Source organism: Ursus arctos, unplaced genomic scaffold, assembly GCF_023065955.2.
Source record: "Ursus arctos isolate Adak ecotype North America unplaced genomic scaffold, UrsArc2.0 scaffold_14, whole genome shotgun sequence".
NCBI classification, from domain to species: Eukaryota; Metazoa; Chordata; class Mammalia; order Carnivora; family Ursidae; genus Ursus; species Ursus arctos.
Window position 1 is genome coordinate 18,274,488 of NW_026622808.1, and position 72,089 is coordinate 18,346,576.

A 72,089-nucleotide genomic window follows, 5' to 3' on the forward strand; every position below is an offset into this window, starting at 1 on the left:
GGAATGGAATAGAGAGTCCATAAATAAGCCGACACATATATAGTCAACTAATCTTTGAGAAGGGTTCCAAGAATATTCAATGGGGAAGGGGTAGTCTCTTCAACAAATGGTATTAAGAAAACTGGACATTGGGGTGCCTGGCTCAGTTGGTTAAGCGTCTGATTTCAGCTGGGGTCATGATCCCTAGGGTCCAGGGATCAAGCCCTGCATCGGGCTCCCCACTCAGCAGGGAGCCTGCTTCTCCCTCTCCCCATCCCCAATCATGCCCTCTCTCTCTCCCTTTCTCTCTCTCTCTCCTCAAATAAATAAATTAAATTTAAAAAAGAAAAGAAAAGAAAACTGGATATCTACATGCATAGGAATGAAATTGGATGCATATCTTACACCATACCAAAAAAACAATTATGAATGAAGTCATATGGTATTTGTCTTTCTCAGTCTGACTTATTTCACTTAGCTTAATACCCTCTAGGTCCATCCATGTTGTCTCAAATGGCACAATATCATCCTTTTTATGGCTGCCTAATATTCCATTGTGTATGTATACCACATCTTCCTTATATTTTTTCATCTATTGATGGATGAAGAGGAGTGGGAGATACAGGCTTCCAGTTATGGAATGAATAAGTCATGGGAATAAAAGGCACAGCATAAGGAATATAGTCAATGATACTGTAATAGCAATGTATTAGGATAGGTGGTAACTACACTTCTGGTGAACATAGCATAATGTATAAACTTGTTGAATCAGTATGTTGTATGCCTGAAACTAACATAGCATTGTGTCAACTATTCTCAAATTTAAAAAAGTAAAAGTAAAATAAAGAGATAGATATTTTAAAAATCAACTTGAATGGATTAAAGAATTAAACAGAAGACATAAAATCATAAAACTCCTAGGATAAAACATAAGGAAAAAGCTCCTTGGCATGGTCTTGGCAATGTGTTTTTGGATATGACACCAAAAGCACAAGTAACATAAGAAAAAAATACACAAGTTGGACACATCATACTAAAAAGTTTGCACAGCAAAAGGAAAGAAACAACAAACAAAATAAAAAGACAACCTACAAAATGGGAGAAATATTTGCAAACCACACATTTGAGGAGGACTTAATATCCAAACTAATAGCAAAAGAAAAAAAATAGTAACCCCATTAAAAAAATGATGGAAGAACCTAAAAACACATTTCTCCAAATAAGACATACAAATGGCCAACAGGTATATGAGAAGATGCTCAAAATCACTAATCATCAGGGAAATGCAAATCAAAACCACAATGTGAAATCACCTTACACATGTTAGGATAGCTGCTGAAGAAGAAAAAGAAGAAGAAGAAGAAGAAGAAGAAGAAGAAGAAGAAGAAGAAGAAGAAAGAAGAAGAAGAAAAAGTAAAAGAAGAAAAAGAAGCAGCAGCAGCAGAAGCAGCAGCAGGAGGAGGAGGAGGAAAAGGGTGAGAAGGGGGAGAAGGGGGGAGGAAGAGAGGGAGAAGGGGGAAAAGGGGGATGGGGAGAAGGGGAAAAGGGGGATGGGGGTGCCTGGGGAGTGCGATCGTTAAGTGTCTGCCTTCGGCTCAGGGTGTGATCCCAGCGTTCTGGGATCGAGCCCCACATCAGGCTCTTCCGCTGGGAGCCTGCTTCTTCCTCTCCCACTCCCCCTGCTTGTGTTTCCTCTCTCGCTGGCTGTCTCTGTCAAATAAATAAATAAAATCTTTTAAAAAGGGGGGGGATGAGGGGGGAGAAGGGAGAGGAGGAGGAGGAAAAGGGGGAGAAGGAAGGAGGTGGAGAAGGGGGAGAAGGAAGGAAGGAAGGAAGGAAGGAAGGAAGGAAGGAAGGGAGAGACAGAGGGAGAGAGAGAAAAAGAAGAGAAAGAAGAGAAAGAAAGAAAGAGAGAGAGAGATGGAGGGAGGGGAGAGGGAGGAAGGGAAGGAAGGAAGCAAGGGAGGGAGAGAGAGAAGGAAGGAAGGAAGGAAGGGAGGGGGAAAGGAGGGAGGGAGGAAGGAAAGAAGAAAAGGAAGAAAAGAAAAAGAAAGAAAGGAGGGAAGGAAGGACGGAAGGACTAAGGGAAGGAAGGAAGGAGGAAAGGAAGGAAGGAAGGAAAGAAGGAAGGAAGGAAGGGGGGATGGGAGGGAGGAAGGAAGGAAGAAAAGAAAGAAAGAAAGAAAGAAAGAAAGAAAGAAAGAAAGAAAGAAAGAAAAAGAAAGAAAGAAAGAAAAAGAAAGAAAGAAAGAAAGAAAGAAAGAAAGAAAGAAAGAAAGAAAGAAAGAAAGAAAAAGAAAGAAAGGAGGAAGGGAGGGAAGGAAGGAAGGAAGGAAGGAAGGAAGGAAGGAAGGAAGGAAGGAAGGAAAGAAGAAAATAAGGGAGGAAGGAAAGATCAAAAAGTGTTGTCAAGGATGTGGAGAAAACGAAGCCTGGTGCACTGTTGGTGGAAATCATAAACTGGTACAGCCCTATGGAAAACACCATGGAGGTGCCTCAAAGAGTTCAAAATAGAACTACCATTTGATCCGGCAATCCCACTTCTGGTATGTAGTCAGGTGTATTGAAATCAGGATCTCAAAGAGATCCCTGCACTCCCATGTTTGTTGCAGCATTACTCACAATAGCCAAGAAATGAAACCAATCTAAATGTTCATTAATGCAAGAATGGATAAAGAAAATGAGGTATATATTCACAGTAGAATATTATTTAACCTTAAAAAAAGAAGGAAATCTTGACATTTGTGACAACAAGGATGGACCCAGAGGACATTATGCTAAGTGCAATAAGGCAAACAGGGAAAGACAAACACTGTATGGCATCACTTATATGTGGAATCTAAGACAGTCAAACTCATGGAAGCAGAGTCAAATGGTGGTTGCTACTGGCTTGGGAGAGAGGTAAATAGGGGAGTGATGGTCAAAGGGGACAAAGTTTCAATTGTGCAAAATAAATAAAAGTTCTGGAATCTACTATACACCATAGTGCCTACAGCTAACAATACTGTACTGTACATTCAAAATTTGCTAAGAGGGTAGATCTTATATTAAGTATTACCATCATGAAAAATAATAATAAAAATAATATGACGGATATGTCTTGATGGTGGCGATGGTTTCACAAATACACATTTATCCCAAACTCATTGAGTTGCATATGTTAGTATGTACAGCTTCTTTACATCGCAATCATATCTAAAATAAAGTGCTTTTATAAATTAATTAAATCATGGCTGCACTATAAAAAATCCATCACAGAAGTTCAGATCCTCCTTTTTTGCCCAATTGGGCCCCACTAAAGCTTGGGTCAAGCAGCTTCGGGCAGTGCCTCCTGAGTATATTCAGAACATATGCACCAGCATCAACTCTAGGACTCTCCTATCTCCTGGGTTAAGATGAGATTTTTTAAAATTATTTTTATTTAAATTCAATTAATTTACATATAGTGTATTATTAGTTTCAGAGATACAGTTCAGTGATTCATCAGTCTTATATAATACCCAGCGCTCATTACATCACATGCCCTCCTTAATGTTCATCACCCAGTTACCCCATGCCCCACCCCATGTCATCTGCAAAGAGTGAGAGTTGGACTTCTTCTTTGCTGATTTCGATGCCTTTGATTTCTTATTTCTCTCTCTCTCATGGATAAATAAATAAAATCTTTAAAAAATAAAAAAATTATGAATAGCAATATAGAAACTTTGCTTCACCAATGAGAAAATCTGAGCCATGCATGCATGGGGTTGTGAAAATAAGCAACTATATCAGAACTGATCATTTGCTATAAATTTGGACTCAGAAACACCTGAGTTTATTCCAGGTTCCAGCACATGCTTTGGGAATAAGGAGATGTTTACAAGTAAGAAATACCACCAAACACAGTGCTTGACACATAGGATCTTCTTCATCTCGCCTGTAAGAATTTGTTTATGGAGGGGCCCCTGGGTGGCTCAGTCAGTTAAGCGTCTGACTCTTGATTTCAGCTCAGGTCATGATCTCAAGGTTGTGAGACTGAGCCAAATGTTGGCTCCACACTGGGCAAGAAGCCTGCTTGGGATTCTCTACTTCCCTCTCCCTCTGCCCCTGCCCCCCTTAAAAAAAAAAAAGATTTGTTTATGTCATGACAATGACTGGACTAACAGGCATGGTTCATTATAGGGAGGGAAGGAAGGGGTGGGACAAGATGAAAAAAAGAAGAGAGAAAGAAAGAACAATCCTGGCATGGTAACAAATTTCAGGAAGGAACTGATGTGCTAAAACTTCCACTGTAAATCTTGCTCATGTATAGAAGCAGAGAGAGGAAACAAACCTTGGTACATTTCATTCTGGTTCACTGACTTTCACTCCTTTGCTGTATTCCCCTGTCTTACAACGTCACTATTTATTTTCTCTTGAAGGAATGGGCATTTGCATTGCGACACACAGACACACATACAGGCACCTACATATACATGCACACAAATACACATACACATATGTTTGTGTAAAAATAGTTTACCATAAGGCCAAGAGACCCAACCAACTAAAGACTGTGTGGTTGCCTCTGGGAATGGAAGGACAGAAACGGACAAAAACAAAAATAGAATGTTGTCTCTATGCAAACTATTTTCTTGCTTTAAGAAGAAAACTAATATGGCAAATATCAAAATTTATTAATTCCAGACACAGATACATGAGAACCTGTCCTAATATTCTGTATTAGTCTCCATTTTTTAAATATTTAGTAGGTTACTAAAGAGGGCCCAGCACTAGAGATGTGGCTTATGGGATTTACCCTGGTCCATCTCCTGTTCCAGAGTCCTCATAGACAGGCACCAGGACCCAGACCAAGGATCATCCCTACAAAGGAATATTAAAAAACAGACATGGGGGGATAAATATATGCTGACCATTTACCTCAATTCTGTGCCCAGAAATTAAGAAACATTTAAGAGATTTCTAGAACTTTCCACAAACTTTTTCAAGAGAAATTTTCTCCTGAGGGTGGAAAAGATCTCTAGAATTTTGGGTTCAGAGTAGAAAATGAGACTTATTAGGTATTGCTGCAAAAGTACATGTTTATATTAGATGATGAACAATGAGGCACTTCATGGATTAATAAGATCAGGTCATCTGCAGCATATTCTCACTCACAGACCCAAATGGACTAGTAGACAAACACCTCTTCCTATTTGAAAATCATATAATAGGGAACTTCAGATTATCTGGATGCCAGCCCTAAGGAATGATACCCAGTTCTCCCTTTGATACTAAGGGAGATAAATGGAAGTCCTCTTCTCAGGGAGACTGAGAACACAGCTCAAAGGACTGGCCATTATACAAAATAATGGTCCCTGAGAAAAGACTCAGGCGTGCTGCTCAGGAACCTGAACAGAGTGGCCACAGGCAGACAATCTGCAGACTCTGTGGTCCTTCAGGATCCAGTATCCGAAGTTCCTCATTAGTCCCATTCTTTTGCTATCATGCCGATCCCCAGGTAGTGAAAATTTTTAAGGAACAAGGCTCAGAGAAGGAATAACTTAATACTGGCTAATTCCCTCATCCTGGGAGGCCAAAAGTATGCAATTCTCCATCCACCTATTTCTTTTCATATCCATTTCAAATTCAAATTCCTTTTAAACAGAGATGCAGTTCCCTTCTGCAATTGTATTCTAGTCTTGTTTCCTAAGGTACATTCAAAGGCACTCTTTATAGCAACAATCTAAGGAAGACAAACAGGACATGTAAGCTCAAAAGTATAGTTTATTATATGGAGATAGATAGATGATAGATAGATCACCTATAAAATGCAAGTGATAATATGCATGATAATATAGCAAATATACCATAAGAAGCAAATTTTAAGGACTAATTCTATGTATGGCTCATTGTATTCTGTTTCTACATATTATATTCAACAGTTTCTTTTTTTAATAAATGTTAACAACATATTTCATTTAACTTAGTATATTAATTCAATATCTAAACCATATAAAATTATTAATGAGATATTTTACTTTTTTTTTCCTCTTTGAAATCCACTGTGGGTTTTAAACCCAACACCTGTCTCAGTTCGGACCACCATTCTTCATGTGCTCAACAGCCACATGTCTGCAGTGGCTCCCCCCTGGGACAGCACAGCCTGAGAGCCTTGACCTGTATATTCAACAATTTCTAAGGTATTCCTTACAATCAAAATGAACTGTTCATGGAAAAGTAGCCTCAGGAAAAAGGCAAAATGGGAGACCGGGCTGCTCAAAGCTCTTGTCCTCTCAAAGTAACACTGAAAAAAAACAAGCAGAAATGTCAGAACTCACTTCGTGAGAACTCTAAAAAACAGTCAAAATTTACAGCAACCAAGTAAGTGCTGAATCAAGAAAAAAGCAACTTCAAACTGGCAGAAAAGTTATGTGGCACTTTTACCTGTCCTTGCCCCTCCCTTTCCGTGGCATGGCAATAGTCTTAATATGAAAATGGTTATAGCCTGTATTCTCAGCATGAGACCTGGTCCAGGTATTCTGAGGAACCAGAGTAGATCCTTTCTCAAACCATGCTGTATGTCTGTTTTAACCTGTCTGGGAGCTACCTGAAGGACTGACACAAGGCATTCGTTTCTGTTTGCCTAACTCAGAACTCAGGCTGGAAAAGCAGACGGCATTGCTCGAAAATACTGCAAACCAAACCAGCAGCCTATATGCAGTTATGATAAAAGATTAAGTCAAAACATAAAATAGGGGGCACCTGGGTAGCTCAGTTGATAAAGCGGCTGACTTGCGCTTAACCAACATGAAAGTTTAGGATCAAGCCAAGTGTCTTGGCTCAGGTCATGATCTCAGAGTTGTGAGATCAAGCCCCACGTGGGACTCCACACTCAGTGTGGAGTCTGCTTGAGATTCTCTCCCTCTCCTTCTCCCTCTCCCCTCTGCCCACTCGCACTCTGTCTCTCTCTCCAAAATAATACATAAATAAAATCTTTAGTAAAATTTTAAAAACAATAATACAGACCAGCTAAACCCCAGAGTAAAACTGGGGAATTTTTCTTTAGGAAATTAGGATGTTTAAAAGTAACCAAGTTGGGGCACATGGGTGACTCAGCTGGTTAAGCATCTGACTCTTGATTTTAGCTCAGGTCATGATCTCAGGATTATGGAATCAAGCCCCACGTTGGGCTCCATGCTCAGCAGGGCATCTGCTGGAGATTCTCTCTCCCTCCTCTCTCTTTGGCCCTCCTCCTACTCGTGCTCTCTCCCTCTCTAAAATAAATAAATCTTTAAAAAATAAAATAAAATTTTAAAAAAGCAACCAAGTATATGGGAAAATTTAGAAAGCCACCTGGATAACCATGGCAAGACATATACTCAGAAAAGAAGACATATACTCAGAAAAGACCAGAGAAGATCCTAAACTTTAACACTGATCTCTATACTCAGTGCAAACCTGGATAAGCACTGAAAGAGTTCTGCAGCACGGATCTAGTCTGAAAGGACTGATAGAGCTGTGTTATTTCTTTGTGTGTTTGTATCACTCCTGGCATTTAAGGAATTCTGTCACAACGCTAGCTGAACAAAGTAAGGAACATAGATTTCAATGAACACATAAAATAAAAATTACAGTCTTTGCAAATACATTCTGGGAAAGTTACTAAACAGACTACTACCACCTTGAAGAATTTTTTAAAAAGCAAGTGGTAGGATTACCTCATTTTTTTATGCTACACACATACACACACACACACACACACACCATAACTTATTAATCCATTCATCCATCACTGGACACACATGGATGGACCCTGAAGGCATAGCTAAATGAAATAAATCAGAGAAAGACAAATACTGTATGATCTCACTTATATGTAGAATCTAAAAAACAAACCCAAACACCTAACTCGCAGAAAAAGAAAACAGATTTGTGGTTACCAGAGATGAGAGGTGGGGTGAAGGGGAACTGGAGGGAGGAAGTCAAAAAGTACAAACTTCTGGTTATAAGATAAATAAGTTCTAGGGATGTAACATACAACATGATGACTACAGCCAACACTGCTATGTGATATATGTTAGAGCAGATCCTTCAAATTCTCATCACAAGGAGAAAATATTTTTCTTTTTTTTTTTTTGTACCTATATGAGACGATGGATTTTTTTTTAAAAGATTTTATTTATTTATTTGACAGAGAGAGACAGCCAGCGTGAGAGGGAACACAAGCAGGGGGAGTGGGAGAGGAAGAAGCAGGCTCCCAGCGGGAGAAGCCCGACGTGGGGCTCGATCCCAGAACACCAGGATCATGCCCTGAGCCAAAGGCAGATGCCCAATGACTGCGCCACCCAGGCGCCCCAATGGATGTTAAGCAAACCTGTGGTAATCATTTCACAATATATGTAAAACACGCCATCATGCTCTATACCTTCAGCTTACACAGTGATGTATGTCAATTGTTTCTCAATAAAACTGTGGAAAAGAGCAAACTCTGGGGGAGATTCTGATACCCAGAGTGATTACATTGTAATACTGAGTTTAAGAAGCAGAAAGAAAAAAGAATGAAGAAAAATGAGTAGACCCTAAGGGACCAGTGGGACACATCAAGTGAAAAAAAATACGCATTATGGGAGCCCCAGAAAGAGAAGAGTAATTGAAGATAAAATGAACAAAAACTCCCCAGACATGATAATAGACACGAACCTACAAAACTAGGAACCTTAGTGAACTCTAAGGATGATAAGTCAAAGATAAACACTAAGACTCATTATGATTAAACTGGCAAAGCCAAAGGTTAAGGGTCTTGAAAGGAGCTCATCACATACAAGAACTTAAGAGAAAATAACTCCACACATACAAGATGTCCTCAATAAGACTAAAAACCAATTTCTCATAAGAACCATGAAGGCAAGAAGGTAGTGGGACGACATATTTAAAAGTGCTGAAAGAAAACTGACAACCAAGGATTTTATATTTGACAAAATTTTCCTTCCAAAAATGAGGGGAAAATAAAACATTCCCAGAAGAATAAAGCTGCAGGAGTTCATTACCACTAAGCCTGTTCTATGAAAATATTTAACAGATTCCTTCAGGTTAAAAATGAAAAGACACTAAACAGTAATTCAATTCTGAATGAAAAAGATAAAGATTTCTGATAAATGCATGGGCAAATAAAAAAACAGCATTGTATTTCTGGCTCATAACTCCACTTTTTATTTCCTACTATCTTAAAAAAATGTAAAAATGTTAAATCTCTGCTATTAGAAACAATTTATAAAGATTTAATGTGTGACAGCAACAACATAAAGACAGAGCTATATAAGAGTAGAGGTTTTGCATGCTATTGAAATAAAAATGGTATGAGTTCAAACTAGAGTTTTATAAACTTAGCATGTTAAATATAATGCCCATGATAACCATAAAGACAATTATCTGGATATATTCCAAAAAGACAATGAGTACAAAATCCAAAATGTTCACTACAAAAATCAACAAGGCGGTAAGGAGGGAAGTAATGGAAGAAATAAAGAACATAAAAAGGTATTAGACATAAATAAAATAAAATTTTCAGTGGAAGAATTAAGTATCTCCTTATTGGTAAGTACTTTAAATGTAAGCAGTCTCTCATGCTTCATGAGAGACTAGGGACTCTGAGAAACAAACTGAGGGCTTCAGAGGGGTGGAAGGTGGGGGAATGGGATAGGCTGATGATGAGTAGTAAGGAGGGCACGTATTGCATGGTGCCCTGGGTGTTATACGCAACTAATGAATCATCGAACTTTACATCAAAAACCAGGGATGTACTGTATGGTGACTAACATAATATAATAAAAATAATAAAAATAAAAAATAAAATAAAAAAATAAAGGTAAGTAGATTAAACTCCCCAATCAAAAGGTAGAGATTGGAAGAAAGATAAAGAAAACATGATGTGAATATAGGCTGTTTATGAGAGACTCATTATGGATTCACAAACACAAATAGATTTTAAATTTAAAAATAAAAAATACAGTCCCGGGGCACCTGGGTGGCGCAGTCGTTAAGTGTCTGCCTTTGGCTCAGGGCGTGATCCCAGCGTTCTGGGATCAAGCCCCACATCAGGCTCCTCTGCTGGGAGTCTGCTTCTCCCTCTCCCACTCCCCCTGCTTGTGTTCCCTCTCTCACTGGCTGTCTCTCTCTGTCAAATAAATAAATAAAATCTTTAAAAATAAATAAATAAATAATAAAATAAAAATAAAAATAAAAAATACAGTCCAGGAAAACAGTTACCAAAGAGAGCTAATATCAGGTGAAGAAAAAAAGACTTTAAGTCAAAACTGTTAAAATAAACAAAGCAAGCAAGATGGAAAATAAATAGATACACAGAAATAGAGATTAAAAGATCAATAATCAAAACAATATAACAATTACAAACATATATACACCAAACAACAGAGCCTCAAAATACATGAAACAAACATGACAGAAGTAAGTAAGAAATACGTTTCCACATTTATACTTAAGAGACTTCAATACATCACATTCCACAATGCTTAGTGCCCCTGGATAGATCGACAAGAAATAATGAACTTGAAAAACAGTATGAACAAACAAAACCTAACAGATACATGTGAACACTCTATCCAACAACAGTAGAAAATGCATTCTTCTCTGGAGCACATGGAACATTCCCCAGGATAGATCATACACAAACCTGCCACAAAGCAGGTTTCAGTAAATTTAAAAATATTATAATCATTCAAAGTGTCTTTTCTGATCATCACGGTGTGAAGCTAGAAATCAGTAACTGAAGGACAAATGGAAAATACACAAATATATGGAAATTAAACAACACACTCCTGAAAAAGCAATGATATCTTACCCATGAGTTTCCTCAAGGCTCCTTTCATGTCCCTGTTCCTCAGGCTGTAGATGAAGGGGTTCATCATTTGAGGGACAACAGTGTACATCACTGAGGCCACCGCAGTGTTTCTGGAAGAGTCAGTAAGAGCAGAACTAATGTACACCCCCAAACCTGTCCCATAGAACAAAGACACAACTGACAGGTGAGAACCACAGGTGGAAAAAGCTTTATACTTTCCACCTGCTGATGGCATTCTCAAAACAGAGGACACTATCTGAGTGTAAGAGAGAATGATTCCACACAGAGGAATACCACCAAATATGCTAGTTGCAAAATATATCAGGATGTTATTGATGAGGGTGTCAGAACACGCAAGCTTGATGACCTGAACCACTTCGCAGAAGAAGAGAGGGATGTCAAAGTCTGTGCAGAAGGTCAGCTGCAACACCATCAGACTGTGCATCAGGGCATCCACAATGTTAATGCACAAGGAGAGTAGAACCAGCAGGCCACAGAGGTGGGGGTTCATGATGACTGCGTACCTCAATGGATGACAAATGGCCACATAGCGGTCATAGGCCATTACTGCAAGAAGACTACTTTCTAAACTTGCAAAAACCAGGATAAAGTAGATCTGGGTGAGACAGCCTGTATAGGTGATGCTCTGATTCTGTGTTTGGATGTTCACCAGCATCTTCGGGATGGTGGTTGTGCTTAAACAGATGTCAGTAAAGGACAGGTTGGAGAGGAAGAAGTACATGGGGGTGTGGAGGTGGGAGTCAGAGCTGACAGCCAGGATGATGAGCAGGTTTCCCAGGATGGTGACCAGGTATACGCACAAAAACAGAATAAAGAGAAGGGGCTTCAGTTCTGGATCCTCTGTCACTTCCATAAGAAGGAATTCTGAAACCCCTGTTTTGTTTCTGGGTCCCATGTTGTTGATAAATCTGATGGAAAAGGTGGAGTGAGAACACAATCAAATGTGTGTTTTCTAGACCAGCAGAAGGACCATCACCAGAGGCAGACACTATCTTAGGATAGGATGGAGGCTAATAGAGAGGGATCAGAAGTAGGTGCCTTCTGTATGCATATTATTCTGTTCCTTTAACAAAAACCTGAAGCTGATACTGCAGCGTGTCATTTATTGTTAATTCCCACAAGGGTCAAGAGGTGGCCATTTTTTTAAAAAATTACACTATCTATACTGTTCTGATTATTTGGAACATTTGGTAATTTTATAAAGAGAAACAGACTGGGGAGGCAGCTGAAGATTCTGTCTGGATCCCCAAAGACCTCAGAGGCGAGCAACTGAGATAATACATAAGTATGTCAAGAACCAAGAATGGGAAGGTAAAGTGAACTTTACCAAATATTTCCTGCCTTCTCACCACTACAAAATTGTAAGTAAATGTCAGAGACTTGTCTAACAGCCATCCTATTTTTTAAAAAAGCAGAATTCTTCTCTCATTAAGAAATGGCCCTGGCCATAGTACAGAGTGAGTACATTAGGAAATGGAGGTACTTGAAATTGGTGCAAAGTATAAGGATATGAAGAGGATGAGACACAGGCAGGAGGACCCTGGATGACTTGGTTCTAATCACCTGGTACATGTCCTCTCTTTGCAACTACCCCTGGATGGACCTGTAGTAAAACACCTGCCCTCACTTCCAAACGTCCATGTAGGTTACCTGGCTGGCATCACAGTGGAATGATGATTGACATTTCCCCTGGATGCACTGTCTGGAAGATTTGTACTCAGAGAGGGCAGAGGGACTGAATGAGACCTAGGCTCCTGGGCAAGAAGGATCATTTATGGGAGGAGAACCAATTATGCTACTACTTTTCATAGGAAGGATTGCTGAAATAAGTGGTCACAGGTAGATTGCAGTCTCTGTGTCCCTAGAGGTTCAATTTCAAAAGCTCCTCATTAGTCCAACAATTTCATTGTCACTGAGATTCCAGGCAAGTGCAAATCCTTCGAGACCAAGAATCTGGAAGGAAGGAATTCCCTGACCCTGTGAGGCCCAGTGCACACCATGTACTTTTCTCCACCTGCGTCTGCTTATCTCCATTTCAAATTCTTGGTAAATGTGGACACACCATCCTTCTCTAACTGCATAAGAGTCTTCTTTTGTTAGTTATGGACAAAGACATTTCTATGTAATCAATGACATCAGGAAATCTGATGCCTATTTGGGGTGTGAGAATACAGTGTGCATGTTTATATATATGAGATATATTTTAATATATCTTATATGTATTGTTACATTATAAATATTACATAAATAAGATATTTAAAAACATAGCTACATTATTGTAAAAATGCAAACACTCTAAGGTTTATCTCTCTGAGTCTTTAATCTTCACTGTGTATACACAGGGCATATACAATGTTTTATACAATAGATTCTAATCTATTCTCTGTGACAATTCTCTGATTAACTCAAAGAGACCTGCTACTCCCACTTTAGGTTTTCACAGTCACTTTTTTTTTTCAAGTTTTCATTTAAATTCTAGTCAGTTGGGGCACCTGGGTGGCTCAGTCAATTTAAGCAACTGCCTTTGGCTCAGGTCATGATCTCAGGGTCCTGGGATCAAGCCCTGCATAGGGATCCCTGCTCAGCGTGGAGTCTGCTTGTCCCTCTCCCTCCCCTGTGCCCACTAGCGCTCTCTCTCTCTCACGCTCTCTCTCAAATAAATAAATAAAATCTTTTTTAAAAAGTAAATTCCAGTCAGTTAACATACAGTACAATACTGGTTTCAGGAGTAGAATTCAGTTATTCATCACTTACACACAACACCCAGCACTCATCCCAAGTGCCCTCTTTAATACCCATCACCCATCCAGCCCATCCCCCACCACCTCCCTCCATCAACCCCTAGTTTGTTCTCTGTAGTTAAGAGTCCCTTATGGTTTGTTTCCCTCTCTCTCTCTTTCCTCCCCTTCCATATGTTCATCTGTTTTGTTTCTTAAATTCCACATGAGTGAAATCATATGGTATTTGTCTTTCTCTTATTTCGCTTAGCATATAATACACTCTAGCTCCATCCCCGTTGTTGCGAATGGCAAGATTTCATTCTTTTTGGTGGCTGAGTAATATTCCATTCTATATATAGACCACCTCTTCTTTATCCATTCATCAGTCGATGGGCACTTGGGCTCTTTCCATAGTTTGGCTATTGTTGATAATGCTGCTATAAACATCAGGGTGTATGTGCCCCTTCCGATCAGTATCTTTGTATTCTCTGGGTAAATACCTAGTAGTGCAATTGCTGGATTGTAACTATTTTTAACTTTTTGAGGAACCTCCATTCTGTTTCCAGAGTGGCTGTACCAGTCTGCATTCCCACCAACAGTGTAAGAGGGCTCCCCTTTCTCCACACCCTCACAAACACCTGTTGTTTCCTGTGTTGTTGATTTTCACCATTCTGACTGGTATTCATGGTCATCTTTTCTAATTTTGTCACAAGTCTCAAGGTATAGTGTTCCTCACTTTAGGGGACTGTGGACTGAAACATTAACATGAACATAAACATAAAATTTGCCATCTTAACCATTTTTAAGTGTGTGGTTCATTAATGTTAAGTATTTCTCCCTGCTGTGCAAACAATCTCCAGAAGTCTTCATCTGGTAGAAATAAAACTCCATGTCATTTCAACAAGGCCAAATCCCTTGCCTCCCCCAGCCCCGAGTAACCACCATTTCATTTTTTTATAGTAATATTTTTTATTATATTATTTTAGTCACCATACAGTATATCCCTGGTTTTTTTGGGTTTTTTAAATGTTTTTTTATTATATTATGTTAGTCACCATACAGTACATCCCTGGTTTCTGATGTAAAGTTTGATGATTCATTAGTTGCGTATAACACCCAGTGCACCATGCAACACATGCCCTCCTTACTACCCATCACCAGCCTACACCATTTCATTTTTGGCCTTATAATTTTGACTCCTCTAGAGACCTCATAAATAGAACCATAGTCTTTGTCCTTTTGTGACTGGCTCATTTTACTTAGCTTTATGTCCTCAAGGTTCATCCATGTAACTTCATGGGTCAGGATTTCCTTCCTTTTTAAGGAGTCATATTCCATGGTGTATATATACCATATTCTATCAAGTGTTCACCATTGCAGACCCCAGAGGTCTGCTCCACAGATGACACCAGAAGCTTTCATCACCGAGGAAACCAAAAGCCAGCTCAGCTGCTCCAGTCTCCCTGCAGTTTTCATCACCAAGAGTTCTGCACGTTTCACATTAAAAAACCAACAGCTTGAGTCCCACTCCATTCCCACCACCACAGGTGCCTTGGTCTTGGAAGTCAGTATGGCCACCAAGCAAACACTCACAGCTGGTCCTAGTCCCCACAGCTACACATGTGCATGCAGCCAGCCCCATTTCTTGTCCCTGGTCTCCACCCCATGCATACCCATGGCTATCTCTGTCATGATGTAAATACATACCACACAGCCCCAGAAATCACAGTTGTGCATACACAGGCAGAAAACCTCAACCCTTATCACTGGCCTCTACCACTATGCACACATCTACAGCTGACCCCTGTCATTGCCCTGACCCTCACCACCATGCAAGTACTTACAGTCGGCTGTGCCACCATGCAGGAAACTACAGCTAGCACCCACAGCAGAGTGTTTGCACACTGCTAACCCTGACCATCACAACTACCTGTCCTGGACCTTCATCACTGATTCTGGAGGTGCTGCAAGAGAAAAGAGCCTCATCAAATACAAGGGAAACCCCATAAGGTAATCAGCAGATTTCTCAGAAAAAACCTTGAAGGCCAGGAGAGACTGAGATTTTATATGTAAAATATTGAAAGAAAAAAACCTGCCAACTAAGAATACATTACTATATATAATATATATATTACCCAGTAAAGCTTTCCTTCAGAACTAAAGGAGAGATAAAGATACTCACAGAAAACCAAAAGCTGAAGGAGTTCATCACCACTAGACAAGCCTTAAAAGAAATTCTAAGTGAGTTCTTCGAGCCAAAATAAATGATGTTGGGGCACCTGGGTGGGTCAGTCGGTTAAGTGTCTGCCTTAGGCTCAGGTCATGATCCCAGGGTCCCAGGATCAAGCCCTGCATCTGGCTCCCTGCTCAGTGGGGATCCTGCTTCTCCCTCTCCCTCTGCCATTCCCTCCACTTGTGCTCTCTGGCTCTCTCTCTGTCAAATAAATAAATAAATAAAATCTTTAAAAAATAAAAAAAATAAAAATAAAATAAAAATGATGTCAATTAGTAACATGAAAACATATTAAAGTATAAAACTCAGTGGTAAAGGTAGTCAAATGCAAAAAAAGTCTAATATTTTAATGGTTATAACTCCAGGGTAATGGTTAAAAGACAAAATTATTAATTATAACTATACTGCATTAATTTTAAAAATATACAATACAAAAAGATGTAAATTGACACACCAAAAATATAAAATGGGGGAAACAAAAGGGTAGAGTTTTTTATGTAATCAAAATTAAATTGTTGGCTTAACATAGACTGGGGTTTTTTAATTTTATTTATTTATTAGAGACAGAGTGTGAGTGCATGCGTAAGCAGGAGGAGTGGCAGGCAGAGGGGGAGCAGGCTCCCTGCTGAGCAAGGAGCTCAATGTGGGATTCAATCCCAAGGCCCTGGGATCATGACCAGAGCTGAAGGCAGACACTTAACCAACTGAGCCACCCAGGCGCCCCTTAACATAGACTGTTATAACTATAAATGTTTTATATAAGCCTCATGCTAACCACAAATCAAAACCCTATAGTAGATACAAAAATAAAAACAAAACCAGAAACGGATCAACAAATCACGGAAAATCAAAAATCACAAAGGAAGACAGCAATAGAGGAAGAAAGGAGCAAAGGATCTACAAAACACCAAGAAAACAATTAACAAAATGACAATAGTAAGAATTCACCTATCAATAATTACTTAAAAGTAAAAGGAGCTAAAGTCTCTGATCAAAACACATAAAATGACGAACAGTTGGTTGTTTATTTTTTAAATCCCATCTATATGATGCTTACAAGAGTGCACTTCAGCAATTAAGGACACACATAAACTGAAAGTGGAGGTGTGGAAAAAGATATTCCATGCAAATGGAAACCAAAAGAGAGCAGGGGTGTCCATACTTATATCAGATAAAATAGACTTTAAGTCAAAAACCATAACAAGAAGCAGGGGCGCCTGAGTGTCTCAGTCAGCTAAGTGTCTGACTCTTGATTTTGGCTCAGGTCATGATCTCAGGGTCCTGGAATCTAGCCCCGTGTTGGGTTCCCGGCTCTGCAGGGAGTCTGTTCCTCTTCTTCTCCCTCTGCCCTTCTCCCCCTGCTTGCACTCTCTTAAATAAATAAACAAACAAATAAATAAATCTATCTTTAAAAAATTATAAATAAAATCTTTAAAATAAATAAATAATAAAAAATAAAAAATTATAACAAGAGGCAAAGAAGATTGATTATAATGTATTATAATCAATTATACAATTATAAATGTATATCTATCCAATATCAGAGTACATAAACACATTAAGAAATATAAATGGATCTGGCGAGTAATAGACAGCAATAAATTATGGTAGAGGTCTTCATTATCTTACTTTCAGCAGTGGCTACACCATCCAGGCTGAAAATGAGTACGTAAACATTGGACTTTAAGCACAATTTACCAAATAGACCTAACAAATACATCCAGAAAATTCCACCTAATTGCAGCAGAACACACGTTCTTCTCTAGCATATACAGAACATTACCCTGAATAGATCATACATTGGGCCACCCAAAACAAGTCTTAACAAACTTACGAAGACTGAAATCAGCCTATCTTTTGCAATCACAGTGGTATGAAACAAGAATTCAATAACAGGAGGAAAACTGGAGAATTCACAAATAAGTGGAGAAAAAAATGTGCTCCTGAAAAACCAATAGATCAAAGAAGAGATCAAAAGGGAAATTAAAAAAATATCACACAACAGGGACACCTGGGTGGTCAGTTGGTTAAATGTCTGCCTTTGGCTCAGGTCATGATCCCTGGGTCCTGGGATCGAGCCCCCCATCAGGCTCTCTGCTCAGTGGGGAGTCTGCTTCTCCCTCTGCTTGCTGCTCCCCTTTCTTGTGTTCTCTCGCTCTCTGACAAATAAATAAATAAATAAAATCTTTTTAAAAAATCATACAACAAAGGAAAATAGAAATACAACATGCCAAAAGTTATAGGCTCAAGCAAAAGCAGTTCTAGGAGAGTAGTTTATACCTATAAAAGCCTACAGTAAGCAAAAAGAAAGACCTCAAATAAACAACCGAAATTTATACCACAGGGAACAAGAAAAAGAAAAAACTTAGCCAAAAACCAGTAGAAAGAAGAAAAAAACAAATATCAAAGCAGAAATACTAAACAGAGACTAGAAAGAGAATAGAACAGATATCACCAGAATGGGGATGTAGGAGACACCAGCCTCCTTGTCCCCCAACAGAAGTCAAGAATTAGACACATATTCTGGGGCATCTGGGTGGCTCAGTCATTAAGCGTCTGCCTTCGGCTCAGGGCGTGATCCCAGGGTCCTGGGATAGAGCTCTGCATTGGGCTCCCTGCTCCACTGGGAGCCTGCTTCTTCCTCTCCCACTCCCCATGTTTGTGTTCCCTCTCTTGCTGGCTCTCTCTCTGTCAAATAAATAAATAAACTCTAAAAAAAAAAAAAAAGAGTTGGATGCTCAACCCAGGGCTCAGTCTCATGACCCATGAGATCATGACCAGAGCCAAAACAAAGAGTCTGATCCTTAACCAACTGAGCCACCCAGGTGCCCTGTGAAAACTATATTTAAAAAAACAACAACAACAAAACTAAGAGCTGGCTTTTTTGAAATTATAAACAAAATTGAGAAAATTTAGACTAAGAAAAAAAAAGAGAAGACTCAAATAAAATTAGAAATGAAAGAGGAAACATTAAAACTGATACCACAGAAATACAAAAGATCATAAGAGACTACTATGAGCAATTATATGCCAACGAGCTGGATAACCTAGAAGAAATGGATAGACTCCTAAAAGCATAAAAGAAACCAACACTGAATCATGAAGAAAGAAAATCTGGAAGAGACCAATAATGAGGAAGGAGACTGAATCTGTAATAAAAAACCTCCCAACACAAAAAAGCTCATGATGACATGGTTTCACTAGTTAATTCTACCAAACATTTAAGGAAGAATTTACACCAATATTTCTCAAAATCTTCCAAAAAATTTTAAAGATGGAAAAATTTCCTAAATCATCTCATGAAGCCAGCACTAACCTGACACCAAATCCATATAAAGACATCACAGTAAAATTATAAAGGAATATCCCTGATAAAGAGGGGAGGGGAGTGGGGGACTGGGATAGGCTGGTGATGGGTAGTAAGGAGGGCACGTATTGCATGGTGCACTGGGTGTTATACGCAACTAAGGAATCATCGAACTTTACATCAAAAACCAGGGATGTACTGGGGCGCCTGGGTGGCACAGCGGTTAAGCGTCTGCCTTCGGCTCAGGGCGTGATCCCGGCGTTATGGGATCGAGCCCCACATCAGGCTCCTCCGGTAGGAGCCTGCTTCTTCCTCTCCCACTCCCCCTTCTTGTGTTCCCTCTCTCGCTGGCTGTCTCTATCTCTGTTGAATAAATAAATAAAATCTTAAATAAAAAAAAAAACGGATGTACTGTATGGTGACTAACATAATATAATAAAAAAAAACATTTAAAAAAGAAAGAAATATTTCATTAAACTTAAAAAAAAGACATGCAAAAATCATCAACAAAATATTAACAAATTGAATCCAACACCAAATTAAAAGGATAATTTGCCATAACCAAATGATATTTATCCAAGAACTCAAGGGTGGTTCAACATAAGAAACTAGATCAAGGAAATGCATCACATCAATAAACAAAAGGACAAAAAACTCAATCTCAATTGATGAAGAAAAGGAATTTCTTAAAATCCAAAGCCCATTCATGATAATTAAAAACAAAAAACTCAGAAAACTGGGGATAGTGCAATAATCCCTCTAGATGTTAAATGGTTTTTATGAACAACCCACAGCTAACACCATATTTGATAGTGAAAGACTGAAAACTTTCTCCCTAACATCAGGGACAAGGCAGGGAAGCCTACATGCTGCTGGTCACCATGGAACTGGAAGTTCTAGCCAGAGCTATTAGTCAAGAAAACCAAATAAAAGTCATCCAGGTTGGAATGGAGGAAGTAAAACTACCTCTATTCACAGGGACCTAATCCTATATATGGTAAACTCCAAAGAGTCCATAGGAAAGGTATTGAGCAAAGAACTGGTTTTTGTTTGTTTGTTTGTTTGTTTGTTTGTTTGTTTGTTTTTGGTATTAAATTCAATATTTGTTGTTTAATTTCACAGGTGTTTATCAGTTGAGCAAAGAACTGTTGCAGGATATGTGATCAACACAACAATATCGTTGTGTTCTTACAATTTGAAAGGAGCAACTGAAAGGAATATAAGAAAGTTATTCTGTTTAAAATAGCATCTAAAACAATGAAACACCTAGAAATAAATTTAACCAAGAAGGTAAGAGACTTGTAACTGAAAACTAAATACACGGCTGAAATTGAAGAAAACCTAAATAAATGGAAATGTGTCTGGTGTTAATGGGTAGAAAGACTTCATTTTTTCAGATGTCAATCTGTACAAAGAAACCTAGAGCGGCACCTGGGTGGCTCAGTCAGTTAAGCATCTGCCTTTAGCTCAGGTTGTGATCTCAGGGTCTTGGGATTGAGCCTCGCATCAGGCTCCCTGCTCAGCGGGGAGTCTGCTTCTCCATCTCCCTCTGTGCTCTTTCTCTCTCTCAAATAAATAAAATCTAAGTAAAGAAAAGAAAAAGAAAAGAAACCTAGAGATTCAATGCAATCCCTCTCATTATTTTTGTGCAAAAAAGGACAATGCCTTTTTTCCAGATATGGAAAACCTGATCCTCAGACTCATATGGAATTGCAGGGGGCCCCAATCAGCCCAAACAACTTCATACAGAATAAAATCAGGGGACATAGACTTTTTGAGTTCAGAGAGTGCAGTTTGGCAGTTCCTCAAAAGCTAAGCATAGAACTACCATACAACCCAGCCATTCCACTCCTAGGTATATAGCCAAAGAATTCAAATCAGGAACACAAACAGGTACTTATGTAACAATGTTCATAGAAGTATTACTGATAATACCCAAAATGTGGAAACACACACACACACACACACACACACACACACACAGAGGATTATTTTTCAGCCATAAAAAGGAATTCAGTTCTGAAACATGCTAAAACATGGACAAACCTTGAAAACATTATGCTAAGTATAATAAGCCAGATGCCACAGAACATGTATTTTATGACTTCTCTTATATGAAATATCTAGATTAAGAAAAATCATAGAGATAGAAAGTAGACCAGAGGTTGTCAAGGGCGGGTTCTGTGGCATTAGATCAAGTTATTGGTAAATGGCTACAGATTTTCTGTTTGATTCATGAAAGCTTATGGAAACAGATACAATGTTTGCCCAATACTGTGAGTGTAGTTTTGCTACCAAACTGCACACGTAAAAATCATGCAAGTTGCATAAGATGTAAGAGAGTGGTCCAGTTTCATTCATTTCTATGTGGCTGTCCAGTTTTCCCAACACCACTTGTTGAAGAGACTGTCTTTTTCCCATTGTTTCTTTTTAAGTTTTTATTTAAATTCCAGTTAGAGAACATACAGTGTACTATTAGTTTTAGGTGTACAATACAGTGATTCAACAATTCCATACATCACCCGGTGCTCATCACAACAAGTGCCCTCCTTAATCCCCACCACCTATTTAACCCATCCCCCATCCACCTCCCCTCTGGTAACCATCACTTTATTCTCTGTAGTTAAGAGTCTGTTTCTTAGTTTGCTTCTCTCTCTCTTTTTTAATCACTTTGCTCATTTGTTTTGTTTCTTAAATTCCACATATGAGTGAAATCATACGGTATTTGTCTTTCTCTGATTGACTTATTTTGCTTAGCATTATACTCTTTGGCTCCATCCATGTCACTGCAAATGACAAGATTCCATTCTTTCTTATGGTGAGTAATATTCCATTGTATAGGTATACACCCCATCTTCTTTATTCATTCATCGATCAACAGATACTTGGGCTATTTCCATAATTTGTCTATTGCGATAATGCTGCTATAAATACTGGGGTGCATGTATCCCTTTGAACTAGTGTTTTTGTATTTTTTTGGTTCAATACCTAGTGGTGCAATTGCTGGATCACAGGGCAGTTCTATTTTTACCTTTTTGAGAACCTCTATACTGTTTTCCACAGTGGCTGCACCAGTTTGCGTTCCCACCAAGAGTGCAAGAGGGTTCCCTTTTCTCCACCTTCTTGCCAACACCTGTTGTCTCTTCTGTTGCTGATTTTAGTCAGTCTGACAGGTGTGAGGTTGTATCTCACTGTGGTTTTGACTTGTTTTTCCCTGATGCCCAGTGATATTGAGCATCTTTTCATGTCTGTTAGCCATCTGGATGTCTTCCTTGGAAAAATGTCTGTTCATGTCCTCTGCCCATTTCTTAACTGGATTATTTGTGTTTTGGGTGTTGAGTTTGGTAAGTTCTTTATAGATTTGGGATACTAACCCTTATTGGATACGTCGTTTGCAAATATGTTCTCCCCTTCCTTTGGTTGCCTTTAGTTTTGTTGATGGTTTCCTTCACTGTGTATGGTGGAAGTCCTAGCCACAGCAATCAGAAAACAAAAAGAAATAAAAGGCATTCAAATGAAGGGCATTCAAAAGGAAGAAGTAAAACTTTCACTATTTGCAGATGACATGATACTCTATACAGAAAACCCAAAAGACTCCACCAAAAAACTGCTAGAACTGATAAACAAATTCAGTAAAGTGGCAAGATACAAAATCAATGTACAGAAATCCATTGTGTTTCTACACACCAATAATGAAGCAGCAGAAAGAGAAATTAAGGAATCAATCCCCTTTATAATTGCACCCAAAATAATAAGATACCTAGGAATAAACTTAACCAAAGAGGTGAAAGACCTGTACTCTGAAAACTATAAAACACTGGCAAAAGAAATTGATGATGACACAAAGAAATGGAAAGACATTCCATGCTCACGGATTGGAAGAACAAATATTGTTAAAATGTCTATGCTATCTAGAGCAACCTACACGTTCAATGCAATTCTTACCAAAATATCAATAGCGTTTTTCACAGAGCTAAAACAAAAATTCCTAAAATTTGTATGGAACCACAAGAGATTGTGAATAGCCAAAGCAACCTTGCAGGGGGAAAAAAGAGCAAAGTTGGAGGCATCACAATTCCAGGCTTCAAGTTATATTACAAAGCTGAAGTCATCAAGGCAGTATGGTACTGGCACAAAAACAGACACACAGACCAATGGAATAGACTAGAAAGCCCAGAAATATAACCACAACTAAATGATCAATTAATCTTCACAAAGCAGGAAAGAATAATTCAGTGGGAAAAACATAGTCTCTTCAACAAATGATGTTGGGAAAACTGAACAGCACCATGCAGAATTAAACTGCACCACTCTCTTACACCAAACACAAAAATAAACTCAAAATGATTAAAAACCTAAATGTGAAACTAGAAAAAACTAGAAAAATCCTAGAGGAAAACAGAGGCAGTAACCTCTTTGACATCAGCCATAACAACTTCTTTTTAGATATGTCTCCTGAGGCAAGGGAAATAAAAGCAAAAATAAACAATTGATTTAGGTCTTCTCAAATGTCTTTCTTTTTTAAAAATTTTTATTTATTTGTCAGAGAGAGAGAGAGCACAAACAGGGGGAATGGCAGGCAGAGGGAGAAGCAGGCTCCCTGCTGAGCAAGGAGCCCAATGCAGAACTCAATCCCAGGACCCTGGGATCATGACCTAAGCCAAAGGCAGACACTTAACCAACTGAGCCACACAGGCATCCCCCCAAATGTTTTTCTTTCTTTCTTTTCTTAAATTTAAATTCAATTAGCCAACATACAGTACATCATTAGTTTTTGATGTAGATGCCATGTTTACAGATTAGAAGACATATCATTATAAAGGTTTCACTTATCCCAAGTGGTCTATAGTTTCAGTGTGGGGCACCTGGGTGGCTCCGTCAGTTAAGAGTCTGCCTTTGGCTCAGGTCATGATCCTGAGGTCCTGGATTAAGTCCCACATCGGTCTCCCTGCTCAGTGGGGAGCCCACTTCTCCCTCTCCTTCTGCCTCTCCCTCTGCTGGTGCTCATGCTCTCTCTCACTCACTCATGCTCCCTCTCTCAAATAAATAAATAAATAAAATCTTTTTTTTTAAAGTTAGTTTCAGTGCAAATCCAATCAAAATCCCAATTGTATATTTAAGCCTGATGAGCCAGTTCTGAAATTTATGTGGAAATGCAAAGGACTAAAACTAAATAAGGCATTCCTGAGGAAGTATAAAAATGAAGGATTTACTTTACCAGAATACTAAATATTAGGATTTATAAAAGCTGTTCGATGAGAGACAAATAGACTATTGGAACAGAATAGAGAGACAAGGGGCACCTGGGTGGCACAGCGGTTAAGCGTCTGCCTTCGGCTCAGGGCGTGATCCCGGCGTTACGGGATCGAGCCCCACGTCAGGCTCTTCCACTATGAGCCTGCTTCTTCCTCTCCCACTCCCCCTGCTTGTGTTCCCTCTCTCGCTGGCTGTCTCTATCTCTGTCAAATAAATAAATAAAATCTTTAAAAAAAAAAAAAAAGAATAGAGAGACAAGTAGATCCATGTATATTTGAAAATTTAAAGCAAATCTGCAGGGGAAAGAATTAATGTTTGAATACAGGATGCAGAGAGAATTGATTATGTGGTGAAAATAAATTTTAGATGCATTAAGATTAAGAAACACATGTAAATAAAACCATGTCAACTATGCTCAAATAAAAAATTTGGGGGGGGGAGGGACAGAGGGCAAGGGACAGAGAGAATCTTTTTTTGAGAGAGAGAGAGAAAGAAGGGAGAGAGACAGAGCATGGTGAGGGAGACAAAGAATCTCAAGGAGGATCCGTGAACAGCACGGAGCCCAACCTGGGGCGTCATCTCATGGCATGGGATCAGGGCCTGAGCCGAAATCAAGAGTGACTAAGCCACCCAGGTGCCCCTCAAATAAAAAAAATTTAAACAGATTTAAATATGAAAAGCAAAATTATGAAATTGTTAGAAGCAATACAGAAAGATACCTTAATAACTTGGAGTAGAGAAGGATTTATTAAATATGATACAAAAAACACAAACCATAAAGGAGAAAGTTAATAAATGTAGCTATACTAAAATTAAGAATTTCTGTTTGCCAAAAGACAACACAATGAGTTGAGTGAAAAAACAAGGCACAAATTGGGAGAAGACATTTGCAACTGATAAAACTGATAACAGCTCAGTATCCAGGATATATACTTATACACATCAGTTAGAAAAAAAATCAGTAGGGGCACCTGGGTGGCTCAGTCGGTTGAGCGTCTGACTTCGGCTCAGGTCATGATCCCAGGGTCCTGGGATCGAGCCCCACGTCGGGCTCCCAGCTCAACAGGGAGTCTGCTTCTCCCTCTCCCTCTGCTTGTGTGCTCTCTCTCTCACTTGCTCACTCTCTCTTAAATAAATAAAATCTTCTTTAAAAAAAAAAGAAAAAATCAGAAAAAGAGGCAAAAACTAGAATATGCACTTCACAGAAAAAGAAAGCTAAATAGCCAATTAACCTATTTAAAAATGTTCTATCTTTTTAAAAAAGTTCTATCTCATTGATAGTTAAGGAAATGCACATTAAAACCATAATGTAATACCATATACCCTCACTCATGAGACTGGTAATCAAAGTGTTGGTGAGAACATGAAGCAAGAGGAATACACTTACTGTGGATGAGAATGTAAATTGGTATAATCACTTTGGAATACAAAATTATAACAAAAATACCCCATGATTCAAAAAATTAAAATAAACAATTGGGACTTCATCAAAATAAATAGCTTCTGCATAGTGAAGGACACTATCAACAAAACTAAAAGGCAACCTATGGAACAGAAGATATTTGCAAATGACATATCTGATAAAGGGTTAATATCCAAAATCTATGAAGAACTTATAAAACTCAACACCCAAAAAATGAAAATCCAATTTAAAAATGGGCAGAAGACATCAATAGACATTTTCCCAAAGAAGACATACAGATGGCCAACAGATACATGAAAAGTTGCTCACCATCACTGATCATCAGGGAAATACAAATATCTTTATTGTTTTGGCATTTTACAATCAGGATTACTTTCTCTTAGTAGATACGATGGCTTCCTCACTGATCAGGATCAAAGGTCTAATGATCATCTCAAACCAATGAGATAATCACATTATAGCAGTTTTATACATTATAAAACTGAGTATAGTTAATGCTGATGTTGCCCTGCACTGACACAGTGTATCAGTGACAGGTCTCAGGAATTACTAGAGTATGAAAGAATAGCTCTCCACATACACACACCATGTCATACACTTGGCTTGTCTCTAAAGTGCAATTCACATGGCCCTAACTATGAGATCAGGCGGACTCAAGTCTCTGATATAATCACAGACATATTGGTCCTCTCCCTGATCTACCCAACTTCTCCCACTTCTCTTCTGACATTTCAGTATCGGTATCACCCTTGCCTTGGGACAGCTTGTGAGGATCCCACCAAAAATACCAGGCTTAGGAATTAGAACTCATTTTCAAAACATCACAGGGCTATTCAAAGAATAAATCAAGTTTCAACCCAAAATTAAGATGAACTTACCCATTAAGCTCTCTAGTCATTCTAGAAGAACTTGCTTATGCAAGAATCAGACATTCTGGCTCACCCAGTATTTATCTCATTTTGACTCATTCTAGAAACCTCAGTCCATGCAGGCGACACAGTCACAGAAGAGAAGGTGTTCTATGTATGAGTTTCCTCAAGGCTCCCTTCATGTCCCTGTTCCTCAGGCTGTAGATGAAGGGGTTCATCATTTGAGGGACAACAGTGTACATCATTGAAACCACCGCAGTGTTTCTGGAAGAGTCAGTAAGAGCAGAACTAATGTACACCCCCAAACCTGTCCCATAGAACAAAGACACAACTGACAGGTGAGAACCACAGGTGGAAAAAGCTTTATACTTTCCACCTGCTGATGGCATTCTCAAAACAGAGGACACTATCCGAGTGTAAGAGAAAATGATTCCACACAGAGGAATACCACCAAATACGCTAGTTGCAAAATATATCAGGATGTTATTGATGAGGGTGTCAGAACACGCAAGCTTGATGACCTGAACCACTTCGCAGAAGAAGAGAGGGATGTCAAAGTCTGTGCAGAAGGTCAGCTGCAACACCATCAGACTGTGCATCAGAGCATCCACAATGATAATAAACAGGGGGAGTAGAACCAGCAGGCCACACAGGTGGGAGTTCATGATGACTGCGTACCTCAATGGATGACAAATGGCCACATAGCGGTCATAGGCCATTACTGCAAGAAGACTACTTTCTAAACTTGCAAAAACCAGGACAAAGCAAATCTGGGTGAGGCAGCCTGTATAAGTGATGCTCTGATTCTGTGTTTGGATGTTCACCAGCATCTTCGGGATGGTGGTTGTGCTTAAACAGATGTCATTAATAGACAGGTTGGAGAGGAAGAAGTACATGGGGGTGTGGAGGTGGGACTCAGAGCTGACAGCCAGAATGATGAGCAGGTTTCCCAGGATGGTGACCAGGTACATGGACAGGAGCAGGATGAATAGGGGGAACTGCAGTTCTGGATCCTCTGTCACGCTCATGAGAAGGAATTCTGAAACATGTGTATCATTTCCAGGTTCCATATTGTTGATGAATCTGATGGAAAAGATGGAGTCAGTCAAATGTGAATTTCCTAGACCAGGAAGAGGAGCATCACTAGAGGCAAAAACCATCTTGGGATGGGATGGAGACTAATAGAGAGGAATAAGAGATGGGTGCCTTCTGTATGTATATTATTCTGTTTCTTTAAAAATAATAAAAACCTGGGATGCCTGGGTGGCTGTTGGTTAAGCGTCTGCCTTTGGCTCAGGTCGTGATCCCAGGGTCCTGGGATTGAGCCCCACGTCGGTCTCCCTGCTCAGCGGGAAGCCTGCTTCTCCCTCTGCCTGCTGCTCCCCCTGCTTGTGCTCTCTCTCTGACAAATAAATAAATAAAAACCTTTAAAAAATAATAATAAAATCTGAAGCTGATATAGCAGAGCATAAACAATTGTTAAGTCTGGAGAGGATGAACATATAGTCATTTTTAAAAATTACACTGTTTATGATGCTCTGTTTATTTAAAACATTTGGTAATTTTAGGGGCACCTAAAATACCAATTGTGGCTCAGTCAGTTAAGCATCTGACTTCAGCTCAGGTCAAGATCTCAGAGTCCTGGGATTGAGCCCTATGTCAGGATTTTCTCTCTCCCTCTCCCTCTGCCCCTCCTCCTGCTCATGCTCTCTCTCTTTCTCTGTCTCTCTTTCTCTTAAATGAATAAATAGAATCTTTTTTAAAAATAAACTGATATGTAGAATGTAAACAGCTTGTAATGTTTAATTTCTTGATCAGACTTAGTAATTATGTGGGTTTATTCCACTTTAAGAAAATTCATCAATTAGTGCAACTTTCTTTGTGTTTGTTACACTTCAATAAAAATGTTTACTTCTGGGGGAAAAAAACATTTGGTAATTTTATAAAAAGAAACAGACTGGGAAGGCACCTGAAGATTCTGTCTGGGGGGCACCTGGGTGGCACAGTCAGTTAAGCCTCCAACCTTGGTTTCAGCTCAGGTCATGAACTCAGGGTTGTGAGATCATGCCCTGCTTTGGGCTCCATACTCAGCAGGGGGTCTTCTTGAGATGCTCTCTCTCTAAAATAATAAATCTTAAAAAAAAATTCTGTCTGGATCTCTAGAGACTTCAGAGGCAGACAACTGAGATAATACATAGATATGTCAAGAACCAAGAATGAGAAGATAAGGTAAACGTTTCCCAAACTTCCTGCCCTCTTACCACTATAAGATTATAAGTAAATGTCAGAAAAATTTATAATGATCAAGTTTTTTAAACTTTATTTTTTTTAAAGATTTTATTTCTTTGAGAGAGAGAGAACACGAGCACGTGGACCAACAGACGGAGAGGGAGAAGCAGGCTCTCTGCTGAGCAAGGAGCCCAATGCAGGGCTCGATTCCAGGATCCTGGGATCATGACCTGAGTGAAAGGCAGACACTTAACCTACTGAGCCAGCCAGGCACCTCAACAGTCATGTTTTTTAAAAGACAAATTTCTACTCAGGAAGAAATGGTCCTGGCCATACAAGTGAGGGAAAAGTATTAGTAAATGGAATGATGGCAAAAAGCACAAGGAAACATGTGAAGATAAGACAGGTGGGAGGACCATGGGTGACTTGGTTTCAATCATCTGGTGTTTGTACTCTCTTCACAGCTGCCCCGGATGAACCTTTAGTAAGACATTTGACCCCATTTCCAAACACTGAGTAAGGGCTATTAGGTTACCTGGTTGGCATCATGGTGGAATGATGACTGACATTTCTGATGTACCTTGTGGAAGATCTGCTCTCAGGAAGTGCAGAGGGATTGAGAGAGACCCGGGCTCCTGAGCAAGAGGGATCATCTATGGGAGAGGCTTAGGTGTGCTACTACTTTTCATCTTGAATGAGGTGGTCACAGGCAGACTGTAGTCTCCGTATCCCTAGAGGTTCAATTTCCAAAGCTCCTCATTAACTAAGCAATTTTTTTGTCACAGACATCCCAGGGCAGTGTAAATCCTTAAAGATCAACACTCTAGAACAGTGGGATTCAGGATGGTGCGTTCCTGACCCTAGGAGACCAGGTGTACATCATGTACATCTGGTCTGTTCATCTCCATTTCAAATGCTTTGCAAATACAGACACACTCCTTCTCTAATTGAATTTCAGTCTTCTTTTTTTAGGTATTAATGAAGGGATCTCTATCCAATGAATGACACCAGTAAGTCTGATACCAATTTTAGTTGTGAAAATATAGTTTGTATATATTGATATGAGTAATACATTTTAAAATATAGCTGAGGGGCACCTGGGTGGCAGAGCGGTTAAGCGTCTGCCTTCTGCTCAGGGCGTGATCCCGGCGTTATGGGATCGAGCCCCACATCAGGCTCCTCCGCTATGAGCCTGCTTCTTCCTCTCCCACTCCCCCTGCTTGTGTTCCCTCTCTCGCTGGCTGTCTCTATCTCTGTCAAATAAATAAATAAATTTAAAAAATCTAAAAAATAAAAAAATAAAAAAATAAAATATAGCTGAGTTGTTGTAAAATGGGGAACTCTCAAAAGTTTTTCTTCTAAGAGTCACTGTTTCCTGGAGCTTAATCTTCCTTGTGTATATTTATAAGTAGATTCTAATTTATCCTGTGTGACAATTTGTCTCTAGTCAATGAAGAAAAATCTGTTACTTCTTTTTATATATTTGTAACTATTTTTTCTAATTTTTTCACAATATTTTCAATGTACATATTTGTTCACTCTAGGGGACTGTGGGTTAAATTTATCTAAAGAACTCAGATGAATTAATAAGAAAAACATAAACAGCTCAGCAGAAATACCACATAGATATATTTAAAAGAAAGGGAAGCTCACGTTGAAACCATAAAAATCCTAGAAGAAAGCACGGGTAGTAATTTCTCTGACGTCAGCCATAGCAACTTTGTCTAGATATGCCTCCTGTGGCAAGGAAAACAAATGAACCATTGAACATTATATCAAAAACTAATGATGTACTATACTTTGGCTAATTGAATTTAAATAAAAAAATAAATACGAAGAAAGCAAAATTGAGCTATTGGGATTACATCAAAATGAAAAGTTTCTGCACAGCTAAGGAAACAATCAACAAAACAAAAAACAACCTACTGAGAAGACGTATCTGATAAGGGGTTAGTATCCAAAATATGCAAATAACTTACACAACTCAACCAGAAAAACGAATAATCCAATCAAAAAATGGGCAGAGGACATGAATAGACATTTCTCCAAAGAAGACAGACAGTTGGCCAACAGATACATGAAAAGATGCTCAACATCACTAATCATCAGGAAAATGCAAATCAAAACCACAATGAGATGTCACCTCACACATGTCAGAATGACTAAATTCAAAAATACAAGAAACAACAGGTGTTGGCAAGGATGTGGAGAAAAAGGAAGCTTCACATACTGGTTGGTGGGAATGCAAGCTGGTGCAGCCCCTGTGGAAAACAGTACGGAGATTCATCAAAGAATTAAAAATGGAATTACCATATGGTCCAGTAATTCCACTACTACCGTATTTACCCAAAGAATCCAAAAATACTCATTCAAAAAGATACATGCACTCCTATATTTATTACAGCATTATTTACAATAGCCAAATTATGGAAGCAACCCAAGTGTCCATTCATAGATGAATGGATAAAGAAGATGTGGTATATATATATATATATATATATATATATATATATATATATATATAATGGAATATTTCTCAGCCATAAAAAACAATGAAACCTTCCCATTTGCAACAACATGACAAGATTTGTCAGAGAAAGACAAATACCATATGATTTCACCCACAGGTAGAATTTAAGAAACAAAACAAACCATCAAAGAAAAAGACAGACAGGGCACCTTGCTGAAGAGGTTAAGCATCTGCCTTTGGCTCAGGTCATGATCCCAGAATCCTGGGATTGAGTCCCACATGCGAGGACTCTGCTCTCTCTCTTCCTCTACCCCTCCCCTCAACTCGTGCTCTCTCTCTCGCTTGCTCTCTGTCTCAAATAAATAAATAAAATCTTAAAAAAAAAAAAAAAGAAAGAAAAAGAGAGACCAAAAAAAAACCACTCTTAAATATAGAGAATAAAGTGGTGGTTGCCAGAAGGAAGGTGGGTGGAAGGATGGGTGAAATAGGTGAGGCAGATGAAGAGTACATTTATCATCATGAGCACTGAATAATGTATAGAATAATGAATCATTCTATTGTATACCTGAAACTAATATAATACTGTACATTAACTGTACTGGAATTTAAAAAAATTTTTTAAAGATTTTATTTATTTATTTGACAGAGATAGAGGCAGCCAGCGAGAGAGGGAACACAAGCAGGGGGAGTGGGAGAGGAAGAAGCAGGCTCCTAGCGGAGGAGCCTGATGTGGGGCTCGATCCCATAACGCCGGGATCACACCCTGAGCCAAAGGCAGACGCTTAATCGCTCTGCCACCCAGGCGCCCCCTGGAATTAAAATTTTTTAATTAAAAATTATAAATAACAAAAGAAAAGAAAGTTAATATGTGAAGATGTCCGGCCACATAACAGTAAGATATGCCAATTAATAAATTATTTTTACTCCCACCAGGTTATCAGTAACCTTGAAAGTACACTGATGATGATATAGATTATCAGGACCTTCTGATGTGTGTAATTGACTCTCTTATTTCCACCAAGGGACATATATGAGAATATTCCAACAGGTTTATTCATAATAACAGAAAACTAGTTACAAACAAAATTTCCATCAATATTGGACAGGATACCTACTTTGAAAAGTCACCATATATCATATAAAAACACAGAGGATTGGAAATAAATTATTTACTGATATGCCCAACAATGTGATTAAATATCAGAGTACAATAATGAGAAAAACAATTAAGATGAAAATTCATACATTAAATTTTTAACAAGTTTGAAAAGAGGCAAATTTATAAACTGAGCAGGAACATATATCAGGGTGATAAGACAATGACATTTAATTCCATTGCCAGTTTCATAGGCCAAATATGATCAAATACTTGAAATTTCATAGAATTCAACCCAAAAGAAGAACTTCAAGGAAAATAAGTACACAAGTCAGAAGTGGTTGCACCTAAAATGGGGAGAGGGTGATGTGAGTGGCAGATCACATTGTTCTTTTGAACCCCTGGGTAGGTATAAATGTTCTTATTATGTGACTCTTCTTTCAAAGCTACAGGTAGATTTTATGCACTATTTAGTATATACAACATTAAAAAGCAAAACTGAAGAAAGATCTGACATCTTCCTAACTCTAAACACGTTCTCCCATATGGTTTTTTCTTTCTTTGCTCTTTTTTTCTTTTTAAGATTTTATTTAGTTATTTGAGAGAGAGAGAGAGAGAGAGAGAGAGCACAAGTGGTGGTGGGGGGGGGGGATGCAGAGGGAGAGGGAGAAGCATGCTCCTGGCTGAACAGGGAGACCAACGCAGGGCTCTATCCCACAACCCTGGGATTTCCCACAACCTCCTGCAGAGGTCAAGGGAGAAGCTGACTTCCCACTGAGCAGGGAGCCCCATGTGGGGGGCTTGATCTCAGGACCCTGAGATCATAACCTGAGCTGAAGGCAGAAACTTAACCAACTAAGCCACCCAGGCACCCTTCTTTCCATTTTTTTTTTTTAATTAAAATGGGTCATGCTTTGAAAAAACTCTCAAATATAGTTCTGAGTGTAAAAATGCATGCACAGGGGTGCCTGGGTGGCTCAGTTGGTTAAGCATCTGCCTTCGGCTCAGGTCATGATCTCAGGGTCCTGAGATCAAGCCCCCCACATAGGGCTCCCTGCTCAGTGGGAAGTCAGCTTCTCCCTCGCCCTCTCCCTCCGCGGCTCCTCCCCCTTGTGCTCTCTCGCTTGCGCTCTCTCAAATAAATAAAATCTTTAAAAAAAAGAAAAGTGCATGCACATCCCTCAAATGTCTCCCCAGAGGTTCAGTCAGTCGTTCTTGCTGGAGTCAGGGAAACCTCAGTATGAACAAAGGTCTCGGGTGATTTACCTCCGCAGCTGTCCTGTGGGCTTCAATAGAGGTACCGTCTCACTAGAGACACTTGCAGTGCCAGGCAGGGAGCTGTTTCTCAGCTGTGGTGCTGAAAATAAAACCATCACTCAATCTCCAATAACAAGTTCTCCAGCAACTCCTTTGATTCTCCTGAGACCTCCACTGTTTAACCTTTTCCTAATGTATGGACCTTCTTTTCTGTGTTTATGGGGAAGAAAATTGTCCTAATCTTGACAATTTCCCTTTTCTCCACTCTTACCCTCAATAACCCCTTGTCAAAAAAAAAAAGAGAGAGAGAGAGAGGCATTTCTCCATAGAATAACTTTACTAATAAAGACACATTTAAAATATTTGCATTACAGCCTTAAGACTGCACCCAATCTCTATTACATTAATGATATAATTAATTTTATTCAACTATGTCTCTCCATCAGAGATATGTAAGAAACACAGCAGTAAAAGATGACTAAGGACAAAAATGAAAACTCAGATACATTCTTAGAATAAACAAATTAGAAGGTTTCTAAGCAAATAAGATCAACCTCTGCCCTTTCTTTTTTTTTTACTCAGACCAGAAAAGTCAACTTTTTGAGGGTCCTCAAAAAGTTAAAATAAAACTACCCTATGATCCAGTAATCATGCTACTGGGTGTTTACCCAAAATATACAAAAACACTAATTCAAAAGGTTACATGCACCCTTATGTTTATTGCAGCATTATTTACAATAGCCAAATTATGGAAGAAGCCCAACTGTCCACTGAGAGATGAATGAATAAAGAAGATGTCATAAATATATGTGTATATATATGAATAATATTCTACTGTATATATATAATATTCATTATATATCTATATATTATATATAGAAATAGATATATAAAATGGAATATTATTCAGCCATAAAGAGAAATGAAATCTTGCCATTTGTAACAACATGAATGGAGCTAGAGAGTATAATGCTAAGTGAAATAAGTCAGTCAGAGAAAGACAAATACCACATGATTTAACTGATATGTGGAATTTAAGAAACAAAACAAAATTAGCAAAAGGGGGAAAAAGAGAAAAAGGAAAGCCAAGAAACAGACTCTTAACTTTAAATAAACTGATGGTTACCAGAGGGGACGTGGGTGGGGAATGGGTGAAATAGGTGATGGGGATTAAGGAGGGCACTTGTTATGAGCACTGGGTGTTGTATGCAATTACTGAATCACTATATCATACACCCAAAACTAATATAACACTGTGTGTTACCTAACTGGAATTAAAATAAAAGCTTAACAAAAATAATATAACAGTCTTTATTCCTTGTGTCTATTACAGTCAGGGTTACTTTCTTTTAGCAGAAACAAAAGTTTTTTCACAAATTAAGATAAATTGTTTCACCATCATCTCAAACTACTGAGATAATCAAATTGTAACAATCTTATAGATGATGAAACTAACTGTAGTAGATGTTGATAGTGCCTTGCACAGATACAGTTTACCAGAGACCACTTTTTTTAAAGATTTTGTTTATTTATTTGTCAGAGAGAGAGAGAGCACAGGCAGGGCAAGCAGCAGAGGGAGGGGGAGAAGCAGGCCCCCCACTCCCAGGTCTCCAAGACCCTGGGATCATGACCTGAGCCGAAGGCAGACGCTTAACCAACTGAGCCACCTAGGCGTCCCCCAGTGACCATTCTTGAAAATTACCAAATTGGGTATGAAAGATCCATTCCTCCCATGTTTTAGGAGGCTTATTTTCGAGGTGCAATTCAAGTGGTGCAATCTATGAAATTGGCAGAGTTATGTCTCTAAGACTACAGACTTATTTGGATCCTATCCATGATCCATCCAACTTCTTTACTTTTCCTCTTCCTTGAATATCCAAACAAAATCACTGTATACCCTGCCTCAGGTAAACCCCTATGGACCTGACCAAAGAAACTGAGTTTGATAATGGAATTTATTTCAAAACATCACTGAGCTATTCAAAGAACAAATCAAGTTTCAACCCAAAATTAAGATGAACTTACCCATTAAGTTCTCCAGTCATTCTAGAAGAACTTGATGATGCAAGAATCAGACATATTTCTGCCACTTTGACTCATTCTAGAAGCCCCAGTCCATGCAGGCAACACAGTCACAGAAGAGAAGGTGTTCTATGTATGAGTTTCCTCAAGGCTCCCTTCATGTCCCTGTTCCTCAGGCTGTAGATGAAGGGGTTCATCATTTGAGGGACAATGGTGTACATCATTGAAACCACCGCAGTGTTTCTGGAAGAGTTAGTAAGTGCAGAACTAATGTACACCCCAAAAGCTGTCCCATAGAACAAAGACACAACTGACAGGTGAGAACCACAGGTGGAAAAAGCTTTATACTTTCCACCTGCTGATGGCATTCTCAAAACAGAGGACACTATCTGAGTGTAAGAGAGAATGATTCCACACAGAGGAATACCACCAAATACGCTAGTTGCAAAATATATCAGGATGTTATTGATGAGGGTGTCAGAACACGCAAGCTTGATGACCTGAACCACTTCGCAGAAGAAGAGAGGGATGTCAAAGTCTGTGCAGAAGGTCAGCTGCAACACCATCAGACTATGCATCAGGGCATCCACAATGCTAATAAACAGGGAGAGAAGAATCAAGAGGCCGCAGAGGAGGGAGTTCATGATGACTGTGTACCTCTGGATGACAAATGGCCACATAGCGGTCATAGGCCATTACTGAAAGAATACAACTATCCATACTCGCAAAAACCAGGACAAAGCAGACCTGGGTGAGGCAGCCTGTATAACTGATGCTCTGATTCTGTGTTTGGATGTTCACCAGCATCTTTGGGATGGTGGCTGTGCTTAAACAGATGTCCGTGAAGGACAGGTTGGAGAGGAAGAAGTACATGGGGGTGTGGAGGTGGGACTCAGAGCTGACAGCCAGAATGATGAGCAGGTTTCCCAGGACGGTGAGCAGGTACATGGACAGGAACAGGCTAAAGACGAGGGACTGCAGTTCTGGATTCTCTGTCACTTTCATGAGAAGAAATTCTAAAATGTCTGTTTCATTTCTGGGTTCCATATTGTTGATGAATCTGATGGAAATGATATGGTAACAAGACAATGAAATGTTGGCAAGCAGCAGGAGTATCACCAAGCACAAGCACCTCGTTGGGAAAGGAAAGAGTCAGATGGAGAGATGCCTTCTCTTTGCATATTATTTTGTTATTTTGAAAAAAGATTTAAAGTTAATAAAGCAGTGAGTCACAATTTGTTAATTCTGGACAAGGCTGAGGAATCATCATTTTTTTAATTAGACTGTTCTTTAATTTGGTAACTTCATTAGGAGAAACGGGTAGTAAGACCGATGAGTCTATCTGCATCTCTACCCCCTTCTGCAGAGAACTCACAGCCTGCCAATAGATAATACAACAGTATGTTAAAAACCCAGAATTGTGGGGCTCCTGGGTGGCTCAGTCAGTTAAGAATCTGCCTTTGGCTCAGACCAAGCTCCACATTGGGCTCCCTTCTCCCTCTCCATCTGCCCCTCCACTGGCTGTGCTCTCTCCCTCGCTCTCAAATAAATTTTTTAAAAATCTTTTTTTAAAACCCAGAATTGGAAGATACAGGGAAACTGCCCAGCCAACTCTCAGAAACCAGTAGAAGGATTAAGCAAATGTTATAACAACCACCATATTTGCAAATGAGCATGTTCCTGTGAGAAGGAAAACAGTCTTTTTCCTTACAGAGAGAGAGAGTGGGAAACTGGCAGAACGATAACTATTTGGGGATTGGAGGAAAGGTACAAGGGAACATGTCAAGAAAATAGAATACAGGTGGGAGACAAATGGATGTCTTGATTCTAATCATTTTATGCATGTACCCCTCACAGTTTCTGCTGGATAAACTTGTAGTAAAATATATGCCCTCATTTCCAAATATTAACTAAGGGACATCAGGTTACCTAGGTGACATCACTGTGGAATGATACAGGACATCTCTGCTAGATGTTGGATGATGGAGACTGGTGCTCCACTCGTAGGAAGAGGAAAGGGATGGAGTGAAGCATCAGTGTCCCCGGCGAGAGAGATCATCTTCAGGTCAAGGCACAGGTATGCTGTTTCATTACTGGGGCAGGGCTGTTGAGCAAAGCTGTCACAATTTGTAGTCTCTGTACCTCTGGAGGATCAATATCCAAAGCTCTTCATTAGCCAAACAATTATAGTGTCATTCTGATCCCAGGGCAGTGCAAATTCTTTTAAGACTAAAGCAACAGAATTGAGGAATTCAAGATGGTTGATACCCTGATGTAATAAGTCCAGGTGTTCACCACTCATTTCTCCAGCTGTTTCTGCTCACATCTTCTATTTCACATGCCCTCCTTTGGCATCTTGGATATCAGGAAGTCTGATGACAGTTGTAGGTTGAAATTATTTATATATATATTTCAGCCATAAGAAGGAATGAAATTCTGACAGGTGCTACCACATGGATGAAACCCTAAAAACTTATGCTCAGTAAAATGAGATGAGAAAGGACAGATACCGTAGAATTTTAGCTTACGGTACCTAGACTAGGCAAATTCATAAAGACAGGAAGTAGAATGTGGTTACCAGGGGAGGGAAGAAAGGACTGATTTTTTTTAGTGTGCTGGAATATACTAACAGCTGTGTCTGTGCTAATAAAACACGTTGCTATTGACACAGTGAGCAAGATCCCATCTGGAAATATTTCACCGGAAGTTTATCTACCCTGCTTTTTTATTCTTGTTCTATTGAAAGAACAATTCTGAATTTTCATTGAATGAGTCACTTGTTTTGTGGATCATTTTTAAAGTGCTTGAATTTCTCAGTCTTTATCGATTGTGCTTATTCTCTTAGGAAATGCTTGACTTCGTTGCACCTGGTGGCTCAGTTAGTTAAGCCTCCAACTCTTGATTTCTGTTCAGGTCATGATCTTGGGGTCATGAGACTGAGCCCTGGTGGGCTTCCGGGCTCAGCGGGGAGTCTGCTTGAGATTCTCCCTCTCTCTCTGCCCCTCCCCCACTTCCATGCACAGTCACACACGCTCTCTCTCTCGCTCTAAAAATAAATACATCTTAAAAAAAAGAAATGCTTAACTTCTCTGAGGTAATAAAAACATTTTCTTATTTTGTCTTCTGAAATATTTAATCATTTTGATTCCTGTGTTTAATGCTTTGGTATATTGGAATGAATCCTTTTGAGTTTTTTTATTGTGGTAAATATGTATAACATAACATTTACTATTTCAGCCGTTTTAAGCATACAATTCCATGGTATTATGAACATTCACAGTGTTGTATGACCATCACCATTGTCCATTTCCTGAACGTTTTTATCATCCCAAACAGAAATTCTGTAACTGTTAACTGATAACTTTTTCTCCAACCAGTTTTCAGAAGGAACTGAACACTTTGCCATATAGCTGATGTCAGACTTCTGATTTTCAGACTGCAACAGAATACATTTGTGTTGTTTTAAGCAGCTAAGTTTGAACATGTGACAATGACAATAGGAAACCAATACAGAACACATATCTCAATTTGGGCTGATGATAACAATGCTTTCTGGATGTTTCCTTGGATATACTATGTTTGTGTTGCAATGAAACCCAAGGAGAGGCTGTCAGTTTTTGTTTCTGGGTCTGAAAGTCCTCTGCACTGGAGCCGGCATCAGTGACCACCAGGAGAATAGCCCAAATAGGCAAATACCACCACATGGCAGAGTGAAATGCAGCCCTGTAGTTCTGTGCCTGGACCTACCCAATCCCTGAAGTTTTTGTTAGGAAAGATGACTGTTTTTATCACTTGACCCTATTGGAGTTGAGAATTTTGCCTTCGTACAGCTGCAGGCATGCATCCTCGCTGAGTTCAAGTATCTCAAATCTTCCCAAAATATAAAGGAATATAATCATGACAATTTTATAGACGACGAAACTGGGTTTAGAGGGTTGAAATACATTGTCAAAAGCCACATAGCTATGTTTTAGTGGAAGCAGGACTCAAACCCAGCTGGTCTGATTTCAAAATTCTTTTTTTTTTTAAGATTTTTTTATTTATTTGACAGAGAGAGACAGCCAGCGAGAGGGAACACAAGCAGGGGGAGTGGGAGAGGAAGAAGCAGGCTCCCAGCAGAGGAGCCCGATACGGGGCTCGATCCCAGAACGCTGGGATCATGCCGAGCCGAAGGCAGACGCTTAATGACTGAGCCACCCAGGTACCCCTGATTTCAAAATTCTCAACCTTAACCATTTGATCTCTGGTTTCATATATTCAAAGTTGGTCAGGCTATCTGGATCACACATTATTTCTCTCTGTCAAATTCCAGCAGTGTAAGCCCAAAGCAGCTGACATATTAATGGAAAGATGATATTCTAGAGATAAATTTCCTCAAAGCCCCCATCATATCTTTGTTCCTCAGACTATAGATAAAGGGGTTCATCATGGGGGTGACCACAGTGTACATCACTGATACTACTGCACTCTTCCTGGAGGAGTGTGTAGCTGAAGAACTAAGGTACACCCCAAAACCTGTCCCATAGAACAAGGAAACAACTATTAAGTGTGACCCACAGATGGAAAATGCCTTATACTTTCCACCAGCTGATGGGATTTTCAGGACAGAGGAAACAATTCGAGTGTAAGAGATAATTATCCCAGAGAGAGGAATAACACCCAACAGACTGGTCACTAAATACACAAGGATGTTATTGATGAGGATATTGGAACAGGCAAGCTTGAGAATATGAGCTAATTCACAGAAAAAATGGGGGATTTCCAGGTCTGTGCAGAAGGAAAGCCGCAGTGCCATCAAAGTGTGGAGAAGGGCATCCAGAACACTAATAAGAAAGGACAGCAGAACCAGCAGCCTACAGAGTTTGGGGTTCATGATGATATTGTACCTCAGTGGGTGACAGATGGCCACAAATCGATCAAAGGCCATCATGACCAGAATTCCATTTTCCAATCCAGCGAAAGTCAGGACAAAGCAGATTTGTGTGAGGCAGCCTGTGTAACTGATGGATTTGCTCTGTGTCTGGATGTTCACCAGCATCTTTGGGATCGTTGTGGTGGTGAAACAGATGTCAACAAAAGACAGGTTGGAGAGGAAGAAGTACATGGGGGTGTGGAGGTGGGGGTCACAGCAGATGGCCAGGATGATGAGCAGGTTCCCGAGCACAGAGACCAGGTACATGGACAGGAACAGGCAGAATAGGATGGGCTGCAGATCTGGGTCCTCTGACAGTCCCAGGAGGAGGAATTCTATGGCATCTGAGAGGTTTCCTGGTTTCATGTTGCTGAGGGGTCTGATAGGAAAGATGGAGGTGACACGAAAACAAAACTTAAGAGAAACTTTCTTAAACATGCCTATCTTTTCTTCTGCTTCACTCTCTCCCCTCTTTACCCCTCCTTTTCTTGCTTCGTGTTCTCCTCAAACACTCCTCCCCATACCATCCTGTTCCAAGTTGTTATTTTCTATCAATCCTTTGTCAAGTAGGGGGATTTAATAAGAGGAATGAAACGTTGCCCTTTTAAGATGCCTGCAAGCAGGGGCGCCTGGGTGGCTCAGTCAGTTAAGCGTCTGCCTTCGGCTCGGGTCATGATTCTGGGGTCCCAGGATCAAGCCCGAAGTTGGGCTCCCTGCTCAGTGGGGAGTCTGCTTCTCCCTCCCCTCTGCTCCTCCCCCTGCTCATGCTCTCACTCTCAAATAAATAAAATCTTAAAAAAAAAAAAAGATGTCTGCAAGCAAATAATTCTAGAATAAAATTATTGAGGCTGCATTCTAGAATACAGTTTGAGAAAATACAGCCTATGGGCAAGATCCAGTAAATAAAGGCTTATTAGAACATAGCCATTCATTTGTATGTCGTCCATGGCAGCCTGTAAGCTACAGCTGAGTTGAGTACTTGTAAGAAGCCACACGGCCCACAAAATCTAAAATATTTACCACCTGGCTCCTTACTAAGAGAGTCTGCCTGCCTCTAGTCTGGAAGCCTGATTAAGATGTAGGTTCAATTTTTGGCAAACGCTTTTAAATATTTTCATGAAGAAGCACATCTCTGTGTAACTTCTTGTAATAATTATCACCTTGATCCATTAATTCACTGGGAGTTACAAAATGCTGACACATTCTAGTTCTTTCATTTATGGGCTAAAAAACTTCAAGGAGGGCACGTATTGCATTGTGCACTGGGTGTTATATGCAACTAATGAATCATCGAACTTTACATCAAAACCAGGGATGTACTGTATGGTAACTAACACAATATAATAAAAAAATATTATTATAAAAAAATAAAAAATAAAAAAATAACAAACTTCAAAAAAGAGGAACTTTCCCATATTATAAAAGTGGTCACCTGAAGGTTGCATTCTTGTAAGGCAGGTCACATCTTGATTCCTGTACTCATCACTTGTTAAAATAATGAAACGGCTTTCAGCATGATACACAATGTTCACCTTTGGACAATGTGCCATCTTTGGCCAATCATGACTTCTCAACCTGCCTCCTGAGACCTTCTGAAACAAAGCTCACATTTTCAGGTTTCCCTTAACTTTGGCATGAAAATTGGTCTATACTCATCAGTGTCTGGGTCTTCAGCCTCCCATGCCTGTGTTCCCACGTGGTGTGTATTGGCTAACATAAAAACAGAGCACATCTGCAGGACCTGAAGTCAAGCTTAGAAAATGCTGCCGGCTCAGAGAGGCTTGTATGAATCTGTCATGAGTTAGACACATGTGCATACGTGCATATGATTAACAGACACTGGGCACAGCGGTTCTGCTCCACAGTCACTCAGGAACCCAGAGTGATGGGGACCCCACAGTCTTGCAGTTGTATTATTTGGAACATGCGGCCTTGCTAGTCATGATTGTGGTAGATTTAAAATGTGTTTGCAAATTCCGTAATTTTTTCTCTTAAGGACAGAGAAACATAAATAGGCCAGGAAAGTATGTTGCTGCAATTTTCTTTTCATTATTTGAAGGCTTAATATCCCTCTCTGAAGCTAGAGTGAAGCACTTCTTTTCTATAACAGAATAGTGGGAAAAAAGAATGACATATAAGGGGTCTTAATTGAATAAAATTTTTTAAGTGGGTCATCCTCATAATCCTAGAAAAGTATCTCTTAATTAGCTAACCCTGATATTGAACCACTGAACACTTGAGCCCCCAGAAAGGCTGGTGGAGAGAAAGAAGGAAATAGAAGCAAATACACCCAGGAATGCGGGGGTAGCTCAGTCCGTTCAAGCATCTACCTTTGGCTGGGGTCATGATCTGAGGGTCCTGGGATTGAGCCCCACATCAGGCTCCCTGGAGGGAGCCTGCTTCTTCCTCTGCCCTTGCCCCTTCCCATGCTTTCTCTCAAATAAATGAATAAAATCTTTAAAAAAGAAGCAAATACACCTGGATGATTACACTCTCAGGGTAATGTGGGGACTTAGAGTAATAAATGCAAGGTGTTTGACATGGCACATGCAAATACTAACACTTCAGTCTGTTTTATCCAATTATCTCTGTGTTTGGGAGGAAAAAAATGACACTCAATTTTAGTTCTTTACCTCTTCCTCACTGGTATTTTCTAAAATAAACACACCTCTTCTCCACTTAACACTCTTTAACCACAAAATGATGAGGTAAAAAAGAAGAAAACATAAAAGAATAAAAGAAAACAAGAAAGGGGGTGGATAATTAATTCCAAAAATATTCAAATGTTAATGGAAGTCATTAGAGTCAAGCTCTGTGCTTAGATTAATAGAGTCTGTATAGATATACTTACCGTTTTACTTACTTCCTTAATACATGCCCCATAATGTCTTTCTCTCTCAACATTTTTCCTTACCGCAATTGCTGAAAGTGAAAATTAGCCTCTCTTTATCCAGTAGCATAGGTCCCTCCTATTTTTGTCTTAACCTATGTCTTTCATTTATATCATAGATAATGTAAAAATGTTATCTTAAAAGTTCTCATCACAAGAAAAAAATGTGTGACCATGGTGGCGATGGGTGTTACTGAAACTTATTCTGGTAATCATTTTGCAATATTCACATGTATCAAGCAATTATGTCGTATACCTAAAACTATTGCAATGTTGCATCTCAGTTAAAAGAAAGAAAATGTTAAGAGTAAGCCATAGGTCAGACCCTCCTTCCTATTATTCCTGGTTCGGCCACCTCAGCCCCTGGTTCTGGGGGGAGTCCCATGTGGACCAGCTCAGGACGAGCTTTAAGCCTCTCGTATCCCATTTGGCTTATCCAGATTCTTGAGAAATTGATGATGCCCCCAAAAGTGGCAATAGGGAGTAATCAGAAGGGGGAATGAAGCATGAGAGACTATGGACTATGAGAAACAAACTGAGGGCCTCAGAGGGGAGGGGGGTGGGGGAATGGGATAGGCTGGTGATGGGTAGTAAGGAGGGCACGTATTGCATGGTGCACTGGGTGTTATACGCAACTAATGAATCATCGAACTTTACATCAGAAACCAGGGATGTACTGTATGGTGACTAACATAATTAAAAAAAAACATTAAAATAAAAAAAAAGTGGCAATAGGGGATTGGCATGGGCTGGCAGTGTCTAACCATCAGTTTACCATTCTCGTGAAGTAATGAACTGAAGGAATTTCTTTTTTAAGATTTTATTTATTTGTCAGTGAGCGAGCAAGCACAAGCAAGGGGACCAGCAGGCAGAGGGAGAAACAGGCTCCCTGCCAAGCAAGGAACACGATGCGGGACTTGATCCCAGGACTCTGGGATCATGACCTGAGCCAAAGGCAGAGGCTTGACTGAGCCACCCAGGCATTCCTGAATTGAAGGAATTTCTGTAACAGTATCTCAAATATATGGTAGAATCAAGATGTATGCAATGAGCCCACCTAATGTGAGCCCTTTGCTTCACAAATTGAGGCCCTGAGTGGAGTTGACTTTTTTCCTGGAGAAAGACAAGCATCATAAAAACCATCTCAGGGGTAAGGCTTGAACACAGACACTCCTTGGTTTAATCATTAATCCCCCAATTGTAACACAGATCTGTGACATTAGAAGATCCCTGAATCTCTCTGAGCAGATTCAATTTTCTCATTTTTATAATGGGAACTACTATAAAAAACATACAAAGATATTGCAGAGATGAAAAGCACCAAGCATAGTGGGGCCTTGCAATAACTTTTCCTATCACTTTTGGTTTTAGCTGTGGACAAGTCCTAATGTCCAGAAGGGAAACAGAGTGAGACAGAGTGAAAGAGGCAAGGAGGGAAGGCACCCCGAGAGTATGATCTCAGGGCTGAAAGGGACGTACTCAAAACCCCACTGGGAGCCCTCAGTATAGCGAAATAGAGAAATGAAATAACTGAAATATCATCAGTATGGAAATACATAGTTATGGCATACTCATGGTACGCCATTTTAGTATTTTATACTATTATATCAGCCTTAATTTTTTAATGTTGTTTTAAATATGCAAAATCTAAATATTTACATTACTTCTCACTGTTTAAAATTAGACCAAAAATTACTGAAGGAGACAAGCAGTTTATATGACAGGTATAGCATGATGAAGTTTATGTCATCATAAATACTCCTTAAAATAATTATTTCATGTTTTTTATGTTCAATGTAAGTATTCCAACAAGTACAAAGTGACAATGAAGGGCTTAAGCCCACCTGACAGCATGACGAATTTGATACTGTGCCAAGCTTGCCCCAGTTTTATTTAAGAAACAATGCAGATCTCCTTGAAGCCCCAGCATATTCATACACAATCTTAATAGTGACCATCCCTCTCTGAGGGTAAGCATGACACTGAATTTTGCATGTTATCATTCCCCTAGAATGCTTCACATGAATAATAATGTAGCCCATAAATATTCTATGTTTATGGGTTACATTATGTTACATGCTTGCATTTATTATACATAGTATATTATTCAAATCAGCAACTTTTTTGGCTTTACATTGTCTTGTCTATATTTATCAAGATTGACACAACAAGATCTGGTTTATTAGTTTTAACATACATTCTCGTATCAATGGGCATTTGGGTTAATTACAGTTTTTTTCTATAGATTTACCAGACATGTTCACATGTACTAGTAGTGTTAAACTATCCATGGCAAATACCCACGAATTCCAGAGTGGTAACCTCTGGGAGGGGAGGAGGGGAATAATAGAGGATTTGTCCATGATTTTTTTTATATATATCATATGTAATTACCCGTCTGAAGGCAAAGAAAGGCCTTTCTCTGTCGGATTTGGATCTGATGCTCAGTTTAAAATATAATATGTATCATGTATACTTATAATTACTTTTAAAATGTCTGAAGCTAATGCAGCCAAAATGTCAGCATTAATTCTGAAAAGTAGTTGCATAGCTATTTATTTTACTGCTCACTGTGCTGTTCTGAATGTTTAAAATATTTCGTGTTTTCTTTGGGGGTTTTCAGAGAAAGACTGGCAAGGTAGACTAATGGGTCTCAACCTCCTCTCTCAAGGTCCTTACAGTAAGAGGTTGGGTCAAGACTTGAGTTCTCTGAGGATAAAGGCTGGAACCAGATACGGGAAAAAGGAGAAGCCAAACTCACCCATCCTAGTCCCATTCACAGCCCCCCAAAATGAGGGAAACCAGAGAACTGTAGAATTATCTGTCCAATTTCTTTTTTTTAAGATTTTATTTGACACAGAGAGAGAGAGTGAGTGAGTGAGCACGCACCAGCAGGAGGAGCAGTAAAGGGAGAAGCAGGCTCCCCACTGAGCAGGGAGGCCCATGCGGGACTGGATCCCAGGACCCTGGGACCATGACCTGAGCTGAAGGCAGATGCTTAACTGACTGAGCCACCCAGGTGCCCCTATGTGTCCAATTTCTGAAGGGGCTAATTCATGTTTGGTAGGGAAAGAGTCCCTGGAATTTAAAAGGCAGAATAAGAGCAGGAAATGAAAGCCGATGGCAAATTCAGTGTAACTTAATCCTACTAAACTTTCTCTTACCTCTTGGAGGTTCTCCAGATAGGCTGATTTAAAAAAAAAAAATCTTTCAATTTCTCACAGCATTTAGTAGGGCACATCAGATTGCCTCGAAGTCACCAATGAGTAATTCACCTTTCCTCTAGATATTGAAGGGTAGAGATGGGGAATCTGTTCCCAGAAAGGGCAGAGGAACCAAGTAAGGCAACTGGGCTCCAGGGCAAGAGGGATCATCTCAGGAGACTCAACTGTGTTTCCTGACATGAGCAGGGCTTTGAGAGGAGTGGTCACAGGTAGACCCTATAATCTCTGTGGCCCTGGGAGCTCAATTTCCAAAGCTCCTCATTAGCCAAATATGTACTGTCGTTTCTTCCCCAAGGCATTTCAAATCCTCAAGGAGAACAGCTCAATAGAAAGGACTCATGGATGACCAGACTTCCTGACCCTGAAAGGACAGGGGTACATCAATTCTCTTCCCACGTTTCCTCTCACCTCCAGGCAGGGAACCTCATTCTTGGATTTCTTGGGTCTGACCTTAAGAGAACTGATAAGCTTCTCATTATAACAATTCCCAGCATTCTTTGAGGCAGAGATTATCACTGGAAGAGTAAGAGAAGCAAAGTGGTGTTTAAGTCCCCATAGGAACAGAGACTGGGGACGCAGAGCATGTTATCATGGGATTATCTCCACAAAGTCACTCTAAGAAATAAAGTCTCTTCATGAATGTGGTAAGTACTGTAATAGAAGCGTGCATGCAAAGAAAACAATTTACTAGTTACTTGGGCAGGCTTTTGGAGGTTACCTGGAAAACAGACATCAAAAACAGCAATCTTAGAGATCACACACACAAAGAAACACTAACCAGAAGGAAGCAGGTGATAAATTAATTACATGAACATTGGGAAACTGAGGGATATACAGGACTCTGTACAAACTTTTCTAGTAAGTGCAAAACTGGTTCAAAATGAAAAAAGTTTTTCAAAAATTTAAAAATCAAAATATGGTCCTACAGCATACACATCAAAATTGCCAAAAAGAAAAAGACAATGTAAAATACTACCAAGAGAGCAGACATGTGTATTAAAATAATTACTTCATAAAACTGTTTGGTGGTGTTGAATAAATGTGACCATGCGTATTCCCTATGACCCAGACTGCACTCCTAAAACATACACCCTACAAAAGTATGTACAGCTGTGAACCAAAGCATGTACAAGAATGTTCATGGCAGAACTACTTATAAAATACCCCAACGATAGGTCTCCTGGGTGGCTCAGTTGGTTAAGCGTCTGCCTTTGGTTTGGGTCATGATCTCAGGGTCCTGGGATCGAGTCCCACATCAGGCTCTCAGCTCAGTGGGGAGTCTTCTTCTCCCTCTCCCTGTGTCTCTCTTGTTCTCGCTCACTCTCAAATAAAATCTTTAAAAAAAATACTCCAACTATAAACAACCCAAATGTCCAGAACAGTTGAATGAATTGTGCATATTCATAAAATGGAAAGCTATGTATCAATGAGCATAAAACTCTGCTAAAGGAAGAACATAGATGAATCGCACAAATACAGTGTTGAGCAGAATCCAGATACGGTGATAACGTATCAGGTGCAATAGTGCATATAACTCTGTAAACATACTAAAAACCACTGAATTTTATACCTTGACACGTAAATTGTATCTCAATAAAGCTGTTGAAAATGCATGATTCTAGGGGCACCTGGCCAGCTCAGTCAGTGAAACATGTGACTCTTGATCTTGGGTTGTGAGTTTGAGCCCCACACTGGGTGCAGAGATTACTTTAAAAAAATCTTTTAAAAAATGCACTGAATCCAGAGAGGATACCTGTTCTGGTGGCAAGAAACGGGGTGATTCATGAGTGAAAAGGAAGCACTGGAGGAGGATTCTTAGTGTTGATAGTGTTCTACTTCTTGACCAGTGTGTTTAATAGTTAATACAGGTAACCTCCATCCTGGTACCCCAGCAGCAATTCAATTCTTTAATTATGCATAAGAATTTCTAAAACACTGTCATGGGTTATATGTTAGTGATAGTCATTTGTGAATAAAACCTCCCTCCCAAAACACACACACACTCACACACTGTAAACATGGAGGCTTAAAACATTAGGCATTTATTTTTCTCAAGTGACAAGTCTTGAAGACACTAAGAGGTTTTTACTTTCAGCATCAAGTGGTCACATACCTAGGGGATGAATAGGGGATTTATCACAGTCACTGCATAACTTGTATTTCTTCCACAAATCTATTTTTCGGAGGCTTTCTCCCATTCTTTACATCAAGTTCTTCTCTGCAGTTAGCATTTGCTTGTATGCCTTCAAGATGGAAAGTTCACTGAAAACTACTGCACATGGACACTACTAGGAATTTTATCCAGCATGAGTGCTCTCGTGATGCCGCCGAAGAGACGAGAGCTTACTGAAAGCATGCCCACAGACATTGCACTGATAGGGTTTTTCGCCAGTATGGACTCTCTTGTGCACAGTAAGATTACACCTTACACTGAAGGTTTTCCCACACTGATCACACTCATATGGTTTCTCTCCAGTGTGAGTTCTTATGTGTATTGTAAGGGACACATGCCTCCTAAAAGCTTTTTCACACTCACTACACTTGAAGGGTTTCTTTTCCCTAGTATGCTTTTTCATATGCCTCCTATGAGATAAGAGACCACCGAAGGCTTTCCCACATTCCTTACACTCATATTGTTTCATTCTCGTGTGAATTTTCTTGTGCAAAGTGAGGAAAGATTTCACTCTGAAGGCTTTCCCACACTGATTACATGCAAAGGGTTTCTCTCCAGTGTGAATCCTCACGTGTTCTTTAAGGCACGAGTGATCTCTAAAGGCTCTCCCACAGTCATTGCAAGTACATGGTTTCTCTCCAGCATGCATTTTCTTGTGCACATTAAGATTACAGCTCATTCTAAAAGTTCTCCCACACAGATCACACTTGTAAGGTTTCTCTCCGGTATGTATCCGCAGGTGTGTCTTCAGGGCTGATGGACTACTTAATGCTTTTCCACAGTGGCTACACTCAACGGACTTCTCTCCAGTGTGGATTCTCTTATGTCTTGTAAGGTATGAAAGAATACTGAAGGTTTTCCCACAATCACTGCAGGAATAGGGCTTCTCTTTCGTGTGTATTATCTTGTGCATGGTAAGCCTTGAGCTTCTACTGAAGGTTTTGCTGCACTGATCACATTTGTAGGGTTTGTCCCTTGAATGAATTCCTTCATGTTGTCTCAGAAGTGAACTATCTCTAAAGGTTTTTCCACAGTCACGGCATTCATAGGGCTTCTCCCCAGTGTGAATTCTCTTGTGCCGAGTAAGGTAAGAGCTTGAACTGTAGGCCTTCCCACACTGGTTACATTTAAAAGGTTTTTCTCCACTGTGGGTTCTCATGTGCAATGCAATGGATGAGTGGTTCTGCAATACTTTACCACACAGGATACACTGAAAAGATTTCTCTCTAATGCAAGCTTTTTCATGCTTAAAGTGTAAGACTGAACTTAAGACTTTCCTAGAGTCAGTGCATTCATAGGATTTCTCTCTGGTATGTTGTCTCTTGTGAACAGCTAAGAAAGAATTCCCGATGAAGGTATTTTTATCATTTTTAAAGTCATTGGATTTTCCCCCAGAAACAATGTTCTCATGTGGGTTAAGGTGTATCCAATCTCTGAGGGCCTTCCCAAGATGAAGGGGTTGATGGGGATTCCCACCAGGATGAATTCTCTGATTCCAAGTGATGCTAGATTTCAAGCTCAAGGCAATTTTATTCTGTTCAATGGATCTTGCTCCATGAGTTTGCTCCTATTGATTTAAATGAGTTATGATCACTAGATTTATCACATTCATTATATTGATTGAGAACCTTCCTCCCCATACTCATAAATTCTGACATGTTTAAACAAGCACTTTATTAGAACCAGAGCTTACCTAACATCTTCTTAGTGAACATACACAATTCCTGTATGAATTTATTAGCTTGAATAAAGATGAATCTTAAACCAGATGGCTCCCGTCAGGGTGTCTTTAGGGTTTTAACATGTAAATGCTTTGGAGTGAATGTTTTCAATATTTAATATCTAACTTCCACTATGAAAATATTTACTTTTGGAATTCTCTGCAACCATTTTTGGAGCTAGTGTGTGAGTTTCCTTCAAATTCATGATATTTAGAGAATTTCCTTTTTTCTATTGGTAGAATGAGTGCCTCAAATTGCCCCGTTAGTTCATGTGTTCCTTTTATTACACAGAATTCTGGACTTCTAACAGAGAGCAGGAAATTCTCATGTGACTCTTACCTTCCTGCCACTGAGTGCTTCTTTCTCCGAAGTATCTTGCTTATGTTGCGCTTGTTTGGTTTTAAGGAGAACCATCCCATCTGAACAAATTGGGGAGTAAAGTAAGTTTTTGTCAGTATGCTGACAAGAGCAGGTAAAGCCCAAGCCCAATCTGAAACAAACAGGGAACAGCCTCAAGTATGAAATGGCAGGATGATAAGGACAAAACTAAGGTCCATGTGGATTTCTCTTCAAACAGACCCTAAACTTAGGAAGACAATGTGCAAGAAAAATTCATTCTTGATCAAAAGAATGATATTTACATGCTTTAGTGTTTTGTATCACTTACTAAGGAACGGTTCTATCATGATTGAAAATTATGTTAACAAGCAAAGGCTATATATATATATATATATATATATATATATATAACACACATACACATATATGTATATGTGTATATATACATATGTATGTATATGTATGTACACGCATGTATATATATGCAAATAAATATATATGCACAAAATGGGAAGAATTTGACAGTGATTCTATATGTAAACATTAAAGCACAAGACAGGTCTGTCTTTCAGAGCAAGAAAAGTATGAAATGATAGGTTAAAAGCCAAAGACCAGGGAATTCTGAAAGTACATGAATAAACTCACACCAAATGGTCTCTGCTTTCTCCTCAAATTTAAAAGGTATTACGTTCCCTGTTTGACTTTTTATAATATACCTCTTCTTCACCCCCACCAGATGTAGTACAAAACATTCATATATGCCCATTGCTCACTTGAACAGATATCTTGGTGACTTCCTGTCTCTGTTTTCATTTCATCTTCCTGTTCCATCTGGGTGATCAGAGTGGGTTTGCTGTGCTGCTTTTCTATAATGGGGAACAATGCATGTGAGGGACCATGTAGTGTACAACAAAACTACCATCAAACCGTGGCAACTCTGTCTTTGAGGTTCTGAAGGTAGGTCAAGTGTGGCTTTAGGAGCAGCAAAATGATTATGACAAATTTCTAACAGACAAAGCAAAAGTAAAGCACTTGGGAGATCAGCTTTCAGAATGATAGAATGAGGACCCTGTTTAAGTCACCTCCCCCACTAAAACCACCAAGGATGGGCAAAACAAATTGATTCTATCAATTCAGAACTCTAGAAATTAACCAAAGACAGAGAACACATGGAAATTTGTCTATCCAAGAAAAAGCACTGAACCTCGGTAAGAGAAAAGGGTCTTTGACATTTTAACTTCAGAGTATTTCTATTCTTGCTCTCTCCTTAGCTCTATGGCATAATAGTCAAAAGCCAGATGCCTTGCAGTCAACAGAGACCTGAGCACTGTTAAAAGGACAAGCCCCAGAACAGTCTATATTATTTTTCTAAAGTACTTCTATTTATTTTTAAAAAGCTACTGAGGAGAGAGATACCATTTTTTTTACATTTTTGTACACCTCGTTAATACATGGCTCAAAAGAAGACCAGTGGATTCTCATATCCACTGCTGCATTCAGTGTGTGTTCTATGTTGTTTTGGTTGAAGATATGAAGAAAATCTAGGCTCACACAGATAAGTAGTTGGAAAGGGGAGGAATATATTAATAGTCTTTAAAAATCAGTGTGGATATTCTTTGATAAGGCACCAAAACTCAACAAGTGGAGGTTTCTTTAGGTTAGCTGCAATGTAGGATCTGAAACCGTATCAATGAGTCCTTTGTACTCTTACGTTAAAATCCATTGTCCATCAATGAGTCCTTTTCCATTAAAACCTACCATCCATAATCTGTTAATTCATTATTAATCTAAGCTTGCAGCTCCCCACAAAATCTGTACCCTCAGGGTGCTGTGGCTATTGGATTTTACTCAGAGCTCAGCTTAGCAGGAAAAAAGCTCTGAGGTTTGGGTGATGCCTTGGGGACTTTTAAAAGCTCCAATCAGTTCCTGGGGATCCAGAATTCTGTACATGAGCAAGGTTATGCACATTCCCAGGAAAGAGGTTAAGTCCCAAGTCACAGAGTTTTGGTTGACTTTTAGACCCTGCCCAAGCCAGAACTGAAAAATAACCTGGTCTTGTAAGTTGCCTGAAGCTTAAAGGCATGACTTCTTACATAGATCTACTTGGCAAGAGATGAAGAGACATAGGCAAGGCATTTAAGAAAGTGCTTCTAATTACTGTTGGACTAAGTTACAATGACCAGGAAACAACGCTTAAAATTTTTTTAAAGCATTTTAATTTTTTAATTTTTATTTATTTTTTTACTTTTTATTTGTTCTTTTTTTGTTTTTACTTTGTGTTTACTTTTTTAATTTTTTAAATTATTTTTAAGTAGGCTCTATGCCCAGTGTAGAGCCCAACACAGGGCTTGAACTCACAACCCTAAGATCAAGACCTGAGCTGAGATCAGGAATAGGACACTTAACTGACCGAGCCACCCAAGTGCCACAAAATAAGCACTTTAAAAGTTAGGAGAAAACTCTGTGGCTGAGCATTTCAGGGAATACAGAACGTGTGGAATTCAGCTAGGAAGGTCACTAAACAAACAAGCACCAACAAGAAAACAATAAACATTGACAGCAAAGGCATCTGATACTAGAGTTAGTAGAATATATTATTTAAAATGTCATTTTCATGTGTCTGTTACATCAGTGTGGATGGAACTGGAGGGTATTATGCTGAGTGAAGTAAGTCAATCAGAGAAAGACAATTATACGGTTTCACTCATTTGTGGAACGTAAGGAATAGCACAGAGGACATTCGGGGAAGGAAGGGAAAACTGAAGGGGGGGGAATCAGAGGGGGAGATGAACCATAAAGACTCTTAAACTGAGGGTTGCTGGAGGGCAGGTGGGGGGGTGAAGTAATTGGGTGATGAGCATTAAGAAGGTCACTTGATGTAATGAGCACTGGGTGTTATATGCAACTGATAAATTACTGAACACTACATCTGAAAACTGATGTACTATATGTTGGCTAATTGAATTTAAATTTAAAAAATTAAAAATAAAATGTCATTTTTAAGAACAAATTAGAGACATGCAAAGAAACAGGAAAGTATACCATACATATGGGGGTAAGAAAAGCAGCCAATAGAAAACATCCCTTAAAAGGCCATACTTCGGAGTTAGTAGACAAATATTTAATAAAATATTTAAAATCATCCGAACAGACTTAATGGACAAAGACTGAAAACTATCCCCCTAAGATTAAGAATGACAACAAAAGGATGTCCATTCTGGCCACTTATATTCCACATTACATTAGAAATTCTAACCAGGACAACTAGGCAAGGAAAAAAGAAATAAATGTTATCCAATTTGGAAAGAAGAAAAACCATCTCTATTCACAGATGTCATAAGCTTATAAATAGAATATCTGAAATAATCCACACACAAAAAAAACTGTTAGGTGGCAAGGAAAAGATCATACACAATGTATCTATTTTATTTCTATATACCAGCAATTAATATAATGAAAATGAAACCAAGAAAACAATTCCATTGACAACAGGATCAAAAAATGATTAGGGATAAATTTAACATAAGAAGTTTAAGGGGCGCCTGGGTGGCACAGTGGTTAAGCATCTGCCTTCGGCTCAGGGCGTGATCCTGGCATTGTGGGATCGAGCCCCACATCAGGCTCCTCCACTATGAGCCTGCTTCTTCCTCTCCCACTCCCCCTGCTTGTGTTCCCTCTCTCGCTGGCTATCTCTATCTCTGTCAAATAAATAAATAAAATCTTTAAAAAAAAAAAACATAAGAAGTTTAAGACTTAGGGGTGCCTGGGTGGCTCGGTCAGTTAAGCATCTAACTCTGGGTTTCAGCTTAGGTCATGGTCTCAGGGTCGTGGGATCAAGCCTGGTGTCAGGCTCTGCACTCAACATGGAGTATTCAGGAGACTGTCTCCCTTTCCCTCCTCCTGTTCATGCAGGCTCTCTCTTGCTCTCTTTCTCTCTAAAATAAATAAATAAAATCTTTTTTATAAAGTATTTTTTACTGTCTAATACTTAGACATTGTAGGGATACCTGGGTCGCTCAGTCAGTTAAGTGTCTGCCTTTGGCTCAGATCATGATCCCAGGACCCTGGGATCAAGTCCCACACTGGGCTCCTTGCTCAGTGGGGAGCCTGCTTCTCCCTCTGCCTGCTGCTCCCCCTGCTTACACTCTCTCTCTCTGACAAATAAATAAATAAAATCTTAAAAAAAAACTTACATTGTTAACAGAATTTAAAGACCTCTATGGATAGAAAATATAAAAACGACCAATCAGAGATAAAGAACTCAATAACTGAAATTAAAAATACACTAGAGAGAATAGTAGACTAGAGAAAGCAAAACAGATCACAGAGCTGGAAGACAAGGTAGTGGAAAGCAACCAAGATGAACGGAAAAAAAGAACACTTAAAATTAAAAATAGGGGCACCTGGCTGTCTCAGTTGGTGTAGCAAGTGATTCCTGATCTCAGGGTTATGAGTCTGAGCCCCACGTAGGGTGTAGAGATCACTTAAAAATAAAAGTTAAAAAAATTTTTGAGAGTAGGTTGAGGGAACTCAATGACATCATCAAGCATAACAATACTTGCATCATATGGATCCTAGATTAGAAGGGAGAAAAGGGGGCAGAAAATTTGAAGAAATAATGAATGAAAAATTCCCTAATCTGGGGAAGGAAACAAACATCCAGATCCAGGAGTCACCCCCAACAAAATCAGCCTAAGAAACTCCACACCCAGACACATAGGTATTAAACTGGCAAAGAAGAGTGATAGAGAATTTTAGAAGCAGCAAGATTCAACAGTTACATACAAGGGAAATCCTATAAGGCTATCAGCTAATTTTTCAGCAGAAACTTTGCATGCCAGAAGAGAGTGGCATGACATATTCAAAGTGCTGGAAGGATAAAAACCTGCAACCAAGAATACTCCACCCAGCAACGCTGTTGTTCAGAATACAAAATAAAGACTGTCCCAGAAAAAGAAAAGTTGAAGGAATTTAACTCCAATAAACCAGTCTTACAAGAAATGTTAAAGGGAATCCTTTGAGTGGAAAGGAAAAGCCATAATCAGAAGTAATAAAACTATAAAAGGAAAAAATTTCACAGGTACATTCCAACATAATAAAAGTAGCAGATTCATCATTTGTAAAACCAGTGTGGAGATTAAAGCACAAAAGCAATAAAATTAATTATATCAATAAAAATCAGTCAGGAGGGGCACCTGGGTGGCTCAGTCAGTTAAGCGTCTGCCTTCAGCTCAGGTCATAATCTCAGGGTCCTGGGATTGAGCCCCGCATCAGGCTTCCTGCCCAGCAAGGAGTCTGTTTCTCCTTCTTCTGCCCCTCCCCTCTCCCTGGTCATGCACGCACTCACTCTCTCTCTGTCTCTCAAATAAAATATTTTTAAAAATCAGTCAAGGGATTCACAAAATGAAAGGATGTAAAGTATGACATGATATACATAAAACCTGTGTGTAGGGGGGTAAAATTTTAGTACTTTTAGAGTGGATTCAAACTTTAGAGACCAATCTAATACAGACTGCTATACACGTAAGATATTATATATAAACCCAAGAGTGGTAATCACAAGTCAAAAACCTGTAATAGATACCCTAAAAATAAAGAGAGGAATTCAAGTGTATCACTAAAGAAAGCCACAAAACCACAAGGAAAGAGAGCAAGAGAAGAAAGGAACTGACAAGAACTACAAAAGCAACCATAAAACAAGTAACAAAATGGCAATAAGTACATATCTATCAATAATTAACTATGAATGTAAATGGACTAAACACTCCAAAAGATAGAGTGACTGAATGGATAAAAAAAGCAGGACCCATCTATATGCTACCAACAAGACAATCATTTCAGACTTAAAGACACATGCAGATTCAAAGTAAAGGGATGGAAAAACATTTACAGTGCAAATGGAAAGAAAGTGAAAAGAAAGCTGAGGTAGCAAATACTGACATGGAACAAAATAGACTTCAAAACAGATTGTAACAAGAGAGGACGCTACATCATCATAAAGGAAACAACCCAACAAGAAGACCTAACAACTGTAAATATTTATGCACCCAACTAAGGAGCACCCAAATACATAAAACTATAAAAAACAGAGGAAATCGATAGTAATACAATGATAGCAGGGGACTTCAACACTCCATTTACATCAATGGACAGATCATCCAGACAGAAAATCAACAAGGAGGGCGCCTTGGTGATTCAGTCAGTTAGGTATCTGCCTCTGGCTAGGGTCGTGATCACGACATTCTGGGATCAAGTCCCACATCGGGCTCCCTGCTCAGCAGGAAGTCTGCTTCTCCCTCTGACCCTCTCCCCTGCTCATGCGCTCGCTCTCTCTCTCTCTCTCTCTCTCTCTCACACACACACACACACAAATAAACAAAATGTTTTTTTAAAAATCAACAAGGAAACCATGGATTTGAATGACATACAGGACCAGATGCACCTAACAGATATTCAGAACATTCCATCCCAAAACAACAGAATACATATTATTTTCAAGTGCACACAAAACATTCTACAGAAGATACCACATGTTAGTTTACAAGTCTCAACAAATACGAAAAGACTGAAATCATATCATGCATCTTTTTCAACCACAGTGGTATGGAACTAGAAATAAACCACAAGAATGAAAAATCTGGAAAGAATATAAATACATGGAGATTAAGTAACATGCTGCTGAACAATGAATGGGCCAACCAGGAAATCAAAGAGGAAGTTTAAAAATACATGGAGACCAATGAAAATGAAAGCACAATTGTCCAGAATCTTAGGCATGCAGCAGAAACTTTTCTAAGAGGGAAGATTATAGCAATACAGGCATACCTCGAGAAGCAGGAAAAAAATCTCAAATGAACAACCTAACCTTCCACCTAAAGGAACTACAAAAAAGAACAAATCCCAAATCCAGTATAAGGAAAGAAATAATGAAGATTAGAAAATAAATGAAATTGAGGGGCGCTTGGGTGGAGCAGCCGTTAAGCGTCTGCCTTCAGCTCAGGGCGCGATCCCGGCGTTCTGGGATCGAGCCCCACCTCAGGCTTCTCCACCAGAAGCCTGCTTCTTCCTCTCCCACTCCCCCTGCTTGTGTTCCCTCTCTCGCTGGCCATCTCTCTCTGTCAAATAAATAAATAAAATCTTAAAAAGAAAAAAAAGAAAAAGAAAATAAATGAAATTGAGACTAAAAAACTATAGAACAGATCGGCGAAACCAGGAACTGGTTCTTTGACAAGATTAACAAAATCAAGAGACCTTTAGCCACACTCATCAAAAGAGGAAGGACTCAAAATCATACATGAAGGAAGAGAAATAGCAACCGACACCACAGAAATACAAAGGATTATAAGAGAATATTATAAAAAGTTATGTGCCAACAAACTGGACAACCTGGAAGAAACAGATAAATTCCTAGAAACATATAACATCCCAAAACTGAATCAGGAAGAAATAGAATTTTTGAACCAACCAATTGCTAACAATGAGATTGAATCAGTAAGATGAAACAAAACAAAACAAAAAACAAACAAACAAAAAAAACTTCCAAAAAACAGAAGTCCAGGATCGGATGGCTTCACAGGTGAGTTCTACCAAACTAAAATTTAAAGAAAGAAGAGTTAATACCTATTCATCTCTAACTGTTGCCCAAAAAAAGGAGAAAGGAAAATTCCCAAATTCATCCTATAAGGGGTTTCTGGGGCCACCCAGAAACCAGTTAAGCATCTGCCTTCCACTCAGGTCATGATCCCAGGGTGTTGGCAAATGGTGTTGGCAAAACTGGACAGCAACATACAAAAGGATAAAACTGATCACTTTCTTACACTGTACACAAAAATGAACTCAAATGGATTAAAGACCTAAATATGAAAACTGAAACCATTAAATTCCCAGAAGAAAACATAGGCAGTAAGTAATTTACAACATTAGCAGTAGAAACATTTTTCTAAATACAAGTGCTCTGGCAAGGGAAACAAAAATAACATTAAACTATTGGTACTACTGCAAAATAAAAAGCTTCTGCACAGTAAAGGAAACAATCAATGAAAAGACAACTTACTAAATGGGAGAAGATATTTGCAAATACTGTATCCAATAAGGGGTTAATATTCCAAATATACCTATACAACACCAAAAAAACAGATATTCCAATTAAGAAGTGAGCAGAGGACATGAATAGACACTTTTCCAAAGACATCCAGGCAGCCAACAGACACATGAAAAGATGGTCAACAGCACTCATCATAAGAGAAATGCAATTCAAAACCACAATGAGCTATCACCTCCCATCTGTTAGAATGGCTAAAATCAGCAACACAAGAAATAGTAAGTAGTGGTAAGGATGTGGGGAAAAAGGAACCCTCTTGCACTGTTGGTGGGAACATAAACTGGTGTAGCCATTGTGGAAAACAATATGGAGGTTCCTCAAAAAATTTAAACTAGGATTACCACATGATCCAGTAATTCCACTACCGGATATTTACCCAAAGAAAATGGTAACACTAATTCAAAAAGATAACTCCACCCCCATTTATTGCAGCCTTATTTACAGCAGCAAAAATACAGAAGCAACCCAAGTGTCCATCGACAGATGAATGTATAAATAACATGTGGTACATATATACAATGGAATATTATTCAGCCATAAAAAAGAATGAAATCTTGCCATTTGCAACAACATGAATAGATCTAGAGTATAACATTAAGTAAGTCAGTTGGAGAAAAAGACCATGTGAGTTTCACCCATATGTGGACTTTAAGAAACAAAACAAACCAACAAAGAAAAAAAAAGACAAACCAAAAAAAACAAATTCTTAACTACAGAGAACAAACTATAGAGAACAAACCTCCTGAAAAAGGTGAAGGAGATTAAGCATACACTTATCTTGATGAGTACTAAGTAATGTATAAAACTGTTGAATCATGCTATTGTACACCTGAGACTAACGTAACACTGTATGTTAATTATACTTTAATTTAAAATTTTAATTAAAAATATATTAACATAATGATGTACTGTATGGTAACTAACATAATAATAAAATATAAAAATATATTAACAAAATAAAGACCTCAATGAATGAAAGGATATCCCATGTTCATAGATTGGAATAATTAATATTGCTAAGTTGTCAACACTCCCCAGATTGATCTACAGACTCAATGCGGCTTTTATCAAAATCCCACCTAAATTCTTTGCAGAAATTGACAAACTTAGCCTAAAATTCATATGAAAATGCAAGGTATCCAGAATAGTCTTGAAACAATCTTGAAAAAGAGAACGTTGGAAAACTCACACTTACCAATTCAGATCTTACTACAAAGCTACAACACTAATCAACAGCATGGTACTGGTACAGGGACAGAAATATAAGCCATCGGAATATAATTGAGAGCCCAGAAAACTGAAAAGTTGGATTATTAAAATTAAACTTTTATGCCACAAATGATACCACCAAGAAAGTCAAAAGGCAAGACACAGAATGTAAGAAAATATTTGCAAATCATATACCTGATAAGGGATCTATATCTCGAATATATAAAGAACATTCACAACTCAATAGAAAAAGTAGCAATCCAATTCTTATATGGGCAAAGAATTTTTTTTTTAAAGATTTTATTTATTTATTTGACAGAGATAGAGACAGCCAGTGAGAGAGGGAACACAAGCAGGGGGAGTGGGAGAGGAAGAAGCAGGCTCATAACGGAGGAGCCTGATGTGGGACTCGATCCCAGAACGCTGGGATCACGCCCTGAGCTGAAGGCAGACACTTAACCGCTGTGCCACCCAGGCGCCCCAAGGGCAAAGAATTTTTTTAAAGATTTATTTATCTGAGAGAGAGAAAGATCATGCACGAGTGGGGGGAGGGGCAGAGGAAGAGGGAGAGAATCTCAAGCAGATTCCACACTGAGCACAGAGCCCAATAAGCACATGAAATGTTGCTCAACATCACTAGTCATTAAGGAAATGCAAATCAAAACCACAGTGAGATACCATTTTACCAATGTTAGGATATCTATAAACAAAAAGCAGGCAGTGTTAAGTGTTAGCAAGAATGTGGAGATTTTGGAACATTTATACATTGCCGGAGAGAATGTAAAATAACACAGCCAATTTGGAAAACTGTTTGGCAGTTCCTCAAAATGTTAAGCATAGAGTTACCAAATGGCCCAGCAACTCTACTCGCAGGCATATACCCAAGGTCAATGAAAATGTATGTCCACACAAAAACTTGTATTGTATGAATGCTTGTAGCAGCGCCATTCACAGAAGCAAGTGCCAAAAATATCAATGTCCATCAGCTAATGAATGGATAACCAAAAGGGTAGGTCTACATAACAGACTATTACTCAGTAATAAATAAGAATTAAGTAGTGATAGAAGGGGGAATGAAACATGAGAGACTATGGACTATGAGAAACAAACTGAGGGCCTCAGAGGGGAGGGGGGTGGGGAAATGGGATAGACCGGTGATGGGTAGTAAGGAGGGCACGTATTGCATGGTGCGCTGGGTGTTATACCCAACTAATGAATCATCGAGCCTTACATCGGAAACCAGGGATGTACTGTATGGTGACTAACATAATATAATAAAAAATCATTAAAATAAAAAAAATATTCTCTCTAAATGGAAAAAAAAATAAAAAATAAAATGGACGCGTCTTTAAAAAAAAAGAATTAAGTAGTGATAAATGCTACAACATGAATAAACATAGAAAACATTATGCTATGGGAAAGAAACCAGTCACAGAAGACCGCATGTGGTATGATTCCATTCATACGAATATTCAGAATAGGCAAGTCTGTAGAAATGGAAAGTAGATTAGTTGCTGCCAGGGTCTAGAGACCAGGGAGGAATGAAATGCCCTGTATGCAGGGCAATGAGAATGTTCTGAACAAAAACAAAACAAGACAAAACAAAAAATCAAGAAACAGACACGCATACACAACATATTGCTTTGTATTCTCTAAATGGCTAAACTATGGTAGGTGTATTATATCTTAATACAAGCTATTTTTCTTAAAAGTAAAAATCCACAAAAACCTACAAGAAACCAACAGGAATATTCATATTAACCACAAGGTAACCGGGGCTTATTCACCCCAGAAATCCATGTTCAAACTCAATAAATAAATGGATCGTCAGCCTTACCCAGAGATGCCAAGTTTCTATAGTTCTCCAGCATCACATCTCTGTACAGTTTTCTCTGACGTGAATTCAACAACGCCCATTCCTCCTGGGTGAAGTCCATGGCCACATCCTCAAAGGTTATTGAGTTCTAAAATATCAACACATCCTGTCTCAATCAGCAACCAACCCCACCAACATTCTTGGGAAGAGAGTCAGGGTGACCTCACTGGGGATGATCTTTCATAGTGATTTCAAGATCCTAGAAGTCAGTCCTCTTCCCTCTCACTCCTTAAGGATCTCAGTCAGTCTCAAGAATTTAAAGCATCTCTAACACACGATGAGCTGTATCTCTCCACACCTAGCCTGAGAGTTTTCACAGTCTTACTCTATCTCCAGGATCCAACACAGACCTGAACCCACTGCAAGACAAATACTTGCTAAATACATTTCCCCCTACTTGCTAAATACATTTCCCCCTAATACATGACCATATACTTTATATCCTTTTACTCTCCCTAACATCATTAAGTAGAAAAGATGCCTGAAAAAGACTGCAGAGTAGTGGAGTAATTTTGTTGGAGGAACCACCATCAGGTCTCAAGATAAAAGATGGATTGTTAAGCGTCCTGCGAAAATTAGTAAAGGGAAACCTCACTGATATGGAGCCAGCTGGCCAGCAAGGGGAGCTCTCACCCCCACCACCAGTGGTCATTGCTGACCCAACAGGAAGAGACACACCTTGCAAGTCCTTACTCCTTTAGCTACTACTTACTACCCCAGCAGGAGGAAGAAGGTTTTAAGCACAGCCCAGGGAATGAGAGACTGACACAACTCAGCCAATGGAAAGACACAATACATTAAATTCCCAATTTATTCAATAGATGTTTTGTTTATAACAGCCTTCCAACTCCCTCCTTTCCTCTATAAGAGAGGTTCCTCTCCTTTGTTCTCCAGACTTGCCTACAGTTTCACTGTAGCTTGCTTGCCCCAAATTGCGATTCTCTGCTATTCCCAAATAAACCCATTTCTGCTGGTAAAATCACTGACAAGTTTTATTTTTAAGGTTAACACTCTGGAGTGTTGGCAGGAAACACATTCACTCCAGGACAGAAATGTTATTTTAGAAGAAAATTCACCTGTAATGCAGAGTGGATGTTTTCCACCTTTGTGATCCTCTCACGGGCACCAGCAGGGTCTACAACAAGCAGAAATAGAAGACAAGGTGACATGAGAGCCTAGGCACATCCAGTATTTTAACACCCGCAAGTCTAGAAATTGTCCAATTACCAGCTGAGTCATCCATACATATACACATGCCCTTATTAGCCAGAGCCAGAAAACAGGGTGCCTTGATACCCATGAGGAATGGATTTAGTCTCCATTTTCTTAGGCAGGGAAATTGAAACTCAGAATGGTAGAGTTGTGATCTTTCCCAACTTTATAAAACAAATGGATGGGATAATGAAGTGCCACCCCTAAATGTTCTTCCCTCTCTCCACCATGCACAAATGCCTCCTCCTCCAAATTCCCAAAGACCACTGAATCATAAGGGAGCAAATTCTGGGGCTCCAGGGGTTTGCAGAGTTCCACACCAGCTCCTCTCACGTTAGCCTCTCCTTCCCAGTCCTCCTCCATGGCGACTCGGCTTTCTTCTTTGGTGCCCACTCTAAGGGGGAAAGGCCACTTGATTCTAGTGAAGTGCATCTACCCTAGAACTTACCGAATATAGCAGACAGATGCATGGCTGCCATTTTGCAAGACTTGAGTCAATATGCCCAGGATGCTCCTCTTCTTGCTGCTCTGGTCCACTGCAGGCAGGACTCTGAAATGAAGAAATGTTAACGAGAGAATCTGCAAGCTTTCTGTTTCTCCTTTGCACTGAGGACAATTCCATCATAGCCCATCTAGCATGTGTCCCTCTCAGATTCAGTCTTTGATCCTGGGTCTTTGTCTTGCCATGGACAACCTCAAAGCAATATGATAGGTGTTCTTGATCTCAGGTGTTCTTGATCTCCCTCGTCCCCAAAGTAAATCTACCACATTACCAAACCACAACGCCCATCACTTATCAAAACTCCCATCTCTGCTGAGGCACTTCCCTGGTTTCTCATCTGCAATGGCACCAAAGCATAGACCTAACTCATTACGTCATCAGCACCTGACTCGCACTCTTGACTCTCTGCCTTGATTCAAGACAATTCTATGTTCTAGGGCATAAGCTAGTGAACATCCATGATTTTCACATCTGTCACGTACCCTGAACTTCTTACCTGAGACTCCTGCCCTCGCCAAGACAGAAGTCACACCATCCCACTGTCAACATGGAAGCTATACTTCCACCCTGTTCACTTTTTAATTTGTACTGCACCTGCTCTTTCAATAATATATTTTCCAAACCTCAAATTCCTCTCTCTCTCTCTGGACTTTTGTAACACCTGCTCTGGATAATTCCAACCATGTGTCTATCCCACCTGGGTGATTCCTACCTAAGCAGTTACATGGGAAGCACTAAAAATTTGAGGCCATCTACTCTAAACAGGCCTTCAATGCTAAAGAAAAAGCCCTACAAGCAATTTAATCCCTTAGTTATCCAAAGCTCTTTTCACAATTTCTCCAGGACTTTGAATCTCACATGGTCTCAACTTTTCCTCTTCAACAATAAATGATCTTCTATCTTACTTCACAAAGAAACAGTAACAATTAGAAGGATTTTTCCTCTCCTTGCCACTAGTTCAAATGTAGTCCAACACCATCATGGTTTCTTTCTCCCTTGATTTGACAACAAGGAAGTGTCTTCCTTTTTTTTTTTAAAGATTTTATTAAGATTTTATTTATTTATTCGACAGAGATAGAGACAGCCAGCAAGAGAGGGAACACAAGCAGGGGGAGTGGGAGAGGAAGAAGCAGGCTCATAGCGGAGGAGCCTGATGTGGGGCTCGATCCCATAACGCCGGGATCACGCCCTGAGCCGAAGGCAGACGCTTAACCACTGTGCCACCCAGGCGCCCCTAAGATTTTATTTTTGAGTAATCTCTACAACCAATGTGAGGCTCAAACTCAACTTCGAGATCAAGAGTCACATGCTCTTCCCACTGAGCCCTCCAGGTGCCCCTCTTCTTATCAAAAGCCAGGATCTCTGACTTTGCTATGCCAGAGTTTCCCATCCTTGGCACTACTGACATCTGGGACTGGATACCTCTTTGCAATGGGGGCACCCACATGCTTTGCAGCATCCCTGAACTCTACCCAGCAGATGTCAGTAGGATCCTCTCCAGTTGCAAAATCTAAACTGTCTTCAGATATTGCCCAGTGTCCCCCAGGCAGCAAAACTGCCCCCCCCATTAAGAACCACTGGTCTAATCCCTTCCTATCTTCTCTCAGAAGGCTTACTCTATTGTTACTCCTTGGTTCTTCTTTTCCATCACCACTGTAAGCACAAAGAGTTAGGGGTCCTCAGAAAAAGTGAGACATAGCTTTCTTGACATAAGAAAAGTTATTTTAGGGGCACCTGGGTGGCACAGCGGTTAAGCATCTGCCTTCGGCTCAGGGCGTGATCCCGGCGTTATGGGATCGAGCCCCACGTCAGTCTCCTCTGCTGTGAGCCTGCCTCTTCCTCTCCCACTCCCCCTGCTTGTGTTCCCTCTCTCACTGGCTGTCTCTATCTCTGTCGAATGAATAAATTAAAAAATCTTTAAAAAAAAAAAAAAAGAAAGAAAAGTTATTTTAGGCCCCAGGCCACCTTGGTGATATATGCCTGACCAGGACTACTTGCCCAAAGCACATTCTTGAGTTATCTTTGCAGGATTTAAACCCCTTTGATCATTCAAACACCAGACAAAAGGGAGCCTGAGAACTGACAGATGTTGACCCTTGCTGGCCTGGTGACTTCCATCAACTAAGACCTGGACTCTATCACCTTAAAATGACTTTTGCCCCAGTTCCATGCTGAAATTCCCCATTGCCCAAGCCCCTTCATGAGTATGTATGCACCCTTAGCTTAAAAATTCCCCAGTTTTGTTGTTGGAGACGACATGGCTTTAGGAAATATCCCCAGAGTTCTCCTTTATTTGTTGTAAGTAAAACCCTTTTCCTCTTCTTTGACTTAATCGTGTCATTTGACTCAACACACACCACGAGGTGAACCCAGTTTTGGGGAGCACCACCAACTTCTACGTCACTGTACTCATACTTTTAATACTGATCTTTTAATTATTTTATTTATTTATTTATTTGTCAGAGAGAAAGAGAGCACAAGCAGGGGGAGCGGCAGAGGGAGAAGCAGGCTCCCTGCTGAGCAAGGAGCCTGATGTGGGACCTGATCCCAAGACTCCAGGATCATGACGTGAGCCGCAGACACACACTTAACTGACTGAGCCACGCTGGCATCCCATACCTTTAATATTTAAACATAACATAAACATAATACATCTCTCCCATCTTGAAACAAACTTGTGCCTCATGTCCCACTTATCCCTCTGGTTACTGCTCCCTCACTCTTCTTCACCACCAAACTTCTCAAAAGAGTAGTCTACCCTCACACTGTCCCCATTTCGTCACCTTCCTTAATACACACTCCAACCTGGCTTCCAGCCCACTGCCCCCCTATCTGCCAAGATTGTGTATTCGAGAGACTTAAGAGAATCAATCCAGTAATGCACTTCTGTCTTTGACTTAAGTTGGTCCCGCGGAGGAATTCTATCGCTACTCTCTTCGCTAAGTTACTCTCTTCCCTGGGCTTTCGTGACCAGGCTTACTTCTCTGGCTATTCTCTTTTCACCTTGGCAAGCTCTTCTCCCATTGCTGACTGTCCTCCAGGATCAGTCTTGGCCTCCATTTCTTGCCTCATTCTGTGCCTTCTGTATCTATTCATCTCCTTAATTTTCATCTCTAGCTGGTAACACCCAAACCTCCACTAAGGGATGTCAAATTTATGCTTAAGACCCATATCCTCTGGGCACCTGGGTGGCTCAGTCCGTTAAGCGTGTGCCTTCGGCTCAGGGCGTGATCCCGGCGTTCTGGCATCAAGCCCCACGTCAGGCTCCTCCGCTGGGAGCCTACCTCTTCCTCTCCCACTCCCCCTGCTTGTGTTCCCTCTCTCGCTGGCTGTCTCTCTCTCTCTGTCGAACGAATGAATAAAATCTTTAAAAAAAAATTAAGACCCATATCCTGCTGCTTTTCAACTACTAAATTTCTGTCATCTAAAATTTTCAGACTCCTCTGATGAAACTTAAAAACTGAATGTAGTGATCCAAAGGGGCCCACACCCCAACGTTTACATCCGCAATGTCCACAATAGCCAAACTATGGAAAGAGCCCAGGTGTCCATTGACAGATGAATGGATAAAGATGTGGTCCATATATGCAATGGATTATTATGCAGCCATCAAAAATTTGAGATCTTGCCATTTGCAACGAGGTGGATGGAAATAGAGGGTATTATGCTAAGCAAAATAAGTCAATCAGAGAAAGACAATTATCAATCATCTCACTGATATGCGGAATTTGAGAAACAAGGCAGAGGATCATAAGGGAAGAGAGAAAAAAAATAAAACAAGAGATAAATAAAACCAGAGAGGGAGAAAAACCATAAGAGACTCTTAATCTCAGGGAAAAAACTGAGGGCTGCTGGAGTGGAGGGGCTGGGAGGGATGGGGTGGCTGGGTGATGGACACTGGGGAGGGTATGTGCTATGATGAGCGCTGGGAATTGTGTAAGACTGATGAATCACAGACCTGTACCCTGAAACAAATAATACATTATATGTTAATAAAAAATATTTTTTTTAAAAAACTGAACTACTTATCTCTTCCCAAAAAAACTGTTTCACTTCAAACATTGCGCTCTTGCTAAGGCAGAGGAGCTCCCTGGCTATTCAAAGCAGGTAGAAAGGATTATTGGTATCCCACCCTTCGTCCCACCCCACAGCTACCACAGCTACAATTAACTGAAACAAGATTAAGCATTTGACAAGGGCTTCTGGCCTCCTATGGGTGGGAATCAAAACCTTAACAAAAGCCTTGATTCCTCTCCCTCAGGCTACAACATCAATTGAAAATTTAAAATATAGGCACACTCTCTCTCCCACCTCCAAACAGCAGCAACAATCACTTGAAACCTAAACTATTCCCTGACGGGATCCTCCACCCCACCACGTAGCAGAAATTGGCTGAAACTCACATTAATCCAAACCATGTCCCCCCCAACACCCAAACCCTATCAATCATTTAATGGTGCTTTCTCCAGAGACAATCTCCCCAACTACAGAACTCTGCCCCCATCCCCAACCCCTGCCTCATATGGATAATTCTTCCAGTTTTTTGGTCTCTTTGCTGTTATTTTCTTGGAATCACCTTCACCGTGGGCCCCACATCCAATCTAAAGCTAGTCTCTTATTGCCTAAGAGTTGTTATTCTTCCCATGCAGCCTTCTCCACAATTTGTAATTAGGTATTTAGTTCTCTGCTTACTTAACGTTCCTTCTCCTCCCCTAGACCATTATGTTCAAAAGTACAAGAGTGGCCTTTTCTTATTAAAACACTATACCCCAGTCACTGGACCATGTCTAGCCACAGCACGTGCCCGGAATTCCCGGTGAAGAAATGAGTCTCCAAAAAAATCGGTTCCACCTTCCATCTGTCCCCGACATCATCACTCACTCCACTTTGAAACCAAGAGTCTGGGGACGCCTGGATGGCTCAGGTTAAACGTGCCTTCAGCTCAGGTCAGGATCCCAGGGTCCTCGGATCGAGCCCTGTATCAGGTTCCTTGCTCTGCAGGGAGCCTGCTTCTCCCTCTGCCTGCTGCTCCCCCTGCTTGTGCTCACGGGCTCTCCCTCTCTCCCCCAAATAAATTTTTTAAAAAATGAAACCAAGAGTCTAGATTCCCAGCATCCACTCCTAAACCCTATTAATCCTTCATCTTACCTCCATTCCCTCAAGCTTGTCCTTCCTGCGCTCCATCCTCACGATGCAGCCAGCTCTAAGCTAAACACCAACCCAACTGCGGGCCTCCCCAACTCACAATGGCTTCCCACCAGCCTTAGATTAAATCCTTATCTTGCTTTCCAGATTCAAAATCATACCATCTAGGGGCGCCTGGGTGGCACAGCAGTTAAGCGTCTGCCTTCGGCTCAGGGCGTGATCCCGGCGATCTGGGATCGAGCCCCACATCAGGCTCCTCTGCTGGGAGCCTGCTTCTTCCTTTCCCACTTCCCCTGCTTGTGTTCCCTCTCTCGCTGGCTGTCTCTATCTCTGTCAAATAAATAAATAAAATCTTAAAAAAAAATCATACCATCTAACTCACCTTCCTCCTCTCTTGCTCTGTTTTCAGCCCTGTCCTCTCTTGCTCAGTTCCCAGAACACTCCCGAGCTCTCAGCTGCCCCAGAGGTTTTGCATGGGCACAGCCATCCTGCTAAAACGCTCTCCCCATTCCTGGCCCCACCACAGCCCGGGTAATTGCCTAGCTGTACCCTAGCTGTGGTCCCTAAGTGGGGATCAGTGGGGTTGATCAGATGGGGGTCCCCCAAATGTGGGCACGATCAGGCAGAAGCCGGTGGCATGGGTGGTGAAAGGATTCACCAGAAGCAGAACAGAGGAGATACAAGTTGATTGAATACACTGCAAGGGAGCAGCAGACCAGACAGCACAACGGGTGTCTGCAATGAGGCAGTGTGTGGGGGCTGTTTTTAAGGGGGAAGATGGGGTCCCTGGGTGGCTCAGTCAGTTCAGTGTCCAACTCTTGATTTCAGCTCATGTCATGGTCTCAATGTCCTGAAATGGAGCCCCCATCCCCTCCTCGCTCAGTTCAAAGTCGGCTTCATGTTCTCTCTCTCTCCCTCTGCCCCTCCCCCCCCAAATAAATTTTTTTAAAAATCTTGTGGGACGCCTGATTGGCTCAGTCAGTTAAGCATCTGCCTTCAGCTCAGGTCATAATCCCAGAGTCCCAGAATCGAACTCCATATTGGGCTCCTTGCTCAGCGGGGAGTCTGTTTCTCCCTCCGCCTCCCTATACCCCCCTCCCCACCCCCCACTCTCTAGCTATCTTTCTCTCTCAAATAAATTAAATCTTAAAAAAAAAATCTTTGAAGGGGAAAGATGGAGAGGTATGGCAGACATATGGCATCTTGCCTTTTCTGGGAACTGCGCCTGGTTGCAAGTAGCCCATTGGTTAAGTTAGGGCCTATGGATATTTTGAGGTGGGTTGCCTGATGGGCCTGTCTTCAGCCAGGGGGTCACTATGGCCTTTTCTGCATCCCATTGCTCAAGCCTGTTTACCTAAAAGCAGCCTCTACTCTAGTCATTTCTAAGACTGGCTTTAATGTCTATTCTTTCCCAGCAGCTTTACGAAGCTTAGATCAAGTCCTCCTCTGATATCCTCTCATTTACAGTAACTCACCACCAGCTATCATTTATCACGCTTAATGGCTGGACTGTAAAATCCAGGGGACCTGACCCTTATTAATTTTGTTTGCCATTAAACCTATAGGACTGAGCCAACAGTGACAAGCTCAGTGTAGACACTTAATTATTTGTGGACCATTACCAGGCAAAAAAACTCACCCCAATAACCTTTTAGCGTGAACATACTAAATAAGGATTACTAAAATATATGTAATGATAAAAGATTAAAAAAATAAAGTTTATTGAGTTTTTTAAATAAGATGAATTCTATCTAGGTAAACAAGGCTTCAAATTCTGTAAAAGAATACATTTTTTTATGACCAAATCCCTTGCATTTAAAGCCAAAGCTGATACCTAATTTGCCCATTATGTTTTATCTGGTTTGTGGTGAAATAAATACAGATCTCATTAACACTACGGCAAAACTCATCTCATGTTGTCAATTCAACTCTAATTTCATTAACTTCTTAATGAAGTTACGTTACTTTTTTTAGCTCTCTTGATTTTCAAGCATTGGGGGTTGTAATTTTAGTTGAGCTCATGTGAAAAGAACAAAGCTCGTAATAGAACTCACAATTAAAAGCTAATACACAGTGGGGCACCGGGGTGGCTCAGTTGGTTAAGCATCTATCTGCCTTCGGCTCAGGTCATGATCGAGCCCCACAGCAAGCTCCCTCTCAGCAGGGAGCCTGCTTTTCCCGGTGGTCCTTCTGCCTGACACTCCCCCTGATTGTTCTCCCTCCCTCGCTGTCAAATAAATAAAATCTTTTTAAAAAAAAAAAAGAAAAGAAAAAAGGTTAATTTTTTTTAATTAAAAAAAAAATAAAAGGTAAGACATTGCCACCCTGATACCCTGTGAACAAAACCTACCCAACCTAAGTAACTGAAAAATTACATTTCACCAAATACCCCAGCTTCAAAGTGCACCTTGAAGCCCACGTCAAGAGTTACCATTCTGGGGTGTCTGGCTCAGTCAGTTAAGCATCTGCCTTCAGCTCAGGTCATGATCCCGGAGTCCCAGGACCGACCCCCACATAGGGCTCCCAGCTCAGTGCGGGGCCTGCTTCTCTCTCTCTGCCCCTCCCCCCACTCAAGCTTTTTCTCTCTCTCTCAATAAATAAAATCTTTTAAAAAAAAAAAAAAGCAAACATTCTATAAATTAAAAATTCTCTTACAAAGTGAAGGGTAGTGGGGAACCCCTGCCACAATTACTCACCACGATACATAGAAATCCATAGGTCATGAAGGTAAAGGTTTGAGCCAGGGGCTCTGCCCTCCCGCGCTACAGTGTGCTTTCGGTCTGGTGAAACACACAAGGTCACCGACTTTTATCTAGTAATGCAATTGAAAGGACAAAAGGACTAAAAGACACACCCCGGTCTCCTCAATCGGACTTACAGAGTGCACTTTGTGTAGGGTTATTGATAACTGAGGAATACGCCCTGATGATCTTAATTCCAGTTACTTGGCGTTTCCTAAACATCCGGAAAGATACAAGGACTCAGAAACCTCAGGAGGGTGATTCACTGCCTATGAAAATCTAAATTGCTGCATCGTTTTGCAGGGTATTTTATCATTCATTCATTCACTCGTTGAGTAAATAT

The 72,089-nt window shown here is 39.9% G+C and overlaps 4 protein-coding genes and 1 pseudogene across 4 annotated transcripts in view; all 5 read right to left on the minus strand.

Annotated features, from left to right (window-relative positions):
- Positions 1–10,760: 10,760 nt before the first annotated feature.
- Positions 10,761–11,714, minus strand: LOC113242642 (olfactory receptor 7G1-like). Its single transcript, XM_026480775.3, has one exon. The coding sequence runs from the start codon at positions 11,712–11,714 to the stop codon at positions 10,761–10,763; it is 954 nt and encodes a 317-aa protein (XP_026336560.2).
- Positions 11,715–26,758: 15,044 nt separating this feature from the next.
- On the minus strand, positions 26,759–27,697 carry LOC113242643 (olfactory receptor 7G1-like). Its single transcript, XM_026480776.3, has one exon. It carries the CDS (start codon positions 27,695–27,697, stop codon positions 26,759–26,761), a length of 939 nt encoding a protein of 312 aa, XP_026336561.2.
- Positions 27,698–35,811: 8,114 nt separating this feature from the next.
- Positions 35,812–36,748, minus strand: LOC113242644 (olfactory receptor 7G1-like; annotated as a pseudogene).
- A 3,292-nt stretch (positions 36,749–40,040) lies between these two features.
- Positions 40,041–40,979, minus strand: LOC113242645 (olfactory receptor 7G3). Its single transcript, XM_026480778.2, has one exon. It carries the CDS (start codon positions 40,977–40,979, stop codon positions 40,041–40,043), a length of 939 nt encoding a protein of 312 aa, XP_026336563.2.
- Positions 40,980–49,024: 8,045 nt separating this feature from the next.
- The window catches only part of LOC113242679 (zinc finger protein 479-like), a 26,248-nt gene continuing 3,183 nt past the window's right edge, over positions 49,025–72,089 (minus strand). The window contains exons 2-9 of the mRNA XM_057311253.1: positions 65,283–65,513; positions 63,807–63,908; positions 63,586–63,752; positions 63,223–63,281; positions 62,108–62,234; positions 51,734–51,826; positions 50,961–51,040; positions 49,025–50,467 (exon numbers count right to left, since the gene is read on the minus strand). Of these exons, the coding sequence (XP_057167236.1) occupies positions 49,025–50,467; positions 50,961–51,040; positions 51,734–51,826; positions 62,108–62,234; positions 63,223–63,281; positions 63,586–63,752; positions 63,807–63,908; positions 65,283–65,513 (2,302 nt within the window). The remainder of the gene's footprint in view (positions 50,468–50,960; positions 51,041–51,733; positions 51,827–62,107; positions 62,235–63,222; positions 63,282–63,585; positions 63,753–63,806; positions 63,909–65,282; positions 65,514–72,089) is intronic.

Coding starts and splice junctions, on each gene's coding strand:
- LOC113242642 (XM_026480775.3), bottom strand. CDS start 11,714: ATGGGACCCAGAAACAAAACAGGGGTTTCAGAATTCCTTCTTATGGAA.
- LOC113242643 (XM_026480776.3), bottom strand. CDS start 27,697: ATGGAACCTGGAAATGATACACATGTTTCAGAATTCCTTCTCATGAGC.
- LOC113242645 (XM_026480778.2), bottom strand. CDS start 40,979: ATGAAACCAGGAAACCTCTCAGATGCCATAGAATTCCTCCTCCTGGGA.